Source organism: Aquila chrysaetos, chromosome 9, assembly GCF_900496995.4.
Source record: "Aquila chrysaetos chrysaetos chromosome 9, bAquChr1.4, whole genome shotgun sequence".
Lineage (NCBI taxonomy): Eukaryota > Metazoa > Chordata > Aves > Accipitriformes > Accipitridae > Aquila > Aquila chrysaetos.
The window spans coordinates 4244077-4316165 of NC_044012.1; the positions used below are offsets into that span (position 1 = coordinate 4244077).

Below are 72089 nucleotides of genomic sequence, written 5' to 3' on the forward strand. Positions count from 1 at the left end.
ACCTATTCTTTGCAAGCCAGAGACCCTTTCTTTTATGGGAGGAAAGCACTTCCCTAATAGCCAGAGGAATGCTGAGGTCCAGCATCCATGGACACAACAAACTTCCCTCTCTGTCTAGGGATACTTAAGAGCAAATCCGAGTTTCAAGAGGGATGCAGGACATGGAAACTGCTCCTGAGGAATTTGACTGGTGTCTCCAGAGCAAGCAACTGTGGTATGACTACAACCGAAGGAGTTAATAGACATTGAAATTGTTTTATTAAGTAGGTTTGCCAGAATTTACTTATTATTAAACCTCATTAGTCGGAGACTGTCCTTGTACTCCATGTTCTTACCCAGTTGCTGCCTGCTGCCTGCTGAATAGACGGAGGGATGCTGGAGAGATTATTTCTAAGCCCTTCCCCCTTCCCTCTCCCCTCCTCTTCCAGGACCACACTGACAGTCCCAAGGGAAACAGAGGAGAGACAGGGAGAGGGCAGGATCCACCAGCTCTCACTCAGCATATTTCTCCAGGAAGCCCCAGGAGTCCAGAAGAGGAGCTGCCACTTAGGACACTGTCTCCTTTGCAAAGGATCTATTAGTACAACATATATTACATGAACACATATGAATATTTTCCCTTTCCAGGAAGGAAGGACAGAAGGAGAAAGAGGAAAGAGACTGCGATCTCCCGAGTGCTATAGTAATTTTTCATGTAATCAATACTGTAAAATATCCCCAGGTCTTTCTGCTGGATTGTAACTCAGAGGACAGCTGATCAGTTGCGGCATGTGTACTTCACCTGCGGGGAAGCCAGGCACCGGGCAGCAGCCCGTGGCACGGTGGTAAGTAACTTCGGGGAAGTTTCCTTGCAATTTTTGCAGTTCACTGACTTGGGGTAATAAGTGATGGCTTTGAATCTTTAGACATTATGAACAAAACCAGGGGTTTGCTCCTGAAAGGGGGAAGTGAAGCAGGGGCATCTTTCAATTGCTTTCCCCCCCTGAGCCGGTAAAATACTTTGCTTTCTGTTTTCTCCAGGGTGGGAAAATGTTCCCTATATCTTCTCAGTAATTTGCAGTGACATAAGACCAGGTTGATAAGAATAGTCCTCATTTACACAGCACTTTACCTCTTAAGGCATTTTACAAACAGCTACTAGCTAATCCTTGCATTACCCCTGAGAGGCAGGCAAAACAGGCGTGCAGTGAAAGGAAGAGGAATTGCAATCTGAGCATTCAAGTTAAAGCAATTAGGAACTTTGCATCCAGCTGATGGCAGGTAATTGACCACTCTAACTCTAATAAGTATTAAGCAGCTTAGTTGAGTTAGCATGTATTTAAGGGTTTATAGAAATAAGAAAGCAAAGCGACAACCACCGGAAAATACAACGATAGAACGGTGACCGAGATCTGCTCAGAGAAGAGACCGATCTGTTCACATTTGGATTTGCAGGCATCTGACCCCTTGCGATAATTATGAATGAGGCTTTAGCTCTCCTCTGTGTCTGTGTGTTGCCAGACAACCAATGAGGCTGCAAAGCAAATCGCATTTACAGGCTGCAGATTTCAGGAAGAAGCATAGAGGTGACTTTTACTTACAAAACAGTCACTCATTAATTTTGTGATTTAGGAAAGTAGCCTGAAACACCTTTTCTCTTGCAATAACCTCTACTATGTTTTCTCTTCCTTCCTGTATCTTTTGGCTGACAGATAACCCTGCTCTGATGCCATTTCGGATGTCCCAGTGAGAACTCTTAGAGATGCCTATTCTCTCCAGAGGCAGTGACCAAGACTATAGTAACGTTAGCTACACTTCTTGTAATTCCTTGACCCACTTCTTTCCTGTCTCCGTTGAAACCCCTTCTGTCAAAGGGGTCCATTACCAAAGAGCCAGGAGGATTTACCATCCTGATCAAGTCTCTGCAGTCGATCTAAAGACAGAGATCATGATAAATGTTGGAGGCATCAAGTACCTGCTACCTTGGAGTACTTTAGATGAATTTCCCCTGACCAGACTGAGCAAACTTAAGTTTTGCAGCAGCTATGAAGAAATAATTCAGCTGTGTGATGATTACGATGAAGACACCCACGAGTTCTTCTTTGACAGGAACCCCAATGCTTTTGGGATGATTGTCAGCTTTCTAGCAGCAGGGAAGCTGATGCTCTTAAGAGACATGTGTGCCTTGTCTTTTCAGGAGGAGCTGAGATACTGGGGGATTGAGGAATCCAACCTGGAGAACTGCTGCTTTCGAAAACTATTTCAAAAACTGCAGGAGTTGGCCGAGGTACGCAAAGAAGAGGAGCTTCGGAGGAGCAAAGAAGCTACATGTGTCTTGGATGAGAAAACCAAATTTGGACAGTTTATGAACAGACTCAGAGATATGGTAGAAAATCCTCAGTCAGGACTCCCAGGCAAAGTCTTTGCTTGTCTCTCCATTCTCTTTGTGGCCACCACAGCTATAAGCCTTTGTGTTAGCACAATGCCAGACTTAAGAGCTGAAGAAGACAGGGTAAGTAAGTCCTTTTTAACTGGTCAAACTACAGAATTAAAAGAAATTTGTCTGTCTTGCTAGGCATACATCATTAAAAAGATAAAAAAGATACAGAAAAACCATAGCGATGAGGTTCAAAACTGTTGCTGGTAATGAAATGGTCTATAACAAAAAATGCAACAATGGCTTAAATTAGTTCTATCATTTTCATAGTGATATTCAATTAAGAATAATGTGAACAAACTACTAATTGTTAGCTAAAATACAGGAAAGATGTGCTGGACAGAATAGATACTGGAGCTCTCTAATACAGCATTGTTTTTCCTTCTTAAGAAGCAGTTGCTAGTGTAAGTTATATTAACTTGTTAGCACTGAGACTCTCAAACTGACATTGTGGAGTTTTCAACGTGCTTTACTCTCTAGTTACAAGCAATCTCTCATTTGGACACATCAGCTAAAGAAATATTTTCCTCTGACACCTTTACTTTTAAAATACCCAGGTATCTTCCCTTGTGATAATGCAGTCAAATCTTTAAAGAGGAAGAAATATTCATTAGTTTTTATAATGCTATAATGTTACATTTCAATAGTTGCATAAAGATTAAAGGATGAGAGACAGATGAAGTATTTTCGCAGATACTGATACTTAAAAGCTGCGCTTCCAAAGATCATAATTCTAAGCTAATAGAATTCGGTGTTTGCCCATATATATATGTACATATTGTAGGAGTAATGCCAAATACTAGCAGAACTACTAACTGCATTTCAACCTTTTTCAAGTAAGTCACCCACATTAATTCAGGGCAAATAAATCAAGCCTATATCATACATGAAGGATCTTCTCTATAACATTGTTGTGGATATTTCAGCATTTTAAAGATTTGTTATCCTAATAATAAAACAGAGGAAAGTAACAATCCAAAGTTATTTCAGATGTAGTAATGTCCACATTCATCAAATAACCCTGACTAATGTCTTTAATAAATCCTGCACTTTGTTTGCAAGCTGCCCTTCTGAAAGTGTTGAGGAAATCCAGGTCAAAAAAACTCCCTGCCCCAACCACTGCTATAAGATAAGACGTTCCTCAGAGTATTGTATATTGACAAATAAAGTAATTTTTACATTTATAGCACAGCGAGGCATGCACAATACAAAAATCTGTGTATATTTTATTGCTCAGGCAGTAAGTCACAGCAGCACAGTTGTGGTGAAGATATATCGTGATACTGATGTCTCTAAATAAAACTAAGGACTGCACAGAAGGTTGAAATTTAAGATCATTCCCTGTTCCATTTAACCCCTTGAATATTAACTTACATTTGCATAGGAAGACTATTACCTTTCAGTAATAAGTCTGGTGCTCTTGCAGCCTTCCACAGCTATTACTTTTGGCAGGAAAAAACTGTAACACTGTTCCAATGCTTCTTCCAAGAAGTGCTTTAAATATAGAACATCCTTCTTACAGCTAGATGTAAAAACATTAGAAACTCTGCTGTAGCAAGTGCTTCCTACTAACTTTGTTAATGGAAGTAGCCCGATGCATTTTACCGTAATATCCCAACCACTGCAGAAAAAGCTTTTATAAATACTTTTCATGCAAAAGAACAAGCACATAATGTTTCAGAGCTCAGCTAGATGTACTGTGTTGTGTGTTTTAAAAATAATTAACCATATGTTAGAAAGGGAAGCATGTTGAGGGTTACAAGTATATCTGGTAGCTGCAGTGTAGCTGCTGTTCCTGGATTTCCTATAAAACACAGTCGACATTACTCCTTAGAGATTTGCGTATATATCACTACTTTAAAAACAAGCAAACTGGATTGAAACAAACTCAAAAGATGGAATGTTTAAAGTGCAGAGAGGATGAAGGATGAACTTGAGCAAAGGACCACATTTGTCCAAATATTTGGAAACTTTACATAATTTACACTTAGAGCACCAGTCTAATGTACTTTGTCATTGTGTCCCAGAAGCACAGAACAGAGTATTAAAAGTCCTATTATTTGAATCATTTAAAATTATGCCAGAGAAAACATAGGGGAATATACGAGACAAAATACTCATGCCTTTTGGAAAAGCAGAGAATATGAAATACTAAATAGTAGTTTTTCCATGGCTAGGGATGGAAAATTCCCTAAATTTCCATCCCTAAACTCTTAGCCTGCAACACCTAAGATTTTCTTACCGGGATCCCAAAAGAGCATTTTAGCTAGAACTGGACAAATAACTCAGAGAACTTAACTGACTAAAATTACTACTTCATGGTTGCGGCTGAGTCATACCCAGGCAAATTGCAACTCTATGTTGATTCGTAACTCAAAATTGTTCACTGGCTGACCTCTGAAAGTGATTCCAAGATGGGGCCACATTTACCAGCAACCTGGGACAGGCATGCAGAATCTGAAATTTTGGATTTGGGGGCTGAACATAAAGATTACACGATATCTGTTTGCTGAGTGACAGAAAACAGTCAAATTCCTTCAATAAAGTTTCTGAACAACCTGTAATTCCACACCTGAATTCAAAGATGCCCTGTCCTGAGGTTTATTCATTTCTGAGATAAAGCTTGGCAAAATGTCTACGGTAAATGTGCTTACAAGTACTGCAAGGATCCATTTTCCAATGTCACTAACACTGGAAATTGAATTTATCCATTCTGAAATACAAATAAAAAAGGCTTTACCTCTGCTGCATAGGTACCACCCTAGGGTCCTTTTTCTCATCATCACAGCCACATTAAGAGAGTGAGAACTGGCTGGACTCCAGCTCAAGGAGAAGGATCAGAGTCAAAAAAAAAAAAAAAAAAAAGGAAAAATAATACAAGGTGACTTCCACTTCGCTCAGAGGCTTGGCTGATCCCACCCTGCAGGCACATGAAATCACTTGTCCTTTTAGCAGTTGCTAAACCAGGTCTGCTTAGAAGGGAGGACAGCTGCCCGGGCAGGCAGAAGAGCAAACAGGACTCCTCACCATTCGAGGGAAAGTGAAAACTCCAGTCTCTGGGAGAGGGATGGCAAGGAGCCAAGGCAAGAGCATCTGCATCAGGGAAGCCCAGTCACCCTGGCAACCAGAGGGGAGGGAAGGAGCCATCTCTATGGGCAGCAGAAAAGGGAGGGGAGGGTTAGCCTAAAGATAGCAATACAGCCAAAAGTAAAATAAAGAACGAGTTTTTATAATTGATACCATGCACACACTCTAGAATATGTCAAATCACATTTAGGAACTTCCTCGTTAGAGATATGAAAGAAAAACACAGATAGATGGGCAAACAATTCTGTAACTATATATCACATAAGCACCTGCTGTGAATCCCAACCCAGAGTGAACAGCGCTGGGTGGAGGAGGCCAAAAGTTCAGGAAAACTCTAGAGCAGTAAATGTATAGCTCTAGTGATCTCAAGTTTAACTCTGACCATGAAACGGATACACAAAAGAATTTATCATACATGATGCTAAGGAAAGAGGACTCATTAGTAACAAATTATGCTATTTGGGCATAAAACAACTGAAATGTCACATCCTCCAATGGCAATACATCCTTACCTAGGATATTTGCATCTGTTCTTTATGGAGACCAAACTGTCTTCAGTAAGGAAGCAAATATAGTATCACCAAAATGTAGTAATCAAGGCACGTGTGTATGTTGAGATAGAAAAAAAGCATATTTGAGGTGAGGAACTCTGTTTATTATTGATCTGAATGGATAACCGGAGAGTCCCAGTCCCACATAGGAGTTACAGTCAGGAGCCAAGAGGTATAACTGAAATAGTCACTGCTCAGCACATCTAACCCAAAGAAAAAAACATGATCACACCAGAGAACTACAGAATAAAACCACTGCAGAAGAGCTTGGACAGGGAGACCGCTTTGAAGCACTCTTGGGATTTTCCATAGGAAGAGATATTTCTTTTAATGAGTCCCTAATTGGCGTCCTCTAGAGAAATGACTCAGCAGAAAGGATAGAGCAAGGTCTTTTCTTCAGGAAGGCAAGCAAATTAAGGTCGGGGAAGGGGGGGAGAAGAAAAAGAAACCCCAGACATTTCCATTCCCTGTCCCTCAGCACCGGTAACAACCAAATAATTTTCTCCTAGTGTAGACGGCTCCCAACAAATCACACTTACGTGACGTCATATGTAAGTGTGGTTTAAGAGAGAAGGAAATGTCTATTCTCTGTTCTCCCTCTCTTCTCTGGTGATCAGTGAGTAGTCAGACCTTGTTACTACTATTTTTGTATTTGCTCTTAACTGACCTTGAGAAGCTTGTGATTGCTTTATGTATTGTATATAACCTAATGAAACATAACCAACATAAGCTGCAATCAGTATTGTCAGATCTAATGATTTTACCTTGAAACTTAGAATATCCATTTTTTTAAAGCTCCCGTTCCTGGGGTCGTTTGATTATGCGAAAATCTAATTCCTTTTAAAAGAGTAAATTTTTAGGCTCTGGTTGCACTGAGAATCCAGAAAACATGCACAGAGGAAAAAAACCCAGTACCTAATATAGAGAACCATTTTGAAATGATTTTTTCATTCTACACTATTATTCTAGAGGCCCTGACATGTTTTTCAATGTTTGATGTTGCTGATGTTGTCTGTATGATACTAACACCAGCATATTTGGCTTGTACACTAGAGGAAACTGCTGAGAAACACATTTTCTTTAAAAGTGGAGTAAACTTACTTTACAGGGGAAAAAACAATTTATTGGTCTTACTGTGACAAGAAAGAAAATCAAACAAGATATTTGTTTGATCAAGGCTACCATTGTCACAGCTGAATGCGTTAATTATAAAAATTCCCATTGACTTGTATCCAGCCAGTTCAGAATGTGAAGATATGCTTGCAAGAGGTATATCCTCAGTATTGAAGCTATTAAATCCATTACAAAAGCATTAGAATGTAAAGCTCCAACCCTGCCCATAACCTGCAGATAACACTAAATACCTCTAGTGCACTTATTAAAGATGAACCCAAAGAACTTGGGAGTGACTGGAGATAATAATCCATATGGAGAGTGTCAATGAGAGGAGTGTAAACCTAGTTCTGCTGCTCACATAGTCTGCAAAGATAAGACTCTTCATCCAAGTGTAATTTGGCCAACTGTTAGAAGCAATAACCTTTGGTAAATTGAATATGACAGACAGATTTTGAGAGATACTGCTGGGTACCATTTTTATAGCTTTTAAATAAGGGGGCCTAAATATTGATCAAAAAAGAATTTTCTAACTGATTATTAGCCAGGGCAAAATAATTCCTGCTGAAAAATATCTTTTTCAATGACTAGTACAGAGTACTACTAATGAAGTGAGGCACTATTCAGAATCTACCTGAAAAGCAGGGGTATTTCACAGTTACTTGGTGTTCAAACTTACCTTCTAACACAAGCATACATGACACAAAGCATGGCCCAGAATGACTTGCTCTATTGCAAATGGATTAATGAAATCCTGACATTCAGAACCACTTCTAATGCTCATTCAAAAGAGTAAAACTATACAGGTGTATGTGTACATGCCTATCTATAAATATATTGGTATATACATATGACCTGCAATTACTTGGAATAAAATAAAGCTGGATGTGCATTAGTTTTATCGCATCTGCTCAGTACATTTTTCCGGGTTCTTATCAGGACGCTTACTCGGGACGCTCACTCGCTCCTAAATTATCTAGTCATCTAGTACAATTCTGATTTCTTCTAATCATTTTGATCAGCGATGAAAGTATTGCAGCATTTTAAAGTAGGAAAATGTGCTTCACTGAAGCACCAAAAAACTCCCAGTCTGCTAGGTGTACTCGGCACAGTAGAATCCAGCGAACTTACTTGCTTCGTGGATTGGATTAGTTAAACTAATAACAATTGAAGAAAGATATAAAATAAGAAGGCGTGAAACAACAGAAAACAGAATATTCAAGCCTGGGATTGTGATATATAGAGAAATTATTGCTTTATGGGATCTTCCTGTTCTGAGGTTTGCATATCTGTTCAGTAACGTCAAAAGCTTTAACCTTGAAATTGCACCATTATGTTAAGACTCTGATTTCATAGTTCCACATTATAAGTAACTGTTTTCCAAGCATCCGCAAACAGAATTGCATATTTCAGCATTAAATCTAATATGTACAACACTGATGAAGTTCATATTACTTAAGCCCTGCTCTACATAACCAAAGAGGGGCACCAGCGGGGGGTGGACGCTGCTGAACATCTGTGTCTCAGCTTACCCTCGCTGCCACAGAAAACCATTTTCTTTAGAAAGTCTGGACACTCCAGTGAGTAAATGGATTCTGCATGGTTTTCAAAAGCTGGCTCTGCCAGTACAAGGTCTGATGTTCAGAAAGCACAATTAGACATTATTAGTTTGTCTCAGCTTACCCTCGCTGCCACAGAAAACCATTTTCTTTAGAAAGTCTGGACACTCCAGTGAGTAAATGGATTCTGCATGGTTTTCAAAAGCTGGCTCTGCCAGTACAAGGTCTGATGTTCAGAAAGCACAATTAGACATTATTAGTTTGCCTTATGTTCATCCAGTTTTGGCTGTATCCCAACAGCACTAAGTCTCCTGGCTTTGCACGCTATCCTGGGGGGACACCCAGCTGTTCTAGCTGCTCTGCAACGGGCAGTCAATCAACTGCTATTCAATGTGCCAGCACACGTGTTCCTCACTGGGAATCACGCTTTCTTTTCCCTTTTGCTGCTTTCAAGTTTGTAATACTTACAACAGGAGAAAATCCTGTTCACTTTCCTCACTTGACTCATCTCAAGCACAGACGACTACTTAATAAATGCCTTCTTTGGGAAGATGGGTAATTCCTCTGAGGGAGGCACTCTATCTTTGGAAAAGGCTATTTGAAATCAATACATCCTCCAAGTTTGTAGCAGTAACGCAACAAGTATTAAAAATAAATAACAATCCAAATTTGTATGTGCTTTAGAAATTCCTCTTTGAATATAATGGAAATCTTTGAGGACTCCTCAGTCTACTGCTGCAGTCAAATTCACAATCTGGTATTTTAATTCTAAACAAATCTAATTGCTAATTTCTTTGCAGCATCAGGGCTATGAACTGCATATTTTGTGTTTATTCCCACAGTGTCAGCATCTCCTATTAGCAGTAGTATTTTCCTTATAACAGATTCAACGACATTTGGGACCCTGCTGTACACCCTGTACTACACAGGTACAATAACAAGTAGTTTCTGCTCCAAAGAACTTACAATGCAGTGAGGAAAGAAGCAGAGAAGAAACTGTAACAGTGCAAATGATTTGACCAGCAGCAAAACTGGAAATTGAAAGTCATCCTTCTACGTCCCAGACCTTGTCATTTTGACTATATTTTTCTTCACAGTTACAAAATGAAGTCTGTTAAATTTCTTACTAGAAAAACAAGAAAAAGATAATACTTCCATATCTTTCTACTATCACAAACACTCTGGGGTCACCAATTGGTTTAAATCAAATTCAGATTCTTCAGACTGATTCTCACGGTGTTTGCAGAATAAGGACCCAAGCTAAAAAGTTAATTGAAATATTTTAGTTACACTTCTGCCCCAGCGGAGATAATTATGTGTTGGGTACAGAGATAATAATTTCCTTCTATGTTCTTTCTACTGTCCACATTAATATAATCCCAATATTTGTTTAGTTTCCTCAAATGTACTAGCTGTAGCAATTGTTTTCAAGAGTCCAGGCTTCTTTCCCATAAAGCAAAGTGAGTGGGAAGTCGTTCTGTGATCAGAATACACAGCACTCCTTTAACAAGCTCATCATTCTGTAAATCAGGTTACAGTCTCTTTCTCAGCAGGCTGTAAACCTTTTGATTTTATTGCATCAGTCTGTAACCATAAATCCAAGTACTGAAGTGATCCATAACATAGGGTTTTCAAATTCTCCCTAACCATGATGTGATTCAGCAGAGCATGGTTTAATTATTCAAATAATAGCAGCAATGCGGTCGCAGTGATTCAGCAGTACCTGCTGCACTGCAGCTGGATCCCACAGCTCCAGGTACGCAGGGAACGTAGACTGGCACAACGCTTCCTAACTGAGTCATCATTTTACAGCCAAAAGGGATTTCTCCCCTGCATCTGTTCATTTCCTGCTGCGGACTGGGATAAGAACAGCCAGGAGCCGGTTAGGTATCTCGGTTCCCTACGCTGAGGTCTTGGTCTGCCTCTGCTCCTGCCTAACCACTCTCTAGACTTGTAGCCTCACCCTGCAGACCCACCGCCTTGGATTTGTGGGCAGGCAAGAGCAAGAACCGAAGCTTGTTTGTGCACTATCACGTTAGCTCGCATTTTTTTCCACAGAGGGAATTGCCCAGGGAGAAGCTGTAGACCAGGATGCGCTGCCCACGTATAAAACCCTGAGAAGCGCAAAAGCCTGGAAAACAGCACCCTGTCCAGAAAATGTCAACCTTGGGCTTAGAGAGGAAAATTCCTGCGAGTTTTGCTTCTAAATCCTCCACACAGAGGGCTGAATGTTTTTTCTCTGAGTGGGCCAAAAGGCCAGACTGCAAGAAGAGCAGTCGTGCTGAGATAAGCCTCTCTACTAAGTGTTGGATAGCACGAGCAGGCAGAAGGCAGGTCAACAGCCACAATACAGACTGATCCCATCTGCTACCACTTCAGTGGACATGGGCCTCTGCCCACAAAACACTGTCCGGATCAGAGGGAAGGATCTGAGCAGCAACTGGCTGTACTTGAACGTGCCAAACAAAATCTGGACCTGCCAGGGTAGGTTTAGCAGATGTGAATTGCGACCTTCATCAGCCACGGAGCCAGGCACGTTTCTGGTGTGAGAGATGATGTTCTGGCAGCCTATCCTTTGACTGCAGAGTGCTAAGCAGGTCCGGGTCCTATGTTTAAAGAAAGCCTCCTTTAGAATTCCAATAGGAGTCTGAATCAAGAAGAGTCAAGCATATTGCTTTGTGAGTTCCTTCCCTGCTTTGTTTTGAGACTGTTTAGTATGGGTGACTGAACACCAAACCAGCCTTTACTTGGAAGCTATCACTACTGCATCTAGGGTGGATCTAGCTGGGAAGAGGTCTCAGATCCTTTCTGTCCATCGCTCATTTGTTTTATGATGATGAGCCAGCTGGTTTCCTTAAATTTACCCTGGGAATAACAGTGTTTGCTTGCAGCGGTTCAGTCATGACTTCTAGCTGGGTTCAAGGACTTTTATGAACTTGGCTTCACAAATAATATTAGTTGTCTTTCTCGTAAGTATGCTGTATAAGCAACGTATATACATATTGCTGATGTACACATTGATTTCCACTGTAAAGCTTTGAAAATATTAATATCTGTAGGGATGACATGATTCTGATATAATCCATATACCAAACTAGCAGCACTTATTAGCAAAGTGTTCTACAAGCATTGGTGCAACTTTCGCCAATTGAAATAGATTATTTGACACAAGAAACACTTAAAATCACTAACATCATCATGAACAGTGTTAACTGGCAAGCATAGAAAGGAGATCATGAGAAATGCTGCAGGTTTGCCTGTCCTGCATCTCAGACTCCACCCTATTTATAGATTGTGTGAAATCCCAAATTACACACCATGGAAAACAGGTTCAGATTGTTGCCAATGAAATTCCACTTAGAGTCAGTCACACCAAGGGCACAAAGTTGGTACCTATCCAGCTCCTATCCCAATACAGCTGCAGTGCTGCTCTTCTAATATAATGGGAATAACAGGATTTCTTTCCCCATTTTTCCTCAGATGAAGAGAAACTTTGCATGTGTCCCTCTGACGTTTTCAGATAGTTTCAGTTCCCTTTTTTTACAGTCCAGAAATTGCTTCAAAAAGATTTGTTTCGGGTTTTTTTGTTTTTAAGAATCAGTAACAAAACATGAAGAGTCCATGGCCACAATATAGAGTAGGTGGGGATCTGATACCCCTTTCCAGAAAAGTGCCAAACTTTGCTAGCCTGCTGGTAAGTAGTCCACCACTACCTTACCATCAAAATTGTGCCACTGATTTCCACAGTGCTCTGCAGAGGATTAGAAAGATCTGTTCCAGTTGACACTGGTGAGCGGACCAGAGGTAAAACCTGACACCCTTTCTGTCAACGTGCAACACAGCCTTCAGCTGCTAACAGGCCACACAGACTCAGGTTCAAATGTTCAGAATCCTCAAACAGTTTCATAGGAGGAGTACACCAAAGTGTGTAATTTGCAAAACACAGATTATCACTCTGTTTTGTGTTTGCTTCAGCATTTATGGAAAAACACCTTACCATGGACTAAAGGGTAAATATCCACTGCAAAAGGTATTGGGGTAAATCTTTGGCAGAGGTAAATTAATTGGCAGATCAGGTAATGATTCAGAACAAGTTTTCCAGATCATATTTTAATTACAGTGTGTCTCAGAGTTCAACCAAGTGAGACACAAATTATCAGCACAGAGCACACCCTGAAGGCATAAGAATAGTTCCTTGGTGTTCTCATCCACTTATCCAGAAATAATAAATTTTTTCCTTGTCTAGAAAATGTAACAAAGTGAGTTGCATCTGAAAACCACTGTGGATAGACAAGATATATATTCCGCAGGGGAAATTCTGATTCAGTCTCTGTGGGCATTGTTACAGTTATTGATGCATGTAAAGATACTGTTTTCACTAGATGAGATTTGTATCTCTTGTAAGATAGGTTAGTGCAGCATAACTCTGAGATCTGACTTTGTTTATTATCCTAGATATCATTACACTTTAACTAATGTTTCCTGGTAAACTAAGAGGGCGCTTGGTCAGCAAGTTTATCTTACTTATCCTGTGAGTGGCACGTATCTCAAGTTCATTTAGCTTGAATTCACTGTTAGTGAGTAAGTTTCTTTTCTGTAAACTCACCTGTGCAATTGAGGTCTGAGATTTGGCTGTCATACACTACCCTGGCCAGTCCTGGCCTTGGAGGTGCTGAATTCCTGAACCTCAGATCCTTTTGAAAAAAGTTACTCCAAGAAAGCTGCAGTAACACCTTCCAGAGTCACACAATTTCTCACTACAGAAATATTACATTCTAAGCATTGTCCCTACATAGATCCAACTTGCTTAAACTTTTTTAAAGAGTGCACAATAAAAAAGCAAAATTTATTGAATTCTTGATCATAAACTGGATATAAATTTGACTATGTAACCTACAGCTCACCCATACTTTAAAACTGCAGTTTCAGTCCCTTCCACCTCAAAAAGGAAAAGGGCCAGAGAAAGGCAACAAGGATGGAATGACTTCACACAAGGACTAAGGCAGGCAGAATTCCTCAGGATAGGAATGAGCTATGACAGCGGCTGCAACAGAGGTCTACAAAATTGCAAATGGCAGGAAATGAGTAAATGACAATCAAGTAGCCAGTGTCCCTTCCAGTGACAGAGCTTAGGGGCATCAGATGAAACTACTGGGAACCTAAGTTCAAAGCAAAGAGGTGAGTCTTCATGCAATAGGCAGCAGAAAAAAGGATGGCCAAACTTTGTAGAAAAGCAATTCAGTTTTCTTACACAAACACCACCTTCAGCTCAGGAAGCTCTGGAGTGGAAAATAGAAGCCAGGAGATTTGCCTTGGGCATCTCTTTTCTCAGGCTGTTGGAATAGGGCACTGGGCTAACTGGACTCAGTACTGCCATTCTTATATTTTATTATGAGCCTAGTTTTTCATATCTAAAGAGAAGTTAATAGACGTATCCTAAAATGAGGAATTTTCCTGTAACACTATAAATATTCCACCACATAAGAGAACCCAGAAAATGAGCCATTGCCTTGTAAGCAGAAGGCAATAATGAAAAGGAAGCATGAATTGCTTATTATCTCTGGTGGTATGGAAGTTTGAAACAGCCACTTTGCTTCTTTCAGGTGGTTTATAAATTTAAGAAATCACTCAATATTTCAGGCATCAGGCTCAGTATATAACTTTTTACATACAAAATATTGCTTCCTTCACTGGTGAGCCAAATGCTCTTTCCATATGTAAGACCAATACCAGGCACTCATTTTATATCATATGTTGTAGATTTTCAGCTAGACACAAGACCCATAAATCCTGATAAATTCTTGCATTGTTCAAAAGTAAATCTGCAGGATGAATAAAGTATAAAGAGTTAGATACTCACTCACCACTGGCTTTGTGATAACTGTTCTCCCGTCAGAGTTGATGATAGTTTGAGTACTGATTGACGCTATGGTAGTGTAAAACATGTCAGAGAGTTTTGTTGAAAAAGCCCCCACAAAATATCTTATGGTCAGTTATAAATAAAACCTCATCTTCCCCTCATGTTCACAGTCAACACCATACTGGCTTGGAGCTTTTATAGGTTCCGCTACACCATGGTACTTCAGGTGCAAAAATGCAGACAGGAGAAAAGTCAGTGACAAATCTGACTCAAAGATCTGAAAACAAAAGCTCAGAATTCTGCTCTAGTTAACGGCGAGGTCAAGAGAGGGAGTTGTTTGTTGTGTTTTGTGTTGACAGGCACTGATCACTAGAATTTCCCAAATGTGTTTGCTTTGTTCAGAAAGAGGAAATATATAGAAGTTGTTGTGGCACAGAAATTCCTTTACTGGCCATTTATGCAAAAAACCCCTTTAATGGATCACAGTATTTGGGGCACAATTTGGCAGTTCACTGAAAGTAACTAACATCTAACAGGAATTTGGTGACAGCAGCAAATTTGAAAACTACCACCAACACAGAGGCATCCATATTTTGGTAAGAACATAGTATTTGAAGTCAGTATGTTATTCTGCCTGCTCTTTGGACAACAGTTGTAAGTGGAACATAAAGCACTCTGAGGTCTAAAAATCATCAAAAATACTGGGAGGAACAGAAATTGGCTTTGGTACTTATTATTTCCTCTTTTTCCCTTTTATTCTAATATTCGCTGCTTTTGAACAGGATGTTCAAAAGGATCACGAATCTTCAAAGAGACTGACATTAGAGAGGGATATTCCATATAAACCATATCACATATATTACATAATATATACAAATATTCCTAGTATATAAAACATTCACATACAAACTCACTGGATGAAATCTATCTCCCAGTGTGAAATCAATAAGCATGTTCTCATTAAATATCATAAAGCCAGGGTCTTACACTCTCTTTCCAGACACTGGTGACAGAGAAATAAAGACAGGCAGAGAAAGAGGCTTGGAAGTTTCTGGCAGATGTTGTATATGGACTGACTAAATCATGGTACGTCTACACTATATAATGGAGTGAAATGGCCCTGCTGCGAGATGGTAGCCCAGCTGCATTATTTCGAGGGCTTGAGTTAGTCATCTCCATACAGAACTACTGTGCTGCACAGGTAAATCAGTTCCCTCCCAGAGAAACAGGGCTGGTTTTGCTGCATGCCTTCACGTAGCGTAGGTATGTTTGGAGCAAACACACCCTTCTTTTGCTGTCTCTTCTGACAAAAATGAAGCACAGAATTCTCTGCAGTAGTCACAGTGTCAGAGACTGTGATACTGTCACTCTTTTGTTTGCTGCAGCAGAAAAAGGGACTATAGTTTGAATCATATGCAAACATTTCTGCAATGTCTTTCGCAAAGTACATAAAAAAGACAAAGTGTGCTAACAGGGGAGCACTCCCCATCCTTTACATCCACAACTATGCACAAAGGAAAAATAAAATGCACAGTAACTTTCCTGAAAAGTTTGATTTGAAGGATGCTCTTCTGAAAAATGAAATACACATTTAGGAAGCTGACTGCACAAGTTGCTTTCTCTCTATATATATAACTTTCCATGGGGAATACTAAGGCAACCGAGGATGGTGAGAAGAAAAAAATCTCCCAACCAGTCCTTACAATGCTACACCTTGAAATTTCACACTCAATTCAAAAGACACCCTAGATCTCAATGGTTAAAATTTCCAGCAAAGAGAATTTCTTTTCTTGTATTTTCCAAGGAAGGAATAGTGAAAGCTACATGATGAACTGAGAGCAGTCACCTGTAAATGTATAATGGTAAATAAGTAACAGATGTACTGGAAATTCAGCCCAGTTAATAAAAAATAAAATAAATCTTGATGGGAACAATGAATAATTCACAGGCCACACCACTAGAATGACCACAGGCAGGTCTGTGCAGAGTCCAGGCTGCACTGTACAAATAATTTACAACTCAGAAAAAGTGAACACTGCATAACACAACTGCTGATTGCAAGCAATCTCATCAAGCCAAGTCAACAGCTCTGCAAACATCAATGCACTCTAGGCACTGCCATGGCAATCACTTCAAAAGGAGCTAAAACCTGATCCTGTGTGCGTAACTCTAGCAGGGGCAAGCCTTCATTACCTTTTGCAATATTTACTTTAAGAGATAAATTATGATCTTGACAGTCTACTGTGCAGAAAGAGGAAAAATCCCCAAATGGTGCTACAGAGCTAAATTGTTCTGAGGGTTAGACAGGGTAAAATGTATACATAAGGGATATGTTACCATTTTACCTGGGGAACCTCAGGTAGCCAATGATATAAAAACTGCCTGAACAACAAGACTTGTTACTCCCAAGAATAGCAGTAATTCTATCACAAGGGACACTCTAAAAAACCAACATCCCATTGCAATGCAGCGGGTAACTGAACCTTGGTAGCAAGTTTAATTAGTAGTTGGAGTGTGTGTTTCCTATGGTGTTTTTAATCAATATTGCTCGTGAAATTTGGCTGGGAATGGATAAGACTGTATGAGGAACTGTTCCTCGAAATTGCTTAATTTCACAGACAGGCTATCAGGGAAGATGCATACAGCAGCCCTGACTTTATTCTACAGAGGTTACAAAAAAGCCTTTCATGAAGCAAGGGTCCGCAGTTATTCCTGAATAACACATGGCCACTCTGCTCTCCCAAAAGGAGGTTCTTTCTCTGCACAGATCCTCCATCATCCCTAATTCTGCTTGATCTTCTGCAGTTGTGAAAATCTCAGAGATGCAAATCCCTGTTCAGCAAGAATAAAAGGAGAAGACTTTTTAACCTTGCTAAGCCTTCAGGTACCAAAGTTGTAGCTGGAAAGAGCTATTTGCTAAATACTAATTTTCAAGCAGCTTAAAAATCTAAAACGAAATTACCGCCTTTTACATTCAGGTTTTCTGGAACATACAGTGGCAACCCATACTCTGAGTCCAGCCTGGAATTTCAAAGGGTTGCGAGACCAGCCAATCCTGTCCTCTGATTCCCAGTTATAGCTAAGATTTCTCCTCTTCACCAAAAATTCAAACCCCGTACACTTCATATGCCAGTGTTTTGATAATGTGCTCAGCAAAGAAAAGCACACAAGACTGCTTCAAAGTAAGCCAAAGTCCATGAAAGACTCCAGTTCACTTGAACTCGTTTTGGATTAGAACTGTAAGCCAAATATTTGCACCGATGCAAGAACTTAATGTAAATAGCAGTATGCCACTGTGAAAATATCATACAAGTACCAGTTAGGTGGAATTCTTCAATAAACTTATTCACAATGCTTAAAAGCAAAAAAACCCAGTATTAGTCCAATCACAAGACCAGCTTTCTTAAGAACATATTAATTCTCTGTACAGGTACAGGAATGTATTTATCAATAGGATAGACAGGGTGTGTACGAAAGCAGTGACACCAGTATTTAAAAACGATGTCTTCTTTTCGGGGGAGATGTCCAGCTGCTAAGCAGTACATGCTGCTTTCATTGTTATTTCTTATCTTCTATGAGGCAAAAAACGGTGGCGGGACCTGGTTTGTTTTCTGCCAGCTGGAATACAGTAAGCAGACACTTGTGCATATGAAGGAGAAAGTATGTACACCTCAGTCCCTGTAACTGATGTGTCCATCCGTTAGTTCGCTCTTTGGATGGACGTAACGTAGTGGCTGCCCATCACTAAAGGACAAAGCTCAATGTAGTCTCTTGCTTACCCAAATAATTACGAGTCAGTTTACATTTGCCTCTTTGTTTCACTGGAATAGGCCAAAAGAAGTTTCATTTTTTAAGCTCAGCTCAGGGAAACAAAAAAATGTGAATCCAAGGTAGTTCAACTAAAGTAATCCCTTTGATAACAAACCTGAGAAAATGCTGCTTGTAGCAAGTGGCCTCAACACTGGGAGAGGATTCTTCATGGCAAGTTTCACCTACTGGGTGGATATTTATTTTCCTTTAGATTAAAACATTTGTATGTGCAGAAAGAAACATGATTTATATATGGCATAACTGAGCCAAGGATCCAGATGACTTAATGAATATCTCTGAACCACTGTTAATTGCACCAGAGTACACAGCATTTGTGGAAGCACCATGCATTGAACAGCACCAGAAGTTTACAGCGACATTCAAACATTAATCTTTCTTTTGAAGATAAACTGATTTTTGTACAGGCTTATAAACCACTCAAGTTTAAATTAATTTCTAATTGAGAGCAGAAAGTGGGACTTATTTGGGACTTACAGGCTGCATGCCAAGACTTTATACAAAGACGAGTTTCATTCATTTACACTGGAAGAAACAACATAATAAAAATAAGCAGGTAGATATATCTGTTCATTCAGATATTTCACATGCTCATTATTGTCTACACACCATTGAAAGATGTCTACCATACGACTACCTGCTAGCTGGGATTTGTTTATTTCTGATACCAGTCACGCAAGCAGATACATATTGCTTCTTCCTTAGTGTTTTTGGATGCTGGTTCACAGACTGTTCTTTTATTTAATTCTCTTTTTGTTTTGTGTCAGGGCGAGTGTTCCCAGAAGTGCTATTACATCTTCGTCATAGAGACCATCTGTGTGGCTTGGTTTTCCCTGGAGTTCTGCCTCCGATTCATTCAGGCAAGGAGCAAGTGTCAGTTCTTCAAAGGACCCCTAAATATAATTGACTTCGTGGCTATTTCACCCTATTACGTTTCCCTCATCTTCTCAGAAGATGACTCAAACGAGGAGGATGACAGGCCAAGCAGCAACACATATTTGGAGAAGGTTGGTTTGGTGCTACGGGTTTTACGTGCCTTGAGGATCTTGTATGTAATGCGCCTTGCCCGACACTCCTTGGGCTTGCAGACTTTGGGCCTCACAGTTCGGAGATGCACACGGGAATTTGGCCTGCTTTTACTCTTCTTATGCGTGGCTGTCACTCTGTTTTCTCCTTTGGTCTATCTTGCCGAGAATGAATCTGGGAAGGTGCTTGAATTTACAAGCATACCTGCTTCTTACTGGTGGGCTATCATTTCAATGACCACTGTGGGGTATGGAGATATGGTACCACGGAGCGTCCCAGGCCAGATGGTGGCTCTCAGCAGCATCCTCAGTGGGATTCTCATCATGTCTTTTCCTGCAACATCAATATTCCACACTTTCTCCCATTCCTACTCGGAGCTGAGAAAGGAACATGAACGACTACAGTCTCGGCTAAACAGAGTAAAAAATGCCAATCACTCTGGCGAAAGTGACACCTTCAATGAGACAGACAGCTTGATCCTGGAGGATCAAGCATCACCAATCAAATACATTTACACAGGGAACTAAGCCTCATTGTAAAGCATTCCCAAGAACAGGAATAGAAATATACACGTATATACGTCAACATAACACTCAAAGCCAAGCAACAACATAGGTTATGACGCTATTCTTTTCTGCCAGCATAGGTATAATAAGCAGTCAAGCCAACACAGCAAGCTCCAACGCATAATGGAACTGGAGGTTTTGAGAATGTCAAAAGTCAGAGTTTATTCGAGTTTATTCAATAATATATATTAATTCTTCTCTATGACTAATAAGAATAAACTTTGTCTCTGCCAGTCATGTATCTTGCTGAATACCTAATATTGAACAAGTAACAAACAAAACAGCTTCTTGCTATTTTATTTGCCTTTGAGTTCCCAATGCTCTTGCAATTAATATCTTCAGCCAAGCATTAGAATGCATTCTTTCAGGGCTACGCACCAGTGTTGTTTATACAATGCTCATCTACCAGGCATACAGAAGAAGCCTCGATACAAATCTGAATTCTGCATCTAAAGCCACTAATAAGCTCAAAATAAAAGCACTGTATGTGAAAGCTTTCGAAGTTCGCCTGTAGCCAGACAATCAATCTATAAATAACAAATTGCACTGCTATTGTATAAAATACATAGTCTTTGCAAGAGAATTTGCTTGAAATGCAGTTGCGGTCTGCAAACTGTAAACATTTCATACTAGATAGCAAAAATTTTCAAACTTCTTTTTCATATACTTATTTAAAATAATAATGAGGAATAAAAAAACCCAAGCTTATTGACCATACTAAAAAGAGTTGGTGTTATCTTTTTCACTGAATGGTGATGGCTCCTCTGGAAGAAAGATGAAAAATTATTGAAAGTTAGTTATTGAAAATGAGATGATAGCTCAGGAGTATCCAAAGGTATAAATAGTAAAGAATGAGGTAAATGATTGCCAGAGAGGCAGTGGGAGTAAATTCCTAATGCAAATGGAAGGTGTCCCTTTTGGGATATCCAAGTATAGCCAGAAGAAAGTGATAGGACTACACAGAAGTCAACAATGCTACTTCATGGGATAGTCTAGATGATCTTTTACAATTTCTTTTACCTTTACCTGTGAATGCAGTTAGTGAAAACCAACACCAAGACATGAAGGCCAGCTCTGTGCACACCCCTGTGTGTTGAGGGCCTGCGTCAGCTCACGTCAGGTCCTCAGTTTGTAAGCAGTCCTGCTGGTACCCACAGAACTTTGACACGCTGAACGTTGGGCATGTATTTAAGTACTGAGATGAATCAAGGGCTAAATTATTTTTTAATCAGATTTTCAGCTTTCATTATTCCATTTCTTAAATCTTACCAAGGTCCCCATGACCTTGTGATGGAGCAAAGCTCCGTGAAGGGACCATTCAGTTCCAGTTTTCAGCAGGCACCATTCTTGCACAGTACGGTGCAGTTTGGAGCCCAGGGGGTACTTTCAGGCGTCATGACCCGTCTCCCACGTGGACGTACAAACACAGTCTCTTGCAGAGTTATGCAACTTCATGCAGGCATTTGGGAGTTTCGGTTTTTAGATACTATCCTCACTGCGCTGCATAGCTTATGGACAGAAAAGCACAGTTGTTGGCACAATTTGGATCACGTGACTCAAATTAATCTCTTGGATTTATCTTGCTATTGACCCTATGATTTAAACCAGAGAAACTGTAGCGGATTATAGATGGGATGTTCCAACATAACCGGAACAAGTCGACACTAGATGACAGGCATTTATATTTGTCACATAAAGGGTGGAATTTCTGCTGGTTCATGCATAGGTCTATCTGATTTTTTATTTTCATTTTTCGCAATTAGCATTTATTTTTTGCCAGCAATTCTCTACAGTAGGACTACTTAGATGGTACACCAGACAAAATCCAACCCCAAACTCGACCATGACCCAGACCTCTCCAGGGTCCTACGCATGGTAATGCCACCTGCATTTCACTGGGAGAGTCTGTATTTCTTTACAGTTATTCCAGTTTCTTAGGAAAAACAATTGCACACTGCCACAATACCCAGCACAGTCCACTTCTGTCCCTCTGGCCTGGCAGAGCCAAAGACAGTGCTTGCTCCCTGCTGACTGATGCCTGCTAGAACACGTGTCCTGATGCAGAAAAGCCACATCTTTTAGAAGATATTTCTCCCCACAGACACACACTTTGGAAATACAAACGATTAGGTAGTGCAACTGATTTGCTGCTTCTAATTAACAGTCTTCTTGCTAGTTCAGGAGTTAGTTGAACAGGGTCCCACAGAAAATTAGCCCAGTCACATTGTTCTAAACATGTAGATAGCTGGAAAAATATTGCGGCTTTTACTGCCCAAGTACTTGTAACACCAACAGGTTCTGTGATGTAGGCGGGGTTGTGGATATAACATGCACCCAAATTCACAGCAATCCAGACCTTGACTCACTCAAGCATTTAAGTTTGTGTAAGTTCTTCCAAAACACAATGCAAGAATGTGCTGAAACACGGAGGTAAAGCAAACAAACAAAAAAATCGCCAATATTCAAGAGTGAGGTAAGTGCTTGTACTTTCAGCAGAATCAGGACCATAACATACATTTCTGTTTCTAACTTCATCTCCTCCTATAGCTGGGTCTGGGCTGCACCAGCTTTCATAGAAAATGTCCTTCATGATTCATTGTGTTACTAGGGAGGGAGAAAATATGTTGAGAGGAACATTTAGTTCCTGTGTAACTCAACTGAGTAACAAATTCAGAACACTCAGTTACAATTAGAAGATATTGTTGTTGCCAAGATCATATCATTTCATAACTAGACTTAATTAAAAGAGCAGTTTAGGGGCCTGGCATCCAGCTTCTCTTAATTCAAAGCCTTTTCCCTGAATCTAAATCCTGGAAGCAGCAAAGGAACAGCACCCATTATCCAGGGAAAACGATGTTGTTCAGCCCTCACCAAGGCATTACATCTCTTTTTAAGCTTCTAATTGCTACTCTGATATAGCAACAACTCCTACTGTATAATGATGGGACCCACAAAACTCCACACCATGCTGTTTTGTTTGGGGAAGTTGATAGATATCCTGCTCTGCAAACCAGCTACGGATACCAGGTGGTGTGACAGAGTCACATGAAAACGCAATACAGGACCCTTCCAATTACTGGTCTGACTTGGAACCAAAACACGGTGAATGGGTTTTGATCACGGGCTAAATGCAAATTTTCTATGATGTTAAAATTGCACTCAGGGGCTAAGACCTTTGCTTTGACCTAACTCTCATTTCTTCAGAGATTCTGCAGATTGTTTCAAATTCTCATGGCAGCCCTTTTACCTCCTGGCTATTCTCCAGCTGCTTCTCCTCTTTGATTTTCATCAGTTCCCCTGGTAGAGAAGCATCACATAAGACGGACATACTATTATTTCAGTAATGAACTCCCATTAGTTTCATAGGTTCAGTATTTTATTATTGCAACCTACTGTTAGGTCTCCTGAAACTTGCCTTTCATGTGTCTTTGGCAATCTGAAGTTTCCATCCAGTCATTAGTATTCATAATATAATTAAAGTTACCAGGTTTATTATTTAAGTCACATAAATTCATTTGAGGGAAAAGTACATTATTTTAGGGGTAAATTGCAAAACAACTCACTAAGCGTACTGGATATCCTATGCAAAAATTATAGCAGAATTATTTAAAACTTTTATTGGTCAATATTTTTTATTTCAAACATACCCAAACAGTATTCTGCAGTTATTTTGAACAATTAAGCACATCTGCTGATAGAAATTACACTCACCATGCCCCCTCTGATTTTATTCCTAATGAAAGATTTTTTCCCTTTTTTTTTTGTTCAGAAAATTATTGTAATACATTGCAGTGATCTATAAATAATGATGAAAACCTGGAAGGTCAAGGAAATGAAAAGTACAGCATATTCCCTGAAGGAGCATTAGAAAGTTTTTACTTCTACAAGTAATAAATTATTAGCCACATGTTAAAGTTAAAACTGATAAAAGGCTGATATAACACTCACTTTTCCTAAATGGAAACTGGTTTCAGCATGGTAAATTCCTAGATATTCTAGCACATTTTACAGAAAGTGTTAAATTCCTTCCTGTGAACTATTTTGCTTCTGTAGCAATGGCATGGCACAATACCTGCCAAAGCCCTAAGAAATGGGACAAGGTTTTGAATATATCAGGTGCTCACAGTGTGCACACTGGATTCTCTGCTGGCCTCTGACATGGGGCATTAAACTGGATTTTCCCAGCAGGTGAAGCACAGAGACTGAGCTGAATACTCCTCTTTCCTTGCAGGACACCAGCATTTAGCTCAACCAAGGTCTGCAGAACATCCCGACTAGTTTGGGCAAACCGATTCTTGCATGTGGGGTACAGATCTTATTAGGAAGCTTCAGTTCTTAATTTGCAATAGTAGGATGAAACCTAATGCTCTAATTTCTTTTTTTTCCCGGATGACGAAAATGATACTCACAATGAAAAGATGATGAAGAGAAAGAACTAAGGCATTTCCCTTCCCCCTGTGCTCCTGTCTGTACCATTTTACTTCTTATAGAAGCTAGTCCTCAAAAACTTATTTTCCCCAAAGTTTAATGTTCTTGTAGTTCCTTTAAGCCAGTATCTGATCTCTGTGAAAAGCTCACACAGAGGGGGAAAAAAGCTAACCCAAAGCTACTTCACTATAAGAGAGATCTGCATTCAGAATAGTATCAAGGAAACTCATGTAAATATCCAGGCCTGGATCATCAGCACCAAGTAGAAGTGCTTAAGGAACACCTTAGCTGAATATTACAGTAGATTCAGCAAGAGGGATAAAAATCCAACTCAAATTTCATTATTTCCATACTTGATTCCTGCCATAACTACACCAGTTATAAAAATCATGCATATGTCTAAAAGGAAAGGGCTGTAGAAGACTCTTCAGCTGTTTCTCTTCTGAAAGTTATAGTCTGTTATATCACCAGTAATAAGTACCATAACTAAGTAATAAAACATAATCATCCTGAAACAACACTTAAAATTTAAAATCTTAAATGAAAAGGTCTACTGCTTCATACCTGACAATTTTGTTTAAAAAAAAAATTTTAGGACTTAATGTATTAGCGTAGAACTCCATACATGCATATAATAAAGTCATAACATCTTCCAAAATTTCCTGATTGCCAGTTCTAGCATTCAGCCAAATATTAGTTACTCAGACACTAGCTATGACTCAACAGGTTTTATCTTGCCTTTTTCAAAATAACCTCATCAGCTTTCAAGAAACTGTGACTATTCTCAGTAAGAGCAAATGGAGTGATACAGAATTTTTCTTCTGCCTGAAGTTAAAGCAGATAAGGTACAATTTATATTGACCTTGCAGGGCAATAAAGCCCTCACAACGCTTCTGTGAGAATCCAATGACGTTTCACTTCATTTCAGACAAACAGCATGATCATTTGCTGACGTTCCACCATTTGCCTTTAACTCCACATCCAGGTCCACATCACTTCCCATGCAGACAGGACACAGACCAAGTACCTTCCTAGTTCCACAGCTTCTTTTGTTTTCACCTGCCCACTTTGGAACCCCACATCAGGAATTGTTCCTTTGCTATACAAAAAGCCAACCCGTTAAAGAATTTTCTTATGAAAATTCATAACCTTAAAGGTACCGTGTGACAAATACTAAAGATAATTGGATTGCACTCATGAACAGAAAATACTAATAAAACAAAGGACATGCTTTTATGTCCTTCAATCAACAGGTCTTGTACTGTCCTTTAAGTGTCTTACATCGTCTTTTAAAAAAATATCCATTAAAATTTTCTAATTAAAATTTCACTTGCAAATCACTGTTCTTGAAATAACCTCACCAGAACAACAAAGCAGGTAACAATCATAAAACTTTATGCCTTGGGGATCTACTTCTCCAAATTATTAAGTTTTCATTAGTCTGATGTTTTACTTTTACCTAGCTATCCTGAAGCTTTCCTAACTGCCTAGTTCCACACCAAATTAGTTAGAGCTGTTGTAACTCTGAGAGACTTTTATATGAGAATTTCACAAAAATAATCTCAGCTCAAAGACAACAAACACCAGGAAATATCAAAGCTTCAGAGGGACAAAAGAGCTATGAGCTACTCGTGATTAAAGAAAAAAAGAATTATTACACAGTTCAGCAAAGATACTGCAGGATTTAGTACAGTCATTTCCAGAGTTGATAAAGATAATGCTATCAGCTCATTAAGGTGTAAGTATGCATGCTTAAACAAATTAAACTAATTTCATACTGATACAAAGATACCTAAGGGAAATTGAAGGTCAAATAGATTTATGCCATAAGTGGTTCAGAGATTGTGAAATGTTCTAACAGAATTTAAAACTGCATTTTGTCTACAGAATTTTGCATTTCTGAATAAAACTGTAACCAAGGGTCCATTCCTCAGAGTTATTACACAAGTGGCATTAAAAAAAAACCCCAAACAAACAAACAAAAACCACAGAAATGCATTTCAAGAGCAAGAATATTGGAGGGAACACTACACAGAACGAAAGATAAATCAGTTCCAAATTATTTCCCAAAAGAGCAAAATATGTCAGTAGAATAGGTTTGCTGGTCTTTAATCACTGTTTGTTGAAATAACAGCAAATTAAAGGCCCATTTTTGCAGGTTGTCGGATATTCGGGTGAGCTGCAAAGTGCCTCTGGCTTTGTGAAAGTCTATAAAGTTTGAATCACCCAGTATACTGAAAACTCTAAGAAGTGCAACTAAATATTATGATAGTGAAATTTTATACTTGACTATACTTTATTTTATTGAAGTAACATAGGTTCTGACTGGTTTTAGAAAAGACCTCTATGTTTCACTCCGCTTGCTTCTGTGCCTGAGCTTGGGATACCAAAGAAAAAAAGAAAAGCAGCCTAGATGTGGTGTAGATCAGTATCACTCTTAAAATCCATAGATTTAATCCAACTTACCACAGCTGAGAATAAGGCTGTAAGTACTTCTGCATTGCTGCAATATGTTCACTGTCATTCTCTTCCTTCATCAAGTGATTCTGAAATGTAAAAAAATCAATCAGAAAGCTGAAGAGAAAGATCAACCTCCCTTTTACCACCAACCATGATCAACACTCCAGGCTTCACAAGTTTTGTTGGACTGTGATCCCTGCAACCTCTTGACAAGAACTGCAAACCCAGACACAAACACAAGCCTTTGTATTTCCATTCTTAGCTATACTCCTACCACTGCCTGTTGTAGTTTTATATATATGTCAATCTTCCTACAAAAACTGACCGTGCACTCTCTGAAACGGCTACACTGAATGCTCCCAACCACCCGCATTTCCAAAAGGGAGGGAGTTTCATAAGACCTTCGAAGACTTCCAGTGTGGCTGATTCTGGGTAGGAAACTGGAACAAAAGGGATGCAATTCTTGATTCACCCCATTTCCAATAGAGAGAAGAGGGGCCACCAAAGGGTCTCTAATACCAAGGAATATCCCAACCTGTAACCCACTATTACACAATTGTTGTGTTCCTGTGCATGGGAGAGAATACACTCCAATTATAACTACAAGGAGGTGCTGAGCCTGCTCCTTAAGGGCATGCTCATTTGAGAGAAAAGCTGGCATAGTCATAGCTGTTTGCTCAACTCTGGCTAAAAAGCAGCACTGAGGACTGCCAATATTTATGTGATTCTCTCATTTTATTCAGAGAGCAAGAACAACCAGCCAAAAATCTTAGGGCGCCCTGAACATAACAAGACAGCAATAGCACTCATTTCTCCTGACCGCTTTTCTGCTGAATAATCAAGCTTGTATTAGTTTTGGAAGTTTTCGTCTTCCAGGATGTGGTGGGTAAGTCAAGTGGCTTTTAAGCTGAAGACTCTGCACAGAGCTTAACCCTGCCAAAATTTATGTATGGGAATTGTCCCAAGGAACTGTATTTGCATGACTGAGTCTCATGAGATAGCATGGAAGCTGGCCTAGAGGAACAAGTCCTAATGGAGGTTTTTCCTCAGGGAACCTGTGGGTTTGCTCATAAGAAATTACTCCAATTTCCACAGCTCACTGGCTGCCACAGATACAGTTTCCTCTTTCTTTCTTTCTTTCCATTCATGCCTTTTGTGCTGCATGGGGGCAATCCATTTTTTATTCATAGGCTTTAGGAGGATCACTAAATACTCTGTGCCATGGCAGACAGTTTTTAAGCTAACATCTCCCCAGCTGTGACCTGCAGTTGCACATCTGAGGAGTGAAGTGTATCTTTGTAACATTGCATTGGCCTCCCTCCCAATACAGTCACTCCGTGTACTTCTACTGACTGAAGAAAATTATTGAAGAAGCATCTTATCAACATATGCGCCAAATGTCCAGATGAGTGTAACTAAATCTGCAGGAACATCGCTCTGGTGTTGAGCCAATATTAAGACATCAGTGTTCAGGATTTTCTCCCACTCTTCCAGTCCATCAGGGAAGTGAAGCGCATATGGACAGATGATGTGCTCGCTCTTCAGGGGCTGCGTTCCAGCTCTGTTCCAGCCAGATCTGAGCCTAAGACTAGGGGCCAAACAGGACCCCCACAGTCAAGTCACTGTGCTGGTCCCCTTCTTATTTAACATCTTCTTGATTTTGTTACTGCCTTCTGAGACAAACACTTTGTATTATCACAAGACAGCTTTAAGATATGCTTCTAATACTGTTATACAAATTACTAAGTTGAAAAAAGGAAAATGCTCCAGTGATTCAGCTCTTCTTGTCTCTGGGACCTCTGTCTCTTCAACGTATGAACTACCAAATCAGAATTCACTTAACCTGACACTGATGGCTCACAGAGAGGCCTCCAGCCTACGAAACCCCATAGCAGACCATGAGTACCCTGCCTCTGAATGTTGCTTTCCAAGCCAAAACATCATCCCATTTATAATTAACAGTGATGATTCGCATCGTACAAAGACAATTCAGCATGATTAAGTCTCTGCCTGCCCCCAACTTTCTGATAGTTAAGACCCCACCTCAAAAACACTTTGTAAAGGCCCGACATTGAATCCTGGGCTGCCCTGGATGCTCTCCCAGAGGTCCTCACACCTTCTGTCTGACAGCCATCTAGTGGTACCTGCACTACTTCGCAAGGTAAAGGAGCAGCTAACTCAGTGCTCAGGCAGATGGGTCCTCCCTTTCCTGTCAGAGCTAGAAGCTGTTCTGGAAGGATGGAATTTATACTATATACTTCTGTCATTTTATTTATTTGCCATTATCCTATAAAACATTACTGTGTATTTCACACATTAAACACATCACTAACAATGCTGTTCATGGCTGTCAACTTTTTATGTTTGCCAACTGCACTCTCCAATGCATCCTGCCCTCTGAGGTGAGCTGAGATAACGGGTAACAGGGCTAGCGCTGCTTCTTCCTTCAAACAAATCCTGGTGCAAGACCTCCCTCCTTCTTGCAGCCAGGCCTCTCTTCCCCTCTACAGGGAAACTAAGCACGAGGTATTCCTGCTTTCTTCCAGCCCAACGGATGAGTGCTCCAGGACACATACAAGGTATACAAGTGGTTCAACCACGGACACAGACAGTGAAGATACCTCTCTAGCCTCTCTAAAAGTCTTGCCAAAAGGTTTTCATTATGAAACGGACACAGCAGTGATTCTTACAGCTACCTTTAGCTGCTGCATACTCCTCCTCAGTGCCCCTCTTATCCCTCCCCTGCTTTCAAGCATGCATCTTGTGCAACTCAATTAAAAGTTGTCAGATTCCCTCTGCAGACTAAGCTCCTTGCTACAGTAATTTCCAGTTGACTGAAAGGACTTCCTGCCCACCATAACAAACACAACCTGAGCTTTCCCAGTTTCTTCCTCAGTTACCGATTGCATCCTTTCATATTCTAAGTGCTCAGATTTACACCACCTGCCCAGAATCACCTAGAGATCTTTGTCATGCTTTTGTCTTCACATATCCCCTTCGGTAATCACCTCTTACTTGAGCCTTGGTCTGCACTGTCCCCCACAGAAGCAACCAGAGCTAGAACAGATCTACAAGATACTTTGCATGACAAAGTAACAGAAACCCATGTAATGCTGAGCACATTTCTAAGCTCAGTAGACCGTTGCACTCATTCCTAACTACAGACATTGTTCACTAGTTTTGAGACTTTACAGGTGCTGCATTGCCTTGAGGTTCTGAGAACTGTGAAATTAACAGTAAAATATCTTGGGTAGCTTAGCATGAAGGCAAAAAGATTGCAAATTAACATTAAGTTTTATTCAGGTTTACCCAGAGGGCAGGAATGTATTCTAGTGTTAAGGGTAGAAAAAAAGGAAAAAGAAGATTTAAAAGAGTCAGCATGAGTATTCAGAGTCAGTTATGATTATTCCATATGTTACAAGCAACCCAAAGAAAACTTCCTGCCTCCAGTGTTTGCCTTTAGCTGTACATGTAGGGGTTAATCATAGTAAATAGATTGATATAGTTCAGGGGAACATCTCGTTGCCAAAAACATGATTTGACCCTAGAATACAGTAGCTAGTCTAACTACTATCCGAGTGGCATCAGGCAGATTACTCAGCCTAGGGTACCTACGAGAAAGAAATGTCATAAATAGGATTTGAAGGAACCCAAGTTCTAGTCAGCTACAAAGATAAAAATATTGGCAGATCTCAGAATACTGGACTTCAAGCTTGCTTTTCCTCTACCTTCAATACATTCAAGCCCTAACTTAATTAAACCTCTCAGTTTATCTCAGTAGAGATGCCTTGTAGAGAACTTCTATGCAACACTTTCCTCCAGCACTCAGAAGGGATACATGAAACCCTACAACCAATAAATAATGCAAGAGAAACTAGTTCTAACTTTAAAGATTGACAGAGAACACCCCCCCCCCCCCCCCCGCAGCTTATTTCCTCCAGCATAAATTCTCTACAGAAAATAAGATACTTTTCCTTCTGTCTACCAGCATGCTAACCACCCAGCCCGAGGTGTCTGAACTTCCCATGCTGTTCCTAGCAATTTATAATGACCCCAGCTGGCCCTAATCCCCCAGCCTGATTAATTAACACAGAGATGTTTCTTCACTTGCTGTGGCTCTGTGTCTCTTTGTAAAGTCCTGCAAGCAACCAAAAGGAAGAAGAGAAAGGGAAAAGCTTTAACTGGCATTCCTCCAAACATATTTCTTTACATGGAAGATAATATCCTTAGGGAGGAAATATGACACAGTAAGTTTCCCAGGATGTAGTGCTGCAAAAGAATGCTGTGCTATTCGCTCTCTGAGAAATTCACTTTCAGCGTTTTTGCCCCCATTAAAAAAGGCAGTGGGTTTTGTCATAGACTTTATACTAGCTCCTTTCACAGTTCAGAGGTATCAATCACAGAGAGGTCTCAGGACTGGCCCTCCTTCACAATGAATTCACACCGAAAGAAGTAAATAGACTTGATTACCGATGTGTACCTTTCCAGAATGGAAGCTCCAACTAATACCTGAAAAGCTACCTGGGAGCTCCTGGTGAAACAAATTACTTCTTTTTTTAATGAATCAGAGCAAGTGGACCAAATTACATAAGTATTAAAAATCAGGCTAGTATTTTGTCATTTACAAATACAATGTGTGCAAGCATACAGAAAAGCAAACAAATTACTCCCTATCCCTCTGAAACTTGAAAAGGTGGGTGGGAAGAAAACATAACAAAATGAATTGATCTTTAGACCTCAGTCTTTTCTCTGCAGATAAATCTCTGTTGAAATTAAACACAAGTAAACCAGATTAAAAAATCTAACCACAAAACCAAAAGAGAGTTCAAATTAGTAATATAAGAGCAATAGGAAAATAGGGAATATTGAAAATGAACTTGCATCTTTATATTAGCAAAAGATTAAATGACATGTTTAAAAGATTTAAAAGATTTAAATTCCTTCATCATGTTTTTATATTACATTAAATTAATTTAATCTATAATTTTCGTATTAAACAAACCTAAATGGTTTGGTTTTACACTGCGTAGTGTGATATCCAATGCTATTTGAAGTACAGCATAACATTCTTAAAACAATTATTCTTGAACACAGTGGTTATTACTGTACTGTACCATGTTACACTGATAAACACCTACAAATGTGGTTTGATTGAACTGGAAGCCCAAAACCATGATTTTGATCATCCAGTCTGGCCTATAGACTTTTCCTTCACATTAAGCCACTGAAATGACTGAATCGAAGTCTGTCACAGGGTTACTTATCACTAATTGTCTGTAGGTCCAGCAACATTGTATACTGAGTGTATTACCTGTAGAGAGCATTAAGATGTCTGCTCAAAAGATTTCACAGTCGATGCAAAAGGTAAAGGAGGGAGAGTGATTTATTATGAACATTTTCCACGTGTCTTAGTGGTTCCACATTTTTATGTAATGTTCTTATTTTCAGCCATCTATTTTTAAAAAACCTCAGAAGGATGTGCTAGTAAGTGAGTCAGTGGGAAGACTTGAAGGAGGCAAATTAAAAAGAGAAAAATGAAGCACAGTGGACAAGGTTAAGAAGGCACGCCCACGCACAGGGAATTAGGCTGGAACACGTGAAGTGTAGAAGAGCTGTCTCAGTGCCATAAAAGCACGTTTTGAAATGTGGCTTTAATTGTAGTCCTAAAGCTTGTCAGCACCAGGTCTCACTGATTTTCACTGTTCTACTGACTTGTCTCTGATGTACTGTCAAGTCTGCATTTTGTGTGGCATGCACCCAACAATAAAAATGTCACTATTTGCCCTCCCACATAACAGCAGTAAACATGCAGTAAGGTTAACAGTAGAAGCAGTACGTTCATTAGTACTATTTAACAAGTAGATTTTCCCTACTTCAAGAACAGTGCAAAATCATTAATTATGTTATTGACAACATGTGAAGATTCAAAACCTGGGCAAGTACCCCACAAGATTTTCCACAAATTCCAGTTGAAAACCAAAGCCAACTCCTGACTAAAAGTTACAAAGTTCAGTTCTGACCCAATTCTCTACTTCTCTGACTGTCACATATTAATGTACTGAAAAAGCCCCTCAGCTGTTTAAGTATCACATACTAGGCATGAAACAGCGCAGCAGGTCCATGAAGAGTAGCTTAAAGCGTACATCTCAGTCTGATCAGACATTTTGCTCTTGGCCTGGGAGTTTATAAACTTACTTAAAGTTATCTTTTTGCCAGCTTTTATGATTGCTGCTGTGGAACCTGGAGTCTTAGGATGATTTTTTTATGTGGAAAATGAGCTGAAAGTAGCAGATTAGGAATACATATCTTTTGAACTAGCATAATACTGCTGAAATGTCTTTAAGAGAAATGGTTAATATGACATTTTTGTCTCAAACTGTCCTTTTTAAAAAAAAAAAAAATTCCTCATATCAGCGACAAATATTAATGACATTTTGCAGATTTTTCTCTATTTATAGATTTTTTTTTGCTTTTTACCAAACAGCTGTTTTTCTTCCCAAGACAATTAAAATTGTTGATTTATGTGAAGCTAGATCACATCTTTAGACATAAACACCACCTGTAATTAACAGGTTTTCTTTTCTTACTTTTTTCCTGATGAAATGGAAGGGTAGACCTTTGGTCTGCTCTCAGAGAATACAAAATGAAACCCAGTAAGAACTGACCATCTATGATAAGGATGCCTGAAATAACTGAGAATACTGTGATTAGAGAGTTCACTGGGAAAAAAAAAAAATAAAAAAGAGGAGAAAAACCCAAACAACCCACATTTCATTTTTTTTCTGTAACAACAGAAATTTTAACATAAACTTTTAGCTGGCAGCAGTAAAACATGAATTGTTTCTTAGGCTGAATTATCACTACATGTTTCATAAGGATTAAGTAGTATGTTGTTATTAGAGTAGTCAGTGTTTCAGTATGCCAGAAGATTGGAAGATTAAACAAAAGCTAATCTCTAGAAAAGTAGGACACAATCCTTTGTTTCCTTTTCAGGAAAAAGAATTCACAGCTTGCAGGTTCTCAAAAGCTGGCTTGCCCCTTGCTGTCTCGGTAAGCCAAAGTTCTCAACAGCAATACTTTCCCACCCACCTCTCCCAGAGGAATGCAGCTTCCAACAACTGTGTATTACAGAACATTAGGGATCAGGAAGCACCATTGTTGTTCATTTTATTGACAGCTTAGCACGAATAATAATGATTTTTTCTATAAATCAAGCAACTCTTTTGTTGCACTGGTGGTCAGAGTTTGACACAACTTGAAAAGGCTGACACGTCAGATTGCTGCAAAGTTTGAAGAGGTATTCAGCAAACCGCTGATAAACAAAATGCTGTGAAAAGTGTTTACATGTATTTTAAAGAAAACTGTTGGCAGATTCAACATTTATTTTAACTTGAATGCACAGTATAAAGCATATTTCAAGTTCTTGTCACTGACTTATCAGCTGTAGGATCCATCTTCTAAGAGAACAGCAAGATCAGTTTGACATATCATGTTCTACCTAAAATCCCGTACTACAAGGGATTGTCACTTTCACATAACTCTGAGTGCTGCCAACCTTTAATTATTTTCAAAAGAGAATAACAATCAGAGTTCTGGATGCAAAACCTGAAATCAAATTATTCCAGGTTATAAGCAATGCCTCTTTATTCTTTTCTTGTGTTTCCATGACAGTCTGTAAATCTAATCCAAAGCAGATGCATGTTCAAGTCTCAGCTTTTGGCACTCTCTTTCTAAATGTAGAAACAATGTACTATTGACATATTGATGGAAAAGGTTATATCCAGTTCTTGACTAGGCAGTAATGTCACATTCTTCAAAAGAACAATGAAATAGATAAATGTTCATTTAGCATAATTTTTAAATAATGTCAATTTTTTATATGAGAAAGATGGTGAATTTAGAGCCAATCTCCTAATACAATTCTACATCACGGTTGCCTTTTATACTTAAGTATTACATTTTCAGCAGCACCTTCACCCAAGTTCTCTATTGGAAATATCAGTGGCATTCAGGACTGACAAACAGGTAAAAGAGAACAATTATAGATACTGTTCTTGGTAACATAAGACACAAACAGAGAGCAACTGATATGCCTCCTACACAATACTTAAGATTTTCAAAGGTGGCTGAGGTTCTGGACATTTTAAAGAGATTTTCAGTATTTAAGGGACCTTTGACAGCTATCAACAAAAAAATCTGGAAGTTTAGCACTCAGCTCATGCAGAAAATTATGAAAATGGTCTAAAATAGCCTTTGAAATGTCCAAATATCTTCAGTAGCTCTGGACAATATTTAGTATCGTGCTGTATGACAGAGAAATGCCACATATTAAGTAGATCTCTCATATACTTCTATTAAATATTCTCCTGCACTGGAAGAAACTTCCCATCCAAGTGCAGGAGATTGGCCAGGAATGGCAGTAGCACAAATATCGCAGCTCCTAGGAAGACTTATCCAGGGGAGAGTGAAGCTTTAAAACATTTGCAATTCATACCTGAATGATCTCTTACTTTCCCTCTGGGCTCCCTCTGCAGTCATGTTCTGCTGAGAGTCCCAATTAAACAGATGCAGCTGCTAAAATTAGTTATCTTAAGAGCGATGCATCGGTTCCTGCCTCTCCTTGGGATCAAAGGCACCTCAGTGGGAGCGACTCTCTGACAGCTGGAAAGGTCACCTAGGAAGTTCCTGCTCATCTGCTCTGGGGTCAGATCCTTCCCGTGGCAAGGTCTGGACCCAGCAGTTGGTAGCAGGCACTTTTTACCTTCAAGGAAGTTCTGACATGGATGCAGTGATCTGCTAAGAAATTGGTAGCAGCAGGACCGGGGTCTTAGGTCTGCATAGTACATCCCCTTCAGTTGGGCTATGCAGGAAAATGTAAGAACCAACTTTGACTTCCTGAATTAATTAATTTTAATATTTCTTGTCAGTCTTGCAGCACACAACCGTCTATCCTTTGAGACTGAAGCTCAGCATAGATTGACAAGCCATAGATAGTGGTAATCTGCAGGAGAAAAATGTTAAGACTACTTATCTGAACTAAAGTACATGAAACATTCATCTCAACAGGATTAGGCAAATTACAACAAGTTTAAAAGTCCCTGTTCCTTTTATCTCTGTTTTGGTTTGCTCTCCATCTCCTACGTATCCCACTTATGGTACTTGACTTGCCTTTTACCTCTTCTCAAGAAACAGGAACCAAATCAGTGTTCAGTGAACCCACGGGAGCCCTCTTACTGCTTCGTAGTTTCAAGTGAGGTCCATGTGTTAAGCATCATTGCATAAACATGTGAGAGTGTGAGCTAGCTTTAAACTCAGGATACTCCAGGCTAAGGGCTAGTATGGAATGTTTATTAATCAGATCATATATTCACTTACTAGTTTGTTCTGTTTCCACAAGTTCCTCTACCAGTCCCCTAAAATTAGAGTAACCATTCCTCAGTAATGAATAAAGTTTCTAGAGTTTCAGATCTCACAGTAAAAAATTAACTGTTATCAGTGTTACAATATTTAGCATCTGCTGCAAGTCACTCATGGCTAGTTATCAGCTCTTCTGTGGCTCCCTAATGATTTTCTTAGAGAGGGAGAGGCAAGGACGAACTACATTCGATCCACAGTGAGGTGATTTAGCTCATGCTGGCAGGCAGATCTGGCAAATGTTTCTCTTGAGTGACATTTCTGATGGACATTGCTGCAGTGACACTTGCCAGAGCAGCATCTGTAAAAGAGTAAGGGATGAGCACATCTATACCCATGTTCTGTGCAGGCAAGCTGAAAAAAAGCTGTAAGGAAGAACTTAGCAGACGTTACTGTTTGCAAACAGCCACTTTGGAGGATTAATAGCTTCTGTAGCCTGAATAAAATGGCAGAGTTGGGTTTTTTCCCACTGGAAAATAACTTTCCTAACAGACCCAAAATCAGAAGGTAGAAGATCTATTCAATTTTACATGCATCATTCTAATTTCAGTGAATGTTCCACTTTGAAATCAAAGGTATGAACAGCATCATTTTCAGGGTATTTTGGCCAAAATGCATCTGCGTATATTTGATAGGTAGGGCCTAGAGTCCTTCCACACAAAACATATCTCAAAAACCACAGTCAGAAATATTTATTCACATTCACAGGTATGTATTCCCAAAATACTGTATGTGCAGTGATTTGTGGAAAATTCAAGGAAATATCCATCATATCCTCAGCTGATGTAAACCAGCATTCCTCCACTGCAATAAACAAAACCAACTTCTAACAGATTCAGCTAATAATTTCTTAAATGAACTGTATGAGATTGCCTCTATGCAGCTCATTTCTAAGGGACCAGAAAGATGAAACAATGATGTCTCATTTTTAACAGGCTACAAAATGAACCTGAAGCACCTATCAAAATTACTAAACAGTGATTACTTACAACTCAGCAGCTGACCTCATTCTGTGATTCAGGTATGGTTACTTGCCTGCTTAGTTACTTAAATTTTCATTGAATAATCATTTTGTTTGACACTGACCATCATATTTTATTATTCTAGGCTCACCATTCACTTGAATAAAGAAGCTGAAAAATTGACTATTAATGTCAAGACTTCTGGGGTGATGTAACAAAGCGTTTTGTTAACTAAACACACATCAAGACTTAGAGTTATGGTCACAATTCTTAGTTTTCCTGAGACAACTGGAAATCAAAAGAATGCAGAATCTGGAGAATTTTATGATCTTTTTACTAAACATAAATTAGACATGAAAAATCATTTTCTACATACTCATTTACAGTTACCTGAAAATTCAGCCTTGAAAATAGGGATAATTCTTTCAGAGACATACTAATTGTTCTTTCTCAAATCAGCTTGTTTCCCCATATATAAAACTGTTCCTTGGTGGACAGTTTTTTACTCTGAAAACATTGCTGATTTGTAATCTACTTTTGTATCTCTATACAGTTCAATGCCGTAAGAAGTTTTTCTGTTTACATCCAAAGTTGTAGTGACTGGTTGGGATCTTAAAACATAGTAGGACAACTATCCATCAGGAACACCTAGCATAGCCTGGAGAAGAGAAAAATATCATGGGCAAAACCAGTAACACATCCCTCCCCCCAAAACCAAACGCAATCTTACACAACTAGTAGCTTTTAGAGTAGGTCTGACCAGTGAGAGAAATCCAACCAATACACCATATCCACATGGAAGGAAATGGTAAAGTTGGAGGATGCCTTGTCCAGTGCTCCCATTTAGCTAGGTAATTGGGGTCCAAAATTATCATCATTTCCACTAATATCTTGTATCTTTGGCATGAGAAAGGCTGAACTACTGTTTATGACTGTTACCCAGGGTGAGGTACATTAATAAGGCTCCGAGTGAAAGGGCATTAGAAATCAAGAAACCTCACTTTTATTCTTTGCATTTGTCAGAGGTCTTAACAACAGGGTTATTCTGTACTCAGACTACTAAATGGACATAGAAAGAATTACAGTTCCCTAGTTGTGAATGATTGATTACTCTCCTTGACTTCTAATTTTGCCTGAGTAAATATTTCAGGTTCTGGTCTTGAGGTTGTAAAATAAATCATAATATAATTATACCTTGCCAGTGTTTCAGAGGAAAAAAGTACATGAATTTATTATTTCTGATAAGCAGTCTTATAATAACAGAAGCCTGAGGTAAGACAAACAAACTAACTTCTTCTATCCATGCATTTTGTTCCAGATTAAAATGGCTAAACTCTGAGTTTAAAACTGACCTACTTCATTCTGGAAGATGAGCAGGCTAGTGCTTATAGACACAAGGATCATGCAGCAGGACAAGCACTTGTACATTTGGAAGGCAGCTAGTTTCAAGCTATCAAATACATCAAGCCAAACAGTGTGCACTGAAGCATTGTATCTACTGTCAATGGATATAAATTGCTTTATTTTACATAATGAAAGTGCAATTTGTAAAGCCAGTGTTTGGAACTCAAGACAGTGAATTTATGTTGTAAGCTACCTGATTTTTGGCTGTCAAGCTAAAAAGCTGTCTGGAGAGGATGGAAGTCAAAGGCTGAGATTCACTCAAATTCTAAAGCAAGATTGCCGTGACAGATTGGACATAAACTGTGTGACAGAACAGAAAAACACTTAATAGTATGTGATAATTCTGTATGTTTGTAGTTGGGAGTGTAATTTCCTTGCAACCTCATCACTGTCTAGCTCCAGAGATGCCTGTCTCTTCCCTTCCTTTTCTTAGGCACATAGGTAATAACTCTCCTCCAGTGCATAAATAGGAGTTGGCCTCAGTCAGCATGCAGAAGCAGAAAAGTGCAATTTGGAAAGGCTGAATTAGCTCCAACACTTTTGATTTACCCAAGCAAAAGCATGAAGACTTGATCCTGAATTCATCCTCAAATGCAAGAGGCAGACACTTCTTTTGGACACTTTCCTACCCACCCCCTTGCTAGAAAAACTGGGCCTTATTCAACAGCCATGATGGATAATAATCTAGCTGTTTGAGTTAATGCATACTCACTCAGCCAGAACAGGACTCTGCTTGGCAGTAATCATGACCCAGACCCATAACAGCACTTGATGTCACCAGTCATCTAAATTTACTGTGATAAATGGAGTATTTCAGTGGATCCCTAATGATTTCTATTATGAGAGTATAAAAGGCAGAGACCTGAAAAACCTAAATCACACATCTCATTGCTATCTGAATGATAATAGCTCTGCTGCCTGTTTGCCTAGCAGGCAGGGTGAGCTGCACAGAGTAGAACATGGGAAGCTCTCACTGCATTTCTTTTCTCTAACCCATTTTTATCAAGCAACACTTGATCAGGGACACATTCATGTTACATCTGGCATATTATCAGAAAGCAAAGGCAACTGCAGCTTAAAGGAGCTGGAGTCCATGCTTGCCCTGGACAGCAAGTAGTCTCTCAATATGGATTACTTTCAGCCTTCCAGTCTTTTAAATTTTTTTCTCTTTTGAAAAGTTCTGAATTATCTACCAGTATCTTTTTTAGCAATGGAAACTCATTTTAACCACTCTGCTTCCTAATCTCATTGTAATTGTAGCATTCAAGAATGAAAGGGTCTCAAATTACATTAAACTCATCAGAAGACGCTCTGGGAAATGCTATGTTTTAAACATCAGATAGCAACCTGAGCCATAAATTCAGAACAATGGACTAACTAGATAAGGAAAAGAGAGTTAATTTAAAATTACCTGATTTAAAAAGACACTCAGCTATAGTCTTCCCATAATCACCAGACTAATTCTTCAAGGACTCAGCTCAGTTAAAGCATGTCATCTACCTAGTGTGATTCCTACTGTACTTCATTTCTTGCTCATTTCAAAGATATGGGATTGTTAGACCAGCTCTGTGAGTTTTTTATTATCTACCATCAATGCTTCAAGAGGGGAAGCTATGCTAAAATTAAGGGTATGGAGCCCACATCCTTCACAATCACAAGAGATTGAATATCTCAGTTGATGCAAGGCAGGGGCACATCAGCATGATCATTGTGGGAGAGAAAGTGAACTCTTGCCTCTGTGCTGCAGGGAGTCTCATTTCTAGCTGCACTTAGAACTTATCAGAAGACATCACCTGGTGCTGGCAAGGTCAAGAAGATCCTGCTGATCACAACAACAGATCTTGCTCTGCACTGGCATTAGCTCAATTGAAATGTCCTGGAAGGAAGACAAAAGTTTAGGAAAAGCACAATCTCTCAAAAAAATAGGATCCAAATGTACTCAAAGCTCTAAAGCTCAAGTCTAATATCTGTTATACGAATATCCAAATTCATATACAAAATAATGTGTTTGGCCAAATCCAGATACCTAGTGAAAACACTCCAGAGTTTTGGCTTAGGTTGCATCCAGTTTGAAAATGTATATACTTAAAAATAACCTTTCACAAAAGTAAAGGAGAAAGAAGAAAATCCCCAACAATACTAATTTTGAATGCAATGAATTTCAAAGAACTACACAGTCATATACTGGGAGACTGAAATTTACTCACAGTGGGTTGAAAACAGAACCTACGAAGGACATTGATGGAGCAGAGCTTCATGACAAGCCCTTGCTTGAGGTTGAGTTTCTCTCTGCATGTCTAGTTCACTGTAGTGCACTCCGAAAAATTCCTACTCATTCAAGGCTCTTGAAACTCAAATGATCTCTGAAACTGGTGACTGGCCTCCATATTCAAATGATTCCCCAAATATCAATTCAATTCTCTCCTGTTTGCTTCAGAACTTCCTGTTTTGACAAAGACTGCCAGTTTCAGAGCACCAACAATGATGTAGTGATTTTCATCATCTAAACCACAAATAGAATTGATCACGTGGTGGTCAGACTGCTACAGTCATGCTGGATTAGAAGACTGCTATGATTCACTATGGGTATCTATTCAATTAAGTAAAAATTCTACACAACATATCTACACAGATTTAAAGCTAAATGACCGTTGATGTGTGAATGGGTTTAACCTGAAGTTAACATTAAATGAAAAACAAAGGTAAATGACACAGCATTTGAATGGACAGTAATGCCAAGAAATAAAAGTTTACTACATGGAAAAGGAATTTTAGAACAAAATCTTTTATTAAAAAGCTATTGACTATTTGAGGATATTGAAAAAAGATTTCATACAAGCCACTGCTAGGTAATGTAATTTTGTAGAAAAGCCAGAGTGAATTGAAAGAGTTCATATAATGGTCAATGGAAGATTAAAATAATGAAATTTTGACCCCGCAAGATATTTTAAAGCATATGATTGGGATAAGGCAATCCCATTATCTAGTTCATCATCTGACATTATTGAGGAAAGTAGCCAAGAACATTTCAGAGAGTGGATTAGATGCTGTGAGTAAGGACCTCGGTGGCTGTGAAAAAAGACCAGGGTGTGGAAATCCATCCCTTAGCCTTTGCAGTGAGTCAGAATGCTGAAAATAACATAGTTTGAGTGACACTGAAACTCTTGCATACATGGAAGGATGGGAAATAGATGAAGATCCCTAATGATTTCCTTAATCATTTCCTGAGAACTTGACATTCTATAAAAGCACTGGAACCCACGACGATGAGAATATCTCTCTAGCAACAACCATCAATAAAAGCATGTAGAATAAATAATAAATGCTAGACCCCATAAGCAATCGGACATTCAGAAGTCTTCTTTTTCCCTTATGGGAACTATTAATACAATAAAAAATTCAAAATGGCATTACACAAACAGAATTTTGCAAACATGCCTGCTGCAGAGACCAATCCTATTGACTGCGGAGGATTCCCAAGGCGAGACACAAATATATTCCTCCCCAGATCAGTATTCGGGAACACTCTGGACCAAAAGGCTTCATACTAGATGAATATGAGGCCCATGATACTCAGCACAAATTCTGCTATTGAATGAAGGGTCCTTCTAGAGAATATCCCATTGAAGAGAAAAATTTTGTCCCAAACCGATGACTTTATTGCGATTGAAAGCAGTCTTTTAATAACAAGAAAGATTTTTTTATGACAACACGTTTCTGGTTCACAACCCAGGCTACTCAAGTGCTAAAGGAAAATGACTTGTCAACTAATTCCTTCTTTACACTCAACATTTATGAGAGAAAACAGAATCATGATTCAAATACTGAGAAAAAGGAATTTCATGACAACCACCAGAACTATCTATGCTGCCTTGAAAGAGAAAGTCTGGGACATCACGTCATCCTTCTTGTTTTTCCTGCTAGTAAAGCACCAATGTTAACTCTACCACACTCGTCACTTCTATTTAGCTTTGTGTTTCAGATAAGACTTACCACCTCATTTATATATCCGTGGCTAGCATTGACAAAATATCATCCTTTTCAATGCACATGCAAAGTCTGCAGCAAGCAGCATTGATCATTCCATTATCACTCTGTTATGCTTAATTTCCTCTTCATCTTTCAAGTCAAACTCCATCTCAGGCTACATCAATAGTGGTGGCAACACACTGATTGATTACCCTTGCCTTTGGCAGGCATGCATGCTGCAGGTACATTGTAAGATTGCTTTTGTGGTACCCCAGCACAACCGAGCTCTCCTAAACTCTTCAAAGAACCAAATTAACAAGCGCATTGCGATCTTTAAGCACTCTGATAGGACTTTGTAACAAGCAATTAACTGATGCAACCAGACAGTTTGACAAAGCACTAGAAATCTCTGCCAAGAGGAGGACTCTGCTGCAAGCATAAACCAGCTTCAACATCCACCCGGGCAGCTCCTTGCCTCGGTTCTGCCCTAGACAGTAGCAGGCAGGGCTCACGTGATCTTACCCATTCCTAGTCAGCCAAAGGAGGCAGCATGACTGCACTATGGAAAAGCAGGGATAGTCATTCAGTATTCTCCACTCTGAATAAATGAAGGCAGAGCAGAAAATTGAATGTAAGAAACTTTGTGAAATGAAGCAACTCCTTCATCCTTCTAGAGCAAAGGAGCTTTTGGGAAGTAATGACCCTAGAGTTCCTCCTGACAGTAGCAGTAATTTCCTGATGAAATCAATGGTTACCATTGGCTTTGATTTAAAGGATGAAAGAATCGCTTTTCCTCTTCCTTCTCCTTTCGGGAGCCAGCCAAACCACCAGCACTTGCCTCATCCATAGCCCAGCCAAAAGGTCCCATTGTCCTATGGCCCCAGAAGTTAAATTACTGAACACAGTGGATATTGGGATTATAAGAAATGCCAATTAAAAAAACCCAAAACCTCATCAGTCCATCTTTTCTGATACCTGAAGATCCTTTGAACCTTTGGCATTTCCAAACATACCCAGGATGTTATCAGTAGCTTGATTTCATAGTTTATCAACACAGTATCTTGCAAACTGTCCTGCATGCCAGCAGTCCATAGATAGGCAACCCTGCAAGACCTGCAAGAAACTGAACAGCAGGTCAGTAACACAATCTGGTGACCCTTTCTTGTCTTGCTTTGTGAAGCTTTTGTCCCTTTACAGTTAGCTGTGCTAGCTAAGGGCCAAAGCAGAGGAAATTTGCTTCCCACAGAAGGACAGGTATTATCCATAGATGCTGCTTTCAAACTTGTAATCTGCAAGCCAGTGGCAAATAAGGGAAACTGTTCTATTCCAAGATCAACCAACTCAAACAAGAATATTCCACAAATTCCTTGCCACCAGAGCAGAACCCGCACTTGCAGACTGTAATGAAGAAATAAGTCCTTTTTAATCACCATCATTTTTAAACATTTTTAGAACATTTTAACCAATTTTCTTAGGACATCAGCACCTAATAATTGTGGTATTACTCAGATTAGTACGTATAAAAACACAATGGCCAAATTGCTAACAGTATTTCATCCATCATTTACCACCCTAAGCGCATCTCTTCAGTGCCTGCCTTTTCTTTATCTGGCCTATCTCCACAGTATACGCACAAGTTAACAAAGCATTTGAGAAAATTAATTAACAAGAGAACTTTTGCTCCATTTTTTCTGGCAAGATCAATTTAGTAATTTGCAGTAATAATTACAGGCACTCTGAGTCTACTACTGTTTGTGTTCCCTAGATACTACTGGTGCAGATCTGAACAGAAGTGGTAACTAAACCAGGCAGCATACATTATTAACTCTAGTTAATGCACCAGTTTAATTTCAACAGTCTTTGATTACGGAAAGTGCAGTAAAATAACCACTAGCTTTAGATGGAGTTTTATTCATGGCTGGCTGAATAATGAAATCACAATGTGCACAAATAACATGTTGACGAGTATTGATGCACAAGTATTTATCACATTGTTTCTAGGATTGTTTTCCAGTTCCAATTTATTTTCAAAATGTGCCTCCTCTCAGTTTCCATCTTTCTCTTACTTATATGACTATGCATTACTGACCCTGCTCAAGTTCTGTATTTTGACATCTGAAAGTAGTAAACTTATAGTAAATAACCTTAACTCTTCCCCTGGCAGTCATGCATGCACACACAATTTTTGAAACAATACATCGCTTGAAGTTTTTTAGCTCATGTAGCCTTAGAACAGGGAAAGGAAAGATGACCTCTTCGTGTCCCTTTCAAGTTATGCTTCTAATGGATCTCTTCTATAGCTTAAGATACAGTAAAAGTGTTTCTAAGATAATGTAACCAAAATTATAAGAGTTGAATTTTACTGCCATGCAATTAGGGTGCTGTTAAAGTTTAATTTCATTTCTTCTAAAACTTGCTGGTTGTTTCTTCCAAATGGGCTATGACTATGTGATCCTTTCAATAACTTTCTGCTTGGCATAGGCTTCACATTTTTGCACGGAGCTAGACAATACTACATTCATGCAACAGGAGATTATAGCAGTAGTCCTGCATATACTTTTATAGCTTGATATTGTGTATTGTTATGCATTTTACTGCATAAATAAGCACTCACTACTGATTATCAAAGGAAATGTATGGAAATGTATTACATTGAAGAACTAAAAATAATCATGTACTATCAATGCAGTCTAAAAATAGGTAGTGTTTTGACACCCAAGAACAGATATGTTCTCTCACATGCAGACAGGTGTAACTCTCATTTATCACATGTTCTGAACATCTTTATACAGTTTATAACAACATAAAGAAAGAACTAGTTCTTTTCAATATTACCCACTCATATTACTGATATAAGGGGAAAAGAGATCAAGATGTTAAAACCCAGTCTTCATCGTATCTGGCAAGGAAATATCCCTATAACATATTCCTAGCACGCGTCACAGATATAACAACACACTGAATCCAGCATGAAGAACACAGCTTCCCATAGGAAATGCTTACTTAGAAACAGAAACAGAAGAAATTTGGATCAGTGGACATTTTTTCACAGCCATGTTTAACCACTTTCCCTGCACTAAGAGTCTTATTTATCTTAGCAGGGACATAAGTCCAATGTTAGGACCTATCTGCTGTTAAGTTCACATGAGGAGACCTTGTTGCATTATGATAAACAGAGACAGAACAGCACTGACACAATCTGAAACTAAGATAGAAATTGATGATGTGTGGTAGCATAAAAGACTAACAGGATCTTTAAATGTATGTGTGTGGGACTAATAAGTAGGAGTAAGAAAAGTTATTTTACAGCACAGCTGAGGCAGACTGGAGGACTGTGCAGTCTGGTAGCCACATTTGAAAAGGATATTGAAAAATCATGAAGTGATGAATAAGCTGTGTCTGGTACCCGGGGTTCTGTCTGACTGTTGCGTGGCAACAAGGGGTGCACGCTTTTGGCCCAGCTCTGGTTCTCAAAGGAGCACCTTTAAAGGGAACAGGTCTGCCAGCTGCAATCTTTCCTACAAACCCTCCTCCATCTTCTGACTTAGTACATGGATTGTCACAGTCAGGCTCAGGAAAATGGTGAAAAGTTTTCATACCTCCTGCAGATAAAGGGAAGGGGCCCAAAAAAGAGACAATCTAGGAATGTTATGCTGATATGAGATATTGCCTATAATTAAAGCAGATTTTTTTTTTTGAAGCACTTCGTGTTGCCAGTTATGATGTGTTTGAAGAGGTACTTATTTTTCACCAGTGGGATTTCTAGTTTGTCTGTGATAACAATTTTCTGTATTTTTTTCTACTAGAGGCACTTCAAGCTTTTCCTGAGGAAGAGTAGGGACTAAAACAAATGATGTTTTTTTCCCCAGTATTAGAAGAAAAAAAAATACCCAGTCTCCTTTGTGCTATCAGTTTTTGCTGTATGGTAGAACAAATGATACATATGTGGCTTCCACACCACATTTACAACTTGGGGAAATCTAAATCTCAAGGCTTAAATTTTACAGTACTGTTCTGACATTTTTTAAACACACAATCTTCCCTTCCTGTGGCAGGGCAACAAGAGTACACCCTCCACCCCATTACTTACCCCCTGATTCTAGGAATGAAAAAATAAATCAGTCTCCCACACTGAGGCAACTGATATGGTTAGTGTCTAGTGCCAGCAGCTTGCAGACTCAAAAATCCAGTCAGACTCCAGAAGCTATGTGATTGCCCCCAAACAAGACATGTTTTACTAAAAAAAATGATGCTTATGTCCCCAGATGTATGGTGTCTTTCTGTCCCACTATCTATTGAAAATGATCCATGTGAGCCCCAAATCCCACCAGGGTTACTGGAGGGATCCCTTTTACTTCAGTGGTTTCTGGTGTGAATTCTTGTGAGCAAACTGCCTCTTCCTTTTCCGATTCCTACTCATTCTCACCCCAACCTAATCTAAGCTGGCTAAAGGGTAGAGAGTGCATAACCATTAAATGATGAGGATCTTGCCTTCACTTTATTAACGCCTCCCTTGGGAGTGCTAACCACAGACTGGGAGAAGATGATCACATTATCAGAAGCTCTATTCCTCAAAGAGACAAGTCTTGAGAGTTCCTTTACATCAGATGTAGTGACTGAATTTCACTTGACATGTCACAAGCATCCAGTGTGTTGGCCACAGAATAAAGTGAATAATTTAGCAGGGAACTGCTGTATGCCAAACAAACAGGTTGTAAAACAGTTCTGCAAAAAATCTGGGGAACCAGCTGTCTAGATCTGAGGCACAAAATAGTATTTATTGCTTATGCATCATGCTGAATTGCTAACAACATGGCCCAAAATTAGGAAAAGGATGATGAACATGGAGGAGTTCTTTTTTGTTGTCCATTGTCAAAAACTCTTTTAGCACATGGACAACTACAAGGAACTGCAGGCATTACTTTTAAGGTTGCTAACAATTAAAGAAGTGTATACTAAAGCAGATATATTCATGTTGCAAACAGGAATATCACAGTCTACCTACAACAGATGAGACAACTGCAGATTTTTGTGTGATGAGAGCAGTGGTTCACAGTTTGGGCAGGAAATGAAGAAGTCATTCTAATGAGTAATTTGGGAAGCTAAATGTAGACCCATATTTGCCTGGACGTTGCAGTTAGAAAACCTTCCCTTTCCTATCATGATACCAAACAAACAAATGCTGGTTTTATTCATTCCTCAGTGGGTGGATTTTGCAAAAGAGCTCAGCATTAACCTAACTGTGATCGTGCCAGCATCAAGAGGAATTCAACACCAGATTCAGCCAGAGTAGGAACTGGCTATCACTGCCCCAAGATGTCCAGTGTTATAGATTTACACATTCTGCAAAGCCTTTATAATTACCCCGCTATTCAGAGTGGCTGCACAACCATGTAATTGCCCCCTTTTCTGGTCTGGCTTCCCTGCTGGCTTCCACATTTGTCCATTTGTTTTCCAGGTGGCACCTCTGACCGTTTACAAATGACGCCTTTCTCCTGGCTTTAAAGAGTTGGAATTGGAAGGAAACATTTCAAATTTCAATGAGAAAAAATTTCAACTGTCCTTAATTTTAGTCTAGGATATGTAGTTGTAAATTTGTGATTGATTTGCCAAACTTCTTTTAACTCAATAACAGAGGGAAAAAACATCTTAGTAGAGCAGACACTGAGAATAATTACCTATTCTCCTCTACACATGAAGTATTTATAATTAAATATATCCAGCTTTGTCTATTCGAAGCAGCAGAAATGCCAATGAATTCTTTAAGAAATGTTCAAGGAAACGTAATCTTTTAAATTTTCAGCTAATTCTGGGTAGATTGTCAACATTCAAAAAGTAAGACATACTTAAACTTAACTGCGCTTGCAGAAGAAGGCAAGAAATAAAATAAAGGAACGTTTCATTATTGTGCATAAAAACCTAAAACTGGGAAATAAATAATTATATTATCTTTGTGGAAAGAAATGAAGACTTCAGAAAAAAAGTTGTACATGGAGATATATTAAACAGAGAAAACATCTGTAATTCAAACAAGAATGTATACTCATTAAAGCAGAGAAGCTCTTTTAATAGAATGCAAATATAATGAATGGAGTTAGAAGATATGAGAATAGCAGTATTGATTTCTCTCAGAAAACTCTAACAATTAACAATGATAACAATTTTTCAGGATAAAAAGTGAAATAATCTTACCATGTAGTTACAGTCATTGTTCGGATATAGTTTACAGCACTCAAGCCTTACCAGTCGTTGGATGGAAATTCCCCCCTCGCCCTATTGGAGTCTGTAACCTCCAAAGCGCTTCTTTTCCCATAACCCACACAGTATTTTTACACGAGAGTAAACCAACATAATTTGCGTCCCTTACTGAGGTTACTATTATAACTTTGTATTAATTTTTTGCTCTTCAAACTTTCCAGCTGAGACTAAATTTTATTCCCTCTTTTGTAGCCCAAACATCTCTGGGAGCACTTTTAGTATTTAAACCAGAAACTGGCCAACATTTAATTAGTGTCTGGCACACTCTATAACCTACAGTGTCTTCCCTGAGGAAACAACTGTAGTTTTGCAGGCTGTGTTTTTGCCACCTTCTGTGTGACACTGACCTAGCCCTGCAAAACAAACATGCTTCAATCCTGCAATGTCCTGAGGTGCTCAGCACCTGCAATTCCACATGACAGCTGTGGATAATCAGTAATGTGCAGGATCAGCCTCTTAGTACACATTATTTTTTTTTTGGCAAAGAAGTAGACAGGGCTAATTAACAGGATAAAAGACACAGGCTTATCTGTCTATGAGTTAAACCATAAAATAACTTCATTGTACTATACCCTTCTGAACCTTCAAGTAATTCCCTGGCTTGATTGATTAGACTGGAAATGCAAAGACTGCAAAACAGCATTCAGTTGTTCTATTTGTTATAATTTCAATTTAAAGCTGCAAGTAAACTAGCCTGCTGCCCAAGTGCAATTCCAGTTCCTCTAGCTCAGAAAAACTACTGCAAAACTAAATACGTTATTTAGCACTTACTGCCTACCCTTTGCTTAATTTGGGAGCATGAAGAGTGAGACCGCATGCTCAGTCATGTTCAAAATGGTTTGTCTACATCTTCAAAACCAACAAATTTTCACTGAAGTGAGTCAGCTGTTAGTCTGACCTCCACCCTTGAGTGCTCAGCAGCAACACTGTAATATCAACCCAATGTCTGCAGATAAAGCACTGAAATGTGTTTTGATGCATAAGTATACCTCTTTGTGGTTAAAAGCTAATTCTTCTCCCTGAAGTACAATCTACTAAACAGCTTGATCTGTCTCTGCTCTGAAGGTGCTTCATCAGGAAATTCCAGAATTCAAGACACAGGAAGATTACTTCCAGTGAACCCAGACACAAGTTTCATATCTCACTGGGTCCTTGCAAATCCTAAGTTAGGATGACAATGGTCACTCAAGTACCTCTGAAAGCAGCACATCAGTGACTTTAACAGAGGTAGTGATCTGTACTAAAAAACATCAAGAACAACCACCTGCACCACAGCCAGACCCAGCAAGGTACAAAACATTTTACTGGCATCTCTACCTGGAGAAGAAACCGAATCTCCATTAAGAACTTCTCTCTTTCTGCACTGCAAATCTCCTTGAATTTTAGCCAACATTACTACTAATTACTTGATGGAAAAATCCAATCATTTACATTTAATTAGCACAACAAAATTATTCCTCATATCTGGCATGCTTGCTCTTTTCGGGAACCATAATGAGATGCCCTCTGGAATGCTTATAATTGAAGGAGAAAACGGACTTCAAGTTTCTAAAAATGAAGGTCTTCAGGCACTATAGGTCATAAATGTCAATGTATGTGAGAAGAAAATATTTCATTTTGGTGCATAGTCCACAATGCACATAGCTACAATGAAAGATTCATACCTCTACATTAACATTTTACCTGTAAGGTACTGGCACGCACAGAGCTCATTCCCTTCCACTGAAGTTGGACTCCATGATTCTTTCACAGAAAAATCAGCTGGTATTTGGTGCTAAGGGGCAACAAATCAGGGATGGACCTGAAATTGGCAGTGAAAGAGAGAGACTGTTATCTCTAGAACTGTCCAAAGGAGATCGAGACCGCAATACTTCGTGTTAGCAGAGTATGGCCCTTCCTTTTCTCCTCATACTGCCTTAGCTGCAGTAGCACTGAGGCAAGGAGCAGCTCAGACAGCTTCACACTAACGAAGACTTTCTCTTTTCAGTAGGAATTCCTCCTGGTCCTTTGGCGCTCAACTGAAACAATTCCACAGCCCGTTTTTTCTGTCCTGTGCAGATGCCCATCAGAAATAATGGGATTCTGGATTCAGTGGTCCTCATGAAAATTTTATCGAGGCAGAGTTAGAATTGGAAGGTGCAGTTTTAAAGTAAAGTCTCTTTTTGAGGCCCACCCTTCCTTATCTCTCTCATCTTGCAGTCTTTTCTCATGCTTAATTTAAAAAGTCGCCATACATAAAATACCAAAATTCAAATAGCTTTATAAAGTTACTACACTTTTTTGCTCTTGTATAATCATACATTTCTCTTGGTGAATTTAATTATTGCATTTAATGGACTGCTACCAAATGAACCATACACATGCTGATCACATAGATCATGTACATGTTTTTATAAATGTGCTGATCATGGATTCTTTGACCAACATCTCCAAAGACTGAATCTACCAGAGGACAGATGGCCATGTGAAGCAAAACATATCTTAGCAGTTTCTTTTAAGGCTCACCTGTCAACACTGAAAGTATCTATGTTTAGTTGACTCTTCTCCTAGTAAAATGTCTGGGTTTGTACATATGACTTGTCCTTTTCCTTACAGAACTATAGGGTCCACTAAAGGTAACAAACTATAATCTTACAATCTCTTCATTGTCCTTTTATAGGTCGTTCCTTGAGCACAGTTCCTTTTGTCCTGGCCCTAGAGATGCCAGTAAGCAATACCATACATTACCATGCAGTTATTATTAGGCCACTGATATTGCCATGCATTGTCACACTTTGGTATTGTTTCTGATTGCTTTCTGCTGCTGAAAGCTTAGTAAATCTAAAGGAAGAACAGTGTAACATCCTTCTCCTTCCAGCAGGAGCTTTGGAAAGGGCTTTTGGCTTTGTGGTCATTGGCCATCAGCAAGCTTTTCCCTTTGGGAAAGTATAGATTAGAAAAGCTTTTCTCTTCTCAGTCACAGAGGGTTTAGTAGCAATGCTAAGGAAATAACATTCTGAGGTGTCTGTGTACAAGAATGAAGTGGGAGGGCGAGGAGGAATTAGACAGTGAAAGGGTAATGTATGAAATATGATAACATCCCTCATATCTCTGTCTCTTACCTTGCTCACCTTCCTCTGGCCCAACCTCCTAAAATGAAATTTGTCTTCTCTTAATGAATCCCTGCTTGTCTTTCTTTTCTCTCATGTGGCCCAAAAGACCTGAAGCACCCAGGGAAGTACACCTTGATCCGTTCTGACGGCAAGTAACAGCAAACTAATGAAAGACTGAAAATACAAAATATAAGATAAATCACCAGAGGGGAATAACTACTGCAAAAATAACTTCATTTTGTAACAGGAGTTAACGTCATGTGAGAACTACTCATACAAAAGCTATTTGGTTTAGTTGCTGAAGAATAATGTGAAAAAAGCACAGTGAATTGTTTCTGGTTTAATACAAATCACTTTCACATTTATTCTAGAGCTGGTTTTGCTGTTTCTATAATTTGTGCTTTATCCAGTTAAATATTCACATGAGTTGTGATACTGAACATTTACTTTTCCTTTGACAGTTATTTTCTAAGCACAGTTCTTTGTTTAATATGTTCTGGCCTCATGTATATTTGACAGCCTCTAAGGAGTGTTATTCCTCTGGAAGTAATAAATGAGTTCTATTTGTTATATTTTCTCAAGAATTTCTGCCACGAGCAACTCAGGTTGCAACTGAGATATTATATTCATTCTCAAGATTTCATCGTAAGTCTTTGGCTTGAATAAAAAACACATATCTGTGATTTTACGTGCTGAGTATCTTAAGATCCATAAATTCAGCACACTCCAATGAGGCAAGAACAGTTGCAACAGTTTGAGTGCACAATCATTGTACGAGTAACACTCAGAACTACCACAATTATCTGAAAGTCATCAGGGAGCCCAAATAAGATCTGACACTCAAAGCAATTAAAGTATAGTTGCTATTTATTGCCTCACAGAATACACAGACATAATAATATCATCTTTTCCAGACTGTTACCGCTGAGTTAATGCACCAGAATTCTACTAGGTCCTCTGGAAGAGCTACTATTTAAAAAAGCTGTAAATAGAGGACTGCAACTCTTTGAGGTCATTACAGAATCAACAACAGTGGTTTTGGTAAGAACAGGGTCTTTTGCAAAAACAACCGTCTTTGAAAAAATTGCCTTTGGGAAATTTTATTCTGCCTTTTTAAACTTATATTTCATTAGATGCTTCCCAATCCCTGTGTTGTGATTACTGGGAAGAAAGCCTAACAACAAATATACAATTAATTCTGCAGCATTAACTACTTAAGGTGATTTTGGCATTAACTGGCACAAAAAATGTTAAATTGATAGCCTCTTTTTCAAGTTATTGAGCTCTAATCTTATGTCACCAAAGGAAACAGGAACTGAATCAGACCTAAAGACACCAGTACCAGAAATCTCTATCACGTTTCCACAAAGGCAAAGTTCATTTCAAGTTCTCTGGAAAACTGAAGATGTGCCTGCTTTTGTACAAAGCCTGACCATGACTTACTGCTATATGAGGTCTAATCATTCTGCACTGGAATTACATATCCCTGCATTTTAAAGGAGTTTCATCAACTGTTTGTAGATTTATCATTGTAAATGTCCCTTGATTTTAAGGAAAACAACAGGCTCTTTGTAAATTTTAAAGGTCCTCCTCTGTATACTTTAAATTAAGACTTTGTCACTAAAAAACTAGCAAGAGAATTCAGCCTTCTACAGCTCCATTCATTTTAGTAATCTCTGAACATTACTGTGAAAGGATCATTAATCCTACCAGTCCTCCTTGCATAGCATTTTCTTTCAGTCCAGTCTCAAAAAGGAGACAAACCCCTGCAAATTTTAAGTCAAGTCATTGTGTAACTATGCCAAAGTCAGTTATTGTTTAGCTATGCCATGCTTGGAAACAAATGAATAACAAAAACATTTTATCCTGACATGAAAAAAAATTTCTGAAGTTATGAGAATGAGTGTGCAGCCATTTGACACTTAGTGAAAACCTTAATGGCCTGAGGAATCATTTTGTTAGTCAGATCCGACTCCCTGCATAACAAGGACTGTTATACCAGTTTAGTAGACACACATTTTAAGTGATATGTCAAAACCTTCTAGGGCTCATCTGTACCCTAAAATGGAACATGGTATTGGGATGTTTGTGCTAGAACAGGCACCAGCTGAATCTATGAAGTGCCTTATCTAAATTTGCCACAATTGATAACAGTATGGTCACAAAGTGGTGAAGTCAAATCAGTAATTTCTCAATCTCAAGGTCAAGCTGCAAGAAAACCATCTACAAGAAAAAAAGCTGGTGAATCAGGCCAATCCATAATTTTTTCTTGTTAAATGATGGAGAACCAATGAAGGCATGTGCATTGTCACCTGCTGAAACCTGGAGGACTGCTGCAGGGAGTAGGCTTTGGACCATATGTCTTCTCCTGGCAGGCAACTAGACTATGGGCTGTAGCCTTGACACCCTGGTCAGGAGGCTAGAAGAGACAGAAATGGCCTCCAACAGCTTGACATATCAAGCAGTTTCCTGAGAGCTTCCCCCTTTTCTGCACTACCTAAGGGCATCAAATACTAAGAAGATAACAGGACACAGCAACTTAGTTTTACCAGAAGAACGTGTAATAGAATAAAGATCACCCTCAGCTCGGAGTGAGAAGGCACAAGCATACACCTCAGACCTCTCCTGCTCTGTGCACATCTCTCCCTGCTGTGTTTGCATCTGCTAAACTCTTTGCAGAAAGCCACAACTGCCTGACCGACCAACACACAGTGCACACAAGAGAGTCCACGTCAGTGAGCACCGTGTCATCTCCCTGTACAGTCATATGTTCAGGAGCATCTCGGGGAAGACACGGTCCCCGGGCAGACACTGCTATGCCACATCCTTTGGGGTCTGGAGCAGCCGGGCAGCAGCCACAGCCTGACCCTGTAAGCACTGCTATCTGCCACGAGACTCACACCAGCGTTGGGGGGAGCCAAGAGATCTGCACTTTGACGTGCACCAAGAGACCAGATATGACGACCTTTTCAAAACAGTTTATCTGACTCAAAATAGCATTATAAAAACAACCACCTTCCGTAAACACACCAAACAAATAAATGGGAGTTAATTTCTTAGCATTTTTCAGAACTAGAAGCTGTATTTACTTTTAAACAGACAACAAAATTTCCCCATGCTGGCACTAAATAGTTTTTTTTATTACTACTGCAGTGCTCCAACAGGCACATTAATAATGCAAATGCCCCACATCTCACATTCGTTACTAGTTATGGGATAAGGCAGAGTGCGTCAGCGCATCGTATCGGCTTTCGGGCGAAATGAGACGTTTGAGAATCATCTGCTGCTAATGGGAAACGTTCTTCATTTACAAATTCATATTCAATGTTTTTGTTAACTTCCGTTTAGATCTCATCCCAGTATACAATAACCAAGCGGTGTAAACATCGATTCATTTCACAAACGAAAACTAAAAATGAGTAGTTTTGGTCTAAAAACCCTATAAACTTACACTTAGGAAATGCTTATCCTGCGTCCATCCCCACCACAAAAATCCAGCCTACGAAGCTTTCAGTATCTTAAAGACCATGTCACTAATCTGCAGCAGACATTAATCTAATGCACGCAACTTTGTTATTTGTACTTTCTTTCATGAAGACAATATGCCACAATAATATACTCCCTTTAATCATCAATCCACTTATATAACGTTCCTGACTTCCAGCACTAATCTGTAATGCCGCCCTTCCTCCAGTGAGCCTCTCTCGGAAGCCAGATTACCTGCAAATGTCCGCTGGCTGGGTTTAACTGCTCATTCCCTTTTAAATTAAACGATAAAAAAGGGGAAGGCCTCTTCAGGCAGCACCGTTTCTCAGGCTAGAAAAATACGTTTGTAATCTCCCCAACTCGCAAAGCTATTTTTTAAGAGCATGAGCAAAACTATTAAATCTCTGCGTGAGGAAAGCCACGTGAGGAAAGCGTAAGATTACATGCGGGGGGAAAGGTGTTTCAACGCCTTCCCATCCCACACGGCTGTGCCAGCGCTCCGTTTATACGAGACTTTGCCTCCTACGCTGAGTTAGCATACGCAGGGGAGGCCCACGAGGTCCTCACACCTCACACCCCGCTGCCAGCGGGGACCAACGACGGCCGTGATGGCGGTGGAGGGGGAACAGGCCGGAGGCCGGCCCGGCAGCCCCAGGGGACGAGCGGGCTGCCGCACCCGGCCGAGGGACGCCCTCCCTGCCACGACGGCGGGTGCTGGGGGGAGCGGGCAGCCCGGTGACGGGGCTTTCCGTGGGTTTTCCGTGGGTTTTCCCGCCCGTCGCCCGGCGTTGCCCCGTCCCGACCCTCTCCCCTCAGGCGCCGGGGTGGGGGGCGGACTACATTTCCCAGAATGCTCCGGGGGGAGCCCGCCTCTTCTCGCGAGGAAGCGGCGGCGGAAGTGGCGAGGCGCGGCCCGGAAGCGCCGCTGCCGTGGAGACGGGAACCGGGACCTGAACCCACCATGGCCGAGACCGACCCGAAGACCGTGCAGGATCTCACTGCCGTGGTGAGGCCGCCGGGACCGGGACAACGGCCTCGGGGGGGGGGGGGGGGGAAGCGGGGCCGCAGAGCCGCTTCCCTGAGGAGAGGCCCCGGCGGGAAGGGGTAGAAGCCTCCGGCCTCGCCCCGTTGGCGGGCCCTGGCGTTACCTCCCGGGGCCCGGCGGGGCCGAGCTTGGGTAACCCGCGTCTGCCTGCTCTTGGAGGGGCTGCTGGGCTTGCGGTGTTGCCTGGGCCTTTTCCCCGGGTCGTCGTATAAACCGCCTCCGCTGTAGAGTTGTTTCTGCCGAGTCCCTGAGGGACAAGGAGGAGTCCTTTGGGCAAGGAGGAGTTATCTGTGTCCGGGAGGGATATGCTGAAGAGCAAGGGTTCGGGAGTGTGGAGAGGAAGGCTGTTATTCTGATGGGGAAAGTGTCACGGTGTGATTAACGTAGGACGCTGGAAGGCGCTGTTGTGGGTTTAGTCCTGGTTGTGCAACGCAGGCGTTTTCTAGATCTTAAAATTGTTTACTGTGAGCTTCGGTTCTTCTGTGTGTACATTCACATAGATGTGAAAATATGATACTTAAATATGGAATTATAGTGCAGAGTTTGTGCACGGTTGAGCTCGGCAGTGAAAGAAAACATTGTAATTACCTCATTACATGAGACTAAATACTGTAACAGCCTCTTTAATGAAAACAAAACAGACTTCTTTTTTTCCTTTCTATTAGGTGCAGACATTGCTTCAGCAAATGCAGGACAAATTTCAGACCATGTCTGACCAAATAATTGGAAGAAATATCCTTTCTTAAGGGCAGATAGGTGCTATACACTACAGAATCATAAGTATTTAAAAGTATATTTATCAGTGGGATTTGTAAGATAAATTTAAAGTGACCAGAAGAGTTTGAGCAAAGCTGTAATAATAAGCAAACAAACAAAAAATCCCAACCACTACTAGATTGCAGTCATAGTCCTTAACTCCAGTGAACTTGATGACATGAGCTGTCGCATAGATGACCTGGAGAAGAACATAGCAGACCTCATGACACAAGCAGGAGTGGAAGAATTGGAAGGCGAGAACAAGACCCCTGCTACTAACAAGAGTTAAAGTGAGACAATTGCTTGCTAGCCTTGAAACAAATCCTCAGGTCACTTGAAAATACCGACTTTAAAGTAAATGGACTTTTTCCTTTGATTTGTGAGGTGGTCTGAAATTCATGCAGAGCAGAACTATATATATATATATATATATAGTATTGTACTGTCTCTATATAGAATTATATATGGTGTTATAATACAAGAAGCCTTAAGAAGCTCTTCTCTGCAGGCTCCTACTAGCCTCTTCAGCAAGGATGTTTTCCTCATCAGTATTGGGAAGAAAGTGATTTTCTTCATGTCTAGGTAGCTTTGAGGAAGTGCAATAGCTGTATTCATCCTCTGGTTCTCTGAGTGTGATCTGAAATAATGACTGTCTTTGCAGCATGGGAAGGAGAAGAGATGGGAAAAAATACCAGCAGCAAACGGAGCTGTTCTCTTTTTTTTTCCCATCATATTTGAGTGTTCTGAAAAGGAGCGTAATCTCATGTACGTTACCAAAATCAGCTCCGATTTCCATAGCTGGCAAGTTAGTGTGAGCATGGTGCTACTCTTCCATCTTCTGCTGCATCCTCTAGACTTCAGCTCCCACTAAGCTCCTAAAGATTGTAGACTTGCTGCTGTGCACAGGGGCTAATGAGTGAGCTACTGTAAATTCCTCCTGTGTAAGTTAGGAGCTTGCTGGGAGTACGTGACTCACGTACTACTGCAAAGCAGCAGGTCCTGACTCGACAGTGTAAGACAACACTCAGACGTGAGGCAGGGCGTATTCTAGGGCACTGCTCCCTGGAAAAAGAAATTTCTTATTGAAAGGTTAAATGTGATATATATTCTTCTTATGTAATTTCTTAATTGATAACCTGCCCCTATATTATACAAAAAAAATGGAGAAGTAGATGTTTCATCTACGTGGCAAGCAGCAGTTCAAAATCTAGTACAAAAACGTGTAAATAAATTCAAGTGATCAGGTAGGACCACACAGCGTTTACAACAATTGCTAAAGGCATTTCAGAAGATGCGGGCAATGCAAGAGTGCCAAAACCGTTACAGCATAAACAAGGTGTGTGTCTAGTGCTTAAGTATGATATATGAGCACTAAGATTTCACTTCAGTTTGTATAGAGCTTGATTTTTGTAATCCATGGAAGGCAACTGGTAAGTAAAGTACTGGATGTATCACATTAGATTAACTTTTTTTTTCTCAGGTGGCTAAGTAAGACATGTCTCAGCCTCTCTTAGGCTTGAAATTCTGAGATCACATCTAGAATGCTATGCAGCCTGTATAATAGGCATGTGTGTTTGAAACAGGTATACGTTTTGCTTGTTACCTATTTTTTGTGATACTTTGACAGAAATACAAATTATTATGGGTGTCATTGCCCCCTGTGCCAGTTCCCTTAGCCTGAACCTCACAAATGAAAATTTCTGATGAGTATGATTCTCTTAATTCTTCTCAGTAACATTTTTTATTCTTATTATTTTTCCCCAACAGATTGCCAATAGCTTAAGATGAATCCTGGAAGACTTCTTTTTTTTTTTTTTTTCCTACAAGTCCTTGGAATTACAGAACAGCTTTTTGCAACTACTGTGTGTAAAAGCATTTTTATATTGTTACAGAGCTTGCATTCCTAATGTATATTGTATAGTTAGGGATAGATTAGTTTATATTTTGATTTGTGTACTGTAATTTCACTTTTTGAATTCTTGTTATGAGGATCAATTAGTTGTGTTATTAAAACACTGATCTTATGGTTCTCAACTACTGGGTGTATTTTTTTGTGAAGTCACTTTCTCTTTCTTATACTTTTTCTAGATGTTTCATTTTTGATAGCTAAACATCTAGTGACTCCCATTAAATCGAAATCTTAACTTGTTTAACGTAACTTTGTAGAGTGAAGCACAAGGTTGAAACTTTTCATTAATCTTAGCTCTGAGCATCAGTCGCTCAACTAGTTGAGGACTATGTGCCGTTTTCTCGTAAATGTAATAAGGTGATTTTGGAAACATAAGGCACTGAATATCAAAATCATATCTCCTACTCCTGGTATTACCTTACCTGTGTGTTCCTAGAACATAAACCAGAAATAGAGATTTAACATTAGAGATGTTTGTACACAGTTGAGCAACCACTGCCATTCAAATCTGTTACATTTAGACAGACAAGGAACTATTAACTATGAAAAATCTCGCTATGGGATTTAAGTTTTTTAACACTGTAAAACTCTACTTTGAAACTGCCAATGTGTCATTTAGCATCACCTTTGAATTATGATTAAAATAGCGACGCTGGACAGAACAGGGATGGAATTGTGGGAGTGTCTGTATGTGGTCTTTCAGTTTAAATCACCAGCTCGTTGTACAAAACAGTTTGCTAACAAAGCAATGTTATACTGAGTAACAAAAAAGGAGAGAATCCAGTTAGAATTGTAAAGCCTTGCTTCTCTTTGAATAACAACTAGCCGGAACTCTTCAAAATACTTGGTTTGGAAAGGTGTTTGTTTTTCTAATCACATCCACGTTTATGGCCCTGGAGTGTAATGGACTATGTTACAGTATTTTGGCAATGAAAAGTGTATTTAGAAGAGTCTGTGCTATGTCACGTGTGAAGAAAAATGACCACTGTCGGATATTACTGACAATCGTTGCAATGCTCCTCAAACTTTAAATACAAGTTTAAGAAAGCACTAGTAGCAGTGAGCAGTTATATGTGGACTATACTTAAGACTGCTCTTTGAATGCCACCAAATTAGCACATGTGTGTTATGAAGGCAAGATGACAGGTCATTTTTCAAAACTGAGGGGAAATTGTAATAAAGGCTTGTAATAATAGGGGAATTTTGTGAACATAGGAAATATATCAATACACCTTGTAATACTAGCCTTAGGCTCTTTGTAATGTCATTTAAAAAATCTAATAAAGTATTATGTGGTAACAAATAGTCAGGTCATATATATTAAAGCAAAATCTAGCATAAGTATATCATTATATGTGAGATTGTATTTAGTTATAAGTTATAGAAAGAGTTTAGCACAGCTGCTGCTTATAGAACATAGTATAGATATACTAGAATATAGTCAGTATTACACAGTCTAGTGTTCTGTATTATAAAAGGGTGAGCATGATTCATGCCCTGTAAAATCTGGATTTTACTAGGTAATTACAATATAGACCAAATTCATAGGAAAATATATTAAAGTGGAGGATCATTTTGTATGATGTTTATACAACTATAAATTCTCATCTGGCCGCCTTCCTCCTGCGGGAGTAATGGTCATTCTTGAATTTGCTTGTGCTATCCTATATACAGCAGTAGTAGGCCTGCTTTCCTGAAGTTTATTGTGTCAGAATAACTTACTGGAAAATTATTTCAGCTTTAAGAAGCAGCTAGATTATCCAAGTCATTGGAAAGATTCTAATCACTTTTCAGTAGAGATAGTCTTCCATCATAAATTTAACACTTAACTGATTTTGTAAAGTAATAATCCAATTCAAAACAAGCCTTTCAGACAGGAAGGTATTACTTGTAGCTCTTTAAACTCTGCATATTTTTGAGAAACATGTTTTATTCTTACTCAGAACCAGTGATGGAGCTACATATAACCAGCACATGCAAACCAAAGTACAATCCCTTTTGGCCACGTTTTCTTGAAGTGCAGTTAGTGTAATTGACAAAGAAAGCATAAGAGGACTGTTCTTAAGTGTTACTTTATATGGATTTGATAAGACTTTACAAAATAATAGTGCTCTTTTTTTTTTTTTCTGAATATGCTGGTTCACGTCTTACCTGACAAATATTTGTCCCTTCCAGTGGGCTGCCTCAGTTGCAAAGAAGAAGATCAAGCTCTTGAACAGGGACTGTCTTCCGTATTAGAATATGAAGAAAGCTGTTGCATATATTCATTTAAATCAAACTACGTGCTCTGTTCTGTTCAGGACTGTCATTTGAGACTGCAGGTTGTGTTTTTTAGTTATTTAACTCTATGCTAAAGTCTATATAAGCACTTTCTACTTTAAGAGAAATTTTCTGCTACCTGTCATCATAGTAACATACATTTGGATTTTATCATTGATGTATTTACCTCCTACAGTGGATTTTCACAAACAGTTACAGATTAAATGCACCCTGCTCTGGTTTCCTGGTACAGGCAGGTGTGGTGGATGCTGCATTTTCCAGTTTGCAATTCAAAGCTGGTGTTGACTTTGAGCAGACCTGCTGTAATTCACAGGCACAGCAGACCCAGGCTATGGCAGCAGAATTGTCTGCTCTGCCTGTGTGAGTGAGCCTGGGTATCGTCTGCTCACGTCTGCCTCCTGCCTACCTGCAAGCGGGGAGAGGGTTTCTGGTATGATAGGTGCCATCTCGGAGGAGATGAGAGAGATGCAAAATGCGCTCTCTTGAACTTGCCGCTTCCTTCATTCTTTCCCGTCCTAGCCCAAGCAGCAACTAAGGGGACAGTAAAGCTACTTTCTGTAAGTGAGCGTGAGGTATGGAATTACACAGAGCAAGTAGAGAGTCTACGGGTCCTGCATTTATGGGAAAAAGGAAGAACAGCTAAGGACGGAGAAGACAGAACCCCCCCTGCTCCTGCCTAAGTTCCTCAAGCTCTCCACTGTCTCTGCTCTCACCTCGCCACTTCTGCTCCAGATTTCCATTACCACCATCCTCTTCAACCCCTGCTTCTTTTCCACTCTGACTCTTCAGAGCTGTTACTGAGGAAAAAGCCACTGTTTCCAAACTGTTTCCAGGTAACTACTAAGTATAGACACTCTTTCACAAAAGATTTACATTAGGAACAGCAAATAGAATCATTTTTTTTCTATGACAGGAATTATGAGTGACACCATGTAAGTCTTCAACCACAATTTTCATAGCCAAGCATTAATAACAGTATTGTTTTCTGAATGCTAGACTTAAGACCTAACAACCCAGAAACAAGCTGAAGATCTCGAGCTGTGTGGCCTATGTATTTTACACTGGGCAACAGAAATAAATTTTAAACTCCTGCCTCGTCTCTTCTGGTGTCTTAATTCCTATCTTTATAGCAGGAATGATACTCTGTCAGTACAGAGGAACAGTGTCATAATAAATCCATGTCTTGAAACACTTAGGCCCACTGATGAGTGATCCAGAATTATGGTATGCTTAAGAGGATTTTTCATTTAATCTCTGCCCTAAAGACAATGTACGGTAAATAAGACTGCACACAGATAGCTCTTCAACTAATACCATCTGGCCCATGCACTAAATGAAGCTGGTTATAGGCCAGAGCAACCCACTAAACTACGACACTCGCTGTCTGCAAGAGCTGGTTTCGATGCCTTCCTTTCCCCGAGTTGAACCCAGGTCTCCCAGGTGCCCGGCAAGTGCCATCGCTGCATTGCTGCCTGCTTTGGGACGGAGCTCAGGAGAAATTACTTGGACTTCATCTTGCAATTCTCGCAGTCTCTTGTTGGCAGGGGAAACAGGGAACATTTGTGCATATTCATGTTATCTGGCCGCCTCTCAACTTACTGTCTCGACACTCCCAATAAAGTACCGTTGGTTCCTTTCCTTAGATGAGTAAGGCACGGGGAATTGGTTTGCCTGAGATTACTGTAGAAATCAGTAAGAGACCTAACCCGCCTGTCTTCCAAACCCTAGGGGAGTCCTGAAGTCATTCAGGGGTTCTTCCTCCAAACTTGAAAGCTCATGAAATTAATTCCTTCATGCTGTAAATACATTTGACACAGCTCCTTCGGAAAGAAAATAATTTTGATTCTGTATGGTTTTGCTGTGAAGCACCTGTAACCAAGGCCAGAGATGCTGTCCATCCTCTCGCTAAAATTACACCTGAGTCTGCAGTTTTTCTGGAGGTATTCACATGGAATTATTTAATGAAGCTCTTCACTTTTCCTCAAGATGGTAACTTTCTAGCAGAGAGTGCCTTCTAGTGGGCACGCTGTCACTAATAGAAGGAACACTACTCGGATTAATTATTTGGTTACCTTTAATGTACAAGTTCAGATGTTAGGACTTTAATGAGCCACATGCTGTTTTGAAATGCGGTTATTACACAAGACACTGAGGCTTTGTTTACAATTAAGAAAATTAATAAGATACATAAAGCCCTTCCTGAGCTTTAAGCCTTACTGTGTTTTGAAAAGACCTGATGCTCGCTGAGATTTTTTTTTTTTTCCCTGACTCCAATGTGGAGTTAATGAAATTAGATCATTAGGAAAATAAAGCATGGGAATAGAAACTTTACGTCTTATAAGTACTCTGAGATAAGAAAGATTAAACAGGAATTGTCTCTCTGAAAAATGCACATGTATTAATAGAAAGTGTTCTTTTATGTCATTGTGCTACAGACCTGACATTTTTTATTTATGAAGCTCTTGTAGTCAGATACATATGTAAAAATTTCTTCAGTTTACAAGCTGTAGAATATACAATCCTTGCTCAAAAGATTAAATCCTGTTCGAAATAGCACCTGGAGAAGTGATGGAATTAAGTGTTTCTCAAGTCTCAGATTCATAGGTGTTCATCTGACAAGCCTGGGTGGAAGAGCTGTGACCCTGTTGTGCAAGCCCTCATACGGATATGGAAAATAGAGCAAAATAATCCATCCTCTTATGGGCAAAATGGAGAAAACAGGCAAAGCGCTACCTGAAAAGTGGAGGCAAAAGGGACGAGAAAAATTACTTAAGGCTTCACAGCACATCGGTGGCTGAGCCAGGCCTTCAATTTAAATCTTTCTTAAGTGACCTGCAAAAAACACTTGAGACAGACTAGTTAGCACTTGCCTGTCCCAAACCAGGTAGGCAGGCAGGTGTACTTGCAAAATAAGGATCTGCTCCTTCACATCTGAATTCCCTTAAGAGTTTAGATCAGAAAAAAACACGTGCTGCATAGTCTGCTTGTCTTCAGCAAAAGGTATCCCAAATTTTGATGCAGCATAGCGTTCTGTTATATGTCAGTGTCAAGTAGAGAAATGTTTGTCCAAATGCATCTCATGGGCACGTAGGAATGTCATCAGCTCCGGCTAGGTGGATTACTGACAAAGACCTGTCTGCTATTCTGCCAGCTGACACTCCCAGTTGCTCCGGCTCAAAGTAATTCACCTGCAGGGCACCTCAGTTTTTACTTACATTCCTTCTCAGTCCAATTTCTCCTTCTCTAAGAATATATGAATTTCCCAACAGATAAAAGTTTCTGATTCCCACACAGCTCTAATAAATATTTCACTTATTTCTGTTGCAGACACGTTGTGTTTTGAAGACCAGATCCCTGTCTCTTTAAAGCATATTAGGGAAGCTTTTTGCATTTTAACAGGCACCACCACACTGGAGGAAATCACTGAATTCACTGTTCTCTATCTACTGGCATAGAAATATCGGTTCCTTAGGAGCCACACAGAAAGGTTTCCAGGAAATTTTTGTTTGTTCGTTTATTTTTACATGCACTTTGAGAAGTCAGGAGGCCAAGGATATCCAGGACAGAAATTGTGTAGTCTGGGAAAATTAAAGCAACTGATATCACAGAGGAAAAAGAGACAAACTTTAAGACACGAGGTTAGCTGCTAGTTTTTAGGCATTTAAGACCCCATGTGTGAAGACTGTGTGTGATGAAGTGTCCACCATGGCCTGCGCTCTGACATATGACACATCACAGTGGCAATAACGAAAGAGCATTCGTTAGCTTCCCAAGAGGCTGCTCAACAGCAGAACAGCAATTCATTTAGTTTGCCAACTGCTATAAAACAGGAGAAGTTTTGTATCATACAACAGGTGCCCAATTCAGTTAGACTGTAAGAGGCTGAATCTCAGCCAAATCCTCTCTTCGAAACATGTTCACTCTAAAAAGTATTCTTTAGTGCTAGAAGGCAGTAAGAAAAACTCAGAGAGCACTGCAATAGCTAAATATCTAAGGCCCCAAAGTGCAAATGTTACTGATCTTTGCAAACAAATTGATTCTGCAAGGATTTTGTTCACTCCTGAAGTACCAGAAAGAAGACCCTTCATGGCTCATCACCAGATCTTTTAAGAAAAAGTATGCGAATTTCTTCCTGGCTCTACAGAGCAGTGAATTTTTAATGCAAATGACTGGTCATCAAAGATAAAACAACCTGAGTGCTTGCTTGCCTAAATTCATGCTGAGAAACGCCAGTACAGGACCTCAGTCATGTTATTATCTTAAAAAAAAATAACTAGTACCAACAACTGAGTGATTGTTAATGAATGCTAATGTGCTAAAAGGGGGGAAAAACCAAACAAAAACCTTACACTTTTTTTCAGCGAAGCCAGCCCTCCTGCTGTTGATGCACAAAACATATTATAAATCAGACCAAATCTTAAAAAATTAATGGGACTGCAAATGTTAAAATTAATGGCAAATGCAATCGACATTTATTAGAAGGGACATCACTGGGATCTCCAACAAATTAGGCAAAAAATTTAATCAGGTTCTTATCAGAGGGTTACAAATAGATGTGTCATTTTAATAAATTCGACAAGTGTACCGTGCAACTGAGAATTGGGTGCATCTTAAAAGACAATTAACTGTAGATCCTTGAACAGGATTCACTGCTCTGGAAATTCTTTGCAAATACTTTTTCCAAATTATTAGTGTTACCCTGTTGTATGAGAAGGTATAGAATTGTGCTCTTCTTCACGAGTAGCCCCAATTCTCACCTTTTTAACTGAACGTTTTAATAAAAAATATATTCAGAACCAGTACAGAATCCATAACCAAGAGCTCTTGAATTCTTTGAATGTTGCAGGTGGCAGTGGAGGAGATGACTGGGGTTCCTTTAATAATCTGGTTTTAAATATTCTTAATTTTATTTTTATAGAAGGTCTTCACATTAGCATTGTTCTTCTTTCAGGTTAGAACCACTTCTAAATAAAAATCATGACAGCAGTTTAAGACTTTACTACAGAGCAACTGTGGAAGTGAATATGACCATAAGGTTTTAATTGCTTCACAGAGATTCCAGACACGATCAAGGCCTTCCCCCTACATCCCCACTGAAGACACTCTTTGGGATTCAAGGTGATTGATGAGTTAGAATATTAGTGCCACTCATTAGCAAGAAATGTAGTAAATTGAAGCCCTTGAAGGAAAGGTCTGTTGCTTGCCCAAAACCCCTCTTGTTTAAATTCCATTTTGAGCACTTCTAAAACAACAGGCAACAGTAAACAATATTTAGCCGAATGACACCATCTGCCTTTTTTTTTTTTTTTTTTGCATCATCTTTCCAGTGTTTTAAGCAAGGATTTGGTTATAAATACTGACAATTGGCACTATAAATTATGATTTTCTGCTCTCTGAGTAGTGAAGAGCAAAAACAAATAAAGTGCAGATTTAAATCTCAGTTTTCACACATTATTGAGCTTGTGAGATGTGTTTCCAGATTAACCCGCTCCTGCCTCATGTTCATGGGAGGGGATATGGCCACTGCTGAAGCACATTCACTGACATTTGTAATTGGTTCTGCATTCAGTTGGGCCACCTGGAACTGGGGATAGGGTTCTGCTTCATGGAGATAACGAGGAGATGAATGGCTGAAGGAGTGGAGTAAGACAAACCAGTCACCTTTGCATCTTTATTTGGGGGCCCTTTAAGTCCCAGTGCTGTTCCTTCTAAGGCTCGGACTAGCAGAAGTGTCCTCTGCTTCCAAACACTGCAAAATTTATAGGAGCTCTGTGTTATTCCAGTGATACAAGACAACAAACAGAATGGAAATTTCTACCGTCTTTACACATTTGTAGCCTCATTGATCCAGAGCGTTTTAGGAAATCCTGCTCCACCCCCCCAAAAGCACTGAACGAAATCACTGTTTCACACATCATACAAAATTAAAAACAAATTTATTGAACCTGAGGCGTATTTAAAAATCAGGAGGCTTTTCATGCCGTAAGTTATTTTAAAACATCTTTGAAACTACTCCATAGACTGAAGTTAAACAATTAAAATGCATAATCACATTTAAAAAGCAGCACCAAAAATGTAAGTCATTTTGTCACAGACACTGCTCCAGCATGGTTTGATTATTTAACGTTATGCTCTAAAACCAATTTATACCCTATACCCTTGATCTCTATTTCAATTTCAGGATGTTAATGCATGCACCATTGCTGTATTAGCTGATAGGGCAGAACAAATACTTCAGGAAAAGTCATGATTAGAATTTGAAATCTCTTTCAGCCATGTTTAATACCCAAATGTACTCACCTCGCTGGCTTTTCCTGCAGATTTTTCCCACTGGAACCCCCTGTTTTATGCCTGAAAAGAATGATTATTTAACATCAGTAACAGGTGAACGTAGAACTCTGCAGGGAGGATATAGGTGCAGTCACTCCTGCCATGAATGCTAAAATTATCAGGCATCAACTAAATCTCTACAAGCTGAAGTGCTACACAGACAAACAGCCTGTCTCTCTGGGCAGGGAGAGCAAGCAGCCGCCACGTACCAGGCTACAGAAATCTTAGGATCCAAATAGCTGAGACTGAAGGTGCCAGAGGCTATTTGCTCATTTTCCTCTGCATTACCTGCACCTCCAGTTTCTGCAAACTTTCCTCTATTCTTTGCAGTGACTTTGTTTCACCGCGTACAACCCTGCAATGAGAAGATATTAGGGGGTTGGATCATGGAATCACACCACATGTTTTGAAGCCTCTAACATGGCCCCAAGTTCCATTCATTCACTACTAACGGAAACAACACGCTAGATAAACAAGGAGACAGAATCACTGTTGCAGGATAAGTGATTTTGTATTCCGAGCACTGGCAAAGAAATGAGTGAAATTTGAGGGGAAGCTTATTTATAGGAATTTAGCCAGCAGGCAACGTTAACACAGGGGCTACCATCCCCTGTATTATTAATGCTTTGTTAATTGCATGCATACAGCCAGTAAAGTGATTCATTACCTTTTCTTGTTCAAGACATATTGTGGATAGATATAGTCCACTATCAGAATATGCATTCCCAAGCATCTCAGACTAACTACTTGTCTAGCAGAAGGGTATCACACTTGTGCTCTCTGCGGAAGGCATGGGGGCAACTGGTCGTGTCCTCCCCAAATTCCTCCAAGAAAGGAGGGATATTGCAGACGATTGCTCAAAAGGCACAGGGAGATGGAGGAGGTGTAGAGCACGTGCATGTATATCTCAGAAAAACAGTTGGCATAGATCCAAGTCTTTGCCCCTTCAGATGAACGTGTAGATACGATTCAGTGCCAGCTACCCACAGGGCAGCTGCCATTTCAGGTAGCAGAGGGACTTGCACTGGAACTGGGATTTACAAGGCTGGTGCCTGCCTTGGAGAAGGCAGAAATGTAGTGCAACGCTTCGTAGTGGCACAGCGAAGATTGTACCAACCTTTTCTAAGTCTGCAACAGGGCTGTCTCAAAAACCCTGCTAAATAAGCCTGGTTCCTATAAAAGGCAGCAGATAATTTGAAGGAGACAGCTTTGCCTGGAACTAAGTGAACATTTATTTTCACTGCATACTCCAAATTCACTCTTAAAGATCTGCCTGGTATTTGTGTAATGAATCTTCATTCTGAGGACAGAAATCTTTCATTTTTGGTATCACTTAGTCTTTTTCTTACTGCTTTACAGCTTGTCTCAGAAAAGGATGGAAATCTCTCCCTGTAGCAACCTCTTAAAAACCACAGAAACAAGTGGGTCATTTGTGATAGTAACACCCATATATTTTCCAAGGAAGGTTTACTAAGCAAAGGGACTGTGACACTTTGCAGAAGTCCTGCAGTTTCTCTTGTGCGAGATAGGAAAGGATGGTGAAAGTAGAGAGTTGTCCTTCAAGTGCCCTTGCCTAAACAAAATGAACAGCTTGACTGCCTATCATTAGCAGGCAGAACACCTCTGCAGGAGGCACACGGCTTGAAACCCAGAGAATTCTGCATGATTACAGCTAAGTAACTCCACAAAAATCAAGCAGAAAGTTTTCCTGAGGGAATTATCTATGAAAAAATGTTTACACTAAGGTTAGCATGTATTAACTGAGTCTGAGTAGAAAAAATGTTATTTGGAGATAAACAGGGAGTTTCAGCTCTCAGAAGGAGAATGGGTCGAGGGCGCATGCCCTCACTGCAAGGACACAGATGATATATGCTTCACCTCAGGGTACTGTGAACAGTATCTCCAACTTCAAGGTGATAGGCGAACACACACTCACAGCATAGCATAAATATACAATTACGGGAAATTTTCTTTAAAGATGGGAAAGGCTATGTGCCATGCAATGCAAGTCTACCTGAAAACTGTCTGTTTCTGTTAAATGGGAAATCGGAACTGCTAACCACAATTACACCATATCAAGGTTTTTCTACCTCTGTTTTCTATGATTCTGTCTTTAGAATCATAGGAAAAACTAGTAAGTACGTTGAGAAGTCAGCTATCTCCCAGTCTGCTCCAGAGCATAACTATGCTATGAAGTCTGACAGATTTAGTTTAACTGTTCTTACAGATGCTCCGTGATAGAAATTTCAGTGAGGTTTTGTGATTCTGGAGCACTCCCACTTGACCATCCTCTTGGGCCAGCCTCAAGGATGATGCTTAACCTGTAATTCTTTGGGCTTTGGATGATGTATGCCAAGGTGGAAGACCAGAAACAGTGGGAACAGGTCAAGCAGGTCAACTTTTTTAGGATAAACAAGGCTCTTGTACTTCTGTAGGAGGAGATCCTACAGGTTAAGCTTCATCACAAACTAAATACACACAGTATAATTCCTCAGAATTATTGCACAAATGTCACTAGAATTTTTATTTAACTAAGGAATTTGGATCCATGACTAAAAATCCTCTAATCTTCACCAATATCTATTGCTATTTAAACATCAGCCTGTCTTACTTGTTACAATGACCGTTTGTTAAATCCTAGTCTTATGGTAATGATAACCGATCAGATTCCCACTGTTCTCTAGTGCATAGAACTGAATTGTCAACTGAGTGCCAAAAATCTTACTAACAGAGGAAATACTTCTATAGGTTCAGTAGCAGAAATATGGTTTTTTCTGAGCAGACATCTTTGGACTGGTGCTACATTTCTTTTACAGAAGCTTATTACAGCTGAAGTTTTGCTTCAGTGTGAAATTAGTCCAGGTTTCTGAGAGTCCATGTAAGCTGGCTGGCATCAAAAATACATAAATCTTCTACTTTAGCCATTGCTTTGACTTCACCACTTTTTCAGGTATAGTTCTTGGAACTGATTAGTTTCTGAAGAGCTCACATCAGTGAGCAGACACGTAGGCCAGACCCAACCTAGCCCCTGAATTTTGGTGAGGTTCAGAGCCAAACTTCCTTGTCACCACAGCCTTTAGCAAGATAGTTCAACAACCTACAAATCTGCAGTTGTTACACTGGAGTCAGAGCCTCATGATGACAGCAAGAACAATCCCTTGATTTTTCCCGTTCCAAAGAGCAGGAACAGATTTATTGCCTGAGGGGAAGGAGTGAAGCAGCACTAAAGCATTTACAACTGTCAAGCCTAGAGCCCCTGGGATAGAAAACCTCCCAGGTTACATGGAAAGAGCAAATCTCATCCATTTTCCCCTTTAGATGACAGGTGTGTGTAGCCTTTTAAAAACACCCCAGACAGTATTATTTAATTCATTAGCTATAGAAAACATCAATGTTTGGGTTAAGAATCAATCTCCATTTACTGTAGGATTCTGGCCCACCAAGTAGATTCCATATTCCCTTCCTCTCTTGGAACAGCCATGTTCTGTGTATGTTTGTCAGTATAACCGGGAAGCTTTCGAGTAAGTGGCATATACAATAATTGTTCACAAACAGCTAGGCGTGCAAGAGCTATACAACTGCAAAAGAGCCCAAAAGCTGATGGAAATATATGTGATTTCGATAAAGATTAGACATTTTCTATGAAACCTGTCAAATAGTTTTCAAAATGATACAAAACCATACAGGAAAGCGGTTGGAATAATGTGATTTCAAAATTGCTTGTGTGACTATTCTGTACTACTGATGCTAAGTTATTGTCCATTATTTATCGTCAGTGTATTCAGCTCTAGACAGAACATACAGGAGGACTCAGACAGAACTGAAGGAATGGAGAGTGCTGTCTTAAATGAATAGTCAGCAGAGAGCACTAGGATAAATCGATAAATGTACAAGATCATTCCACATTTTTGAGGAAGGTACAAACCCACATTGTCAGGCTGATTCAGTAGATGGCACTCTACTCTCTGTAATGAAGACATGCTTCAGCACAGTGTTAAGGGAAGAATCAGGTTCTGGATGAGAAGTACAGCTGAGATCCTTACTCCTTGTAGTCATTAGATGATCAGATACCGTGGCAGTAAGTGCCACTGATAGGCCTTAACAGATGGCAGGATCCAGGGTGCTTTTCAACTCCAGGCTTGATAGCCCAATGACCCAGTTGTAGATTGGGTATTGACAATCTGCCTCCCCAAATTCCTGTGAAGTTAAAATTGGGCATAATGGCATTGTTAATTTTCTGTCCTAAACTCCTTGGTCATTTCAGTGCCACTTCCCAACCCAGCAGCGAAT

At 39.6% G+C, this 72089-nt stretch overlaps 2 protein-coding genes and 1 long non-coding RNA gene across 4 annotated transcripts in view; 2 read left to right on the forward strand and 1 right to left on the reverse strand.

Moving 5' to 3' along the window:
• The first annotated feature begins 430 nt into the window (after positions 1-430).
• KCNG4 (potassium voltage-gated channel modifier subfamily G member 4) lies at positions 431-29199 on the forward strand. The gene is made up of 3 exons (XM_030024688.1): positions 431-824; positions 1692-2491; positions 19182-29199. The coding sequence occupies exons 2-3, from the start codon at positions 1742-1744 to the stop codon at positions 19965-19967; spliced, it is 1536 nt and encodes a 511-aa protein (XP_029880548.1). The 5' UTR covers positions 431-824; positions 1692-1741; the 3' UTR covers positions 19968-29199.
• A 27140-nt stretch (positions 29200-56339) lies between these two features.
• On the forward strand, positions 56340-62560 carry HSBP1 (heat shock factor binding protein 1). Of its 2 annotated transcripts, none has more exons than XM_030024689.2 (4): positions 56340-56485; positions 57190-57256; positions 57451-57570; positions 59048-62560. In XM_030024689.2, the coding sequence occupies exons 1-3, from the start codon at positions 56441-56443 to the stop codon at positions 57567-57569; spliced, it is 231 nt and encodes a 76-aa protein (XP_029880549.1). In that variant the 5' UTR covers positions 56340-56440; the 3' UTR covers position 57570; positions 59048-62560. The 2 variants fall into 2 exon arrangements, with proteins under 2 accessions (XP_029880549.1, XP_040981879.1); XM_041125945.1 differs by having other exon boundaries at positions 57451-57634; positions 57737-59118.
• Positions 62561-66894: 4334 nt separating this feature from the next.
• Positions 66895-72089, reverse strand: part of LOC115345954 — a 7527-nt gene continuing 2332 nt past the window's right edge. The window contains exons 3-5 of the long non-coding RNA XR_003924974.1: positions 68009-68154; positions 67770-67820; positions 66895-67218 (exon numbers count right to left, since the gene is read on the reverse strand). This is a non-coding gene — a long non-coding RNA (uncharacterized LOC115345954). The remainder of the gene's footprint in view (positions 67219-67769; positions 67821-68008; positions 68155-72089) is intronic.

Bases quoted from the DNA above. Each gene is read 5' to 3' on its own strand.
- KCNG4 (XM_030024688.1), top strand. From the start codon at position 1,742: ATGCCTATTCTCTCCAGAGGCAGTGACCAAGACTATAGTAACGTTAGC. The intron at 2,492-19,181 runs GTAAGTAAGTCC...GTTTTGTGTCAG, and splicing joins TAAGAGCTGAAGAAGACAGG to GGCGAGTGTTCCCAGAAGTG.
- HSBP1 (XM_030024689.2), top strand. From the start codon at position 56,441: ATGGCCGAGACCGACCCGAAGACCGTGCAGGATCTCACTGCCGTG. The intron at 56,486-57,189 runs GTGAGGCCGCCG...CCTTTCTATTAG, and splicing joins TGCAGGATCTCACTGCCGTG to GTGCAGACATTGCTTCAGCA. The intron at 57,257-57,450 runs ATATCCTTTCTT...ACTCCAGTGAAC, and splicing joins TGACCAAATAATTGGAAGAA to TTGATGACATGAGCTGTCGC.